General features: G+C 43.9%; 3 protein-coding genes across 6 annotated transcripts in view; 1 reads left to right on the top strand and 2 right to left on the bottom strand.

Annotated features, from left to right (window-relative positions):
* Window positions 1–3,977: 3,977 nt before the first annotated feature.
* On the bottom strand, window positions 3,978–30,688 carry plekhf2 (pleckstrin homology domain containing, family F (with FYVE domain) member 2). 2 transcript variants are annotated; one of them, XM_019273767.2, is made up of 2 exons: window positions 30,516–30,688; window positions 3,978–8,177 (listed from the first exon to the last, which is right to left on the bottom strand). In XM_019273767.2, exon 2 carries the CDS (start codon window positions 8,164–8,166, stop codon window positions 7,432–7,434), a length of 735 nt encoding a protein of 244 aa, XP_019129312.1. In that variant the 5' UTR covers window positions 8,167–8,177; window positions 30,516–30,688; the 3' UTR covers window positions 3,978–7,431. The 2 variants fall into 2 exon arrangements, with proteins under 2 accessions (XP_019129312.1, XP_019129314.1); XM_019273769.2 differs by lacking the exon at window positions 30,516–30,688 and adding an exon at window positions 27,860–27,965.
* Window positions 30,689–46,536: 15,848 nt separating this feature from the next.
* Window positions 46,537–50,006, top strand: LOC109141843 (5-hydroxytryptamine receptor 1B). The gene is made up of 2 exons (XM_019273749.2): window positions 46,537–46,802; window positions 48,642–50,006. The coding sequence occupies exon 2, from the start codon at window positions 48,667–48,669 to the stop codon at window positions 49,696–49,698; it is 1,032 nt and encodes a 343-aa protein (XP_019129294.1). The 5' UTR covers window positions 46,537–46,802; window positions 48,642–48,666; the 3' UTR covers window positions 49,699–50,006.
* Window positions 50,007–67,841: 17,835 nt separating this feature from the next.
* The window catches only part of ndufaf6 (NADH:ubiquinone oxidoreductase complex assembly factor 6), an 11,245-nt gene continuing 6,997 nt past the window's right edge, over window positions 67,842–72,089 (bottom strand). For 2 of the 3 annotated variants that reach the window (XM_019273738.2, XM_027283747.1), the window contains 2 exons: window positions 70,876–70,930; window positions 67,842–68,357 (listed from right to left, as the gene is read on the bottom strand). In XM_019273738.2, the coding sequence (XP_019129283.2) occupies window positions 68,311–68,357; window positions 70,876–70,930 (102 nt within the window). In that variant the 3' untranslated portion in view covers window positions 67,842–68,310. Of the gene's footprint in view, window positions 68,388–70,875; window positions 70,931–72,089 lie in introns of all 3 variants that reach the window. The other variant, XM_027283748.1, reaches the window with a different exon arrangement.

A 72,089-nucleotide genomic window follows, 5' to 3' on the forward strand; every position in this document is an offset into this window, starting at 1 on the left:
AGGTTATAAATCCTAAAAAAAAATAAACAAACAAACAAAAAAATACATTTGTTATAGAATCTTTCTTTTTTCGTAGTATTTGCAGCACAGACGTAGGTGACTCTGAATAGGGCAGTAACCACCGATGGTATGAAAGAGCTCCAGCTCTCTCTCAATAAATAAAAAAATAAATAAAAACATTCATTTCTGTTTAAATGTTGCCTTCTTAACGATTGGCTAGTGTGCTGTATTAATTAAATGTGCACTGTAACCATCATATTAAAGGTTCTACCTGTCTGGTAATCAGAGGGACAGTTACAAATAATGGCCAGTAGGTGTCGCACTGTGTCACCCTCCCTGTACTCTGTGTTTCAGCTTTGTTTTGTTTCTTTGTGGCTGAAACAAAGTTGCGTTTTTTTAAAGTGCAGCACAGATACGGGAGGAAGGTGGAGAACAAAATGCAGGACAACAACATGAAGGAGGTGTGGCAGGGGGTGGAGGGAAAAGTGGCAAGGCTGATGGAGACATGTCCAGAGCCGATGAGTTGAACCAGGTCTATAACCGGTTCGACACCTCAGGTAATGGGGCAGCCACTGACACCTCCAGACCAGGGGCGCCTCCAAAACATTTTCACAGGGGCGGCCAGATGGGGCCACTGAAATTCTTGAAAACTGAAATTCACCAAAACTAAAAGCCATCATTTCAGGATTTTATTATACTGTTGTAGTATACAGACTACGAGAAACAATCAGAAATACTTCATCCTTAAAAAGACACATGCAGCTTAATTTAAAGGTGTACATTTATTGTAATCAAAACAATTGCAAGCAAGCAACAAGCGAGCACAGAAACACTCAACAGAGTTTCCCACCGGGATCACAGTCTCCTGTCCACTAGAGGTTCTAGAGAAGTTTCAGCGTGGCTGCTTGGGCTGCTCTGCTCTGGACTGGGAGATATCTGTGATGAAACAAGAGGCAGCATCAGTTACTCTGACATTAAAATAATAATGATGATAGTAATAATAATAATGATAGCACCTCAGCTGGTTCCTCTCGATGTGGAGGAGCAGTGGTTCTCCTCTGAGCTCCTCGCGGATGGCCGAGCTCCTCACCCTGTCTCTGAGTGTGAAGGAAGCTCATCTCGACCGCTTGTATTCACCATCTCATTCTTTCCGTCACTACCCAAAGCTCGTGACCACAGGTGAGGGTAGGAACGTAGATCGACGCTCTCACACCTGTGGCTGGAAACAAACAGCATGCAGGAGAAACACGTGTACGGACAGAGCGATCTGGAGCATGAAACGGGCCTTAGAAGTCAGGCCCGACCCGTTTGCAGCCCGACGTTATTGAAATGTGGCAGAACAGTCAAGAATGAGTCCAGACTCCCCATTTGTGCTGAACACTAACAGTGATGGACTCGTCTGAATTTGAACATTTTAGTTGATGCACCTGCATAAAATCAATTTATTTATATTGACATTTAACAACTGCATGTAGAAGATGACAGAACACGTCGTACCTGCTGTTAGTAGATTAAAAATGAAATCAAGTCATATTAAATGTGTATCGAAACAACAGACAAGACACTTAGCAAAGCTGCATTGAAGATGAATTCATTCAATTCAGTTCACTCAAGACATTTAATCAATGTGTTAGCTGTGGAACACAAGTGAACTGGGATTAATAAACAAAACAATATTCCTGAAATAAATAGAAAGACTAAAATGTTTTGACTAAAACTTTGAGACTTTTATTCGACTAAAATATGACGAACAAAAATGATTTGTAAAGACTAAAGGAGACGATTAGATTAAAGTTGATAATAACTTTATTTATATGAAAACAGATCTGCACATGCTCAGTACGCTCACAAACTTTCCTGTAAACTCGTTAAACTGCTTCAAACCAATCGGATTTATTATTTCTTAAACTTCATGTGATCAGAGAGTCTGACCCGTATCATCATCATCATCATCATCATCATCATCATCATCATCATCCAGCACTAATCTAAGAGTTTAAAATAAGCAGCATGATTGCTGCCATTATCCTCCATTATCAGCTGACTGAAGCTCGCTCGGCTGAGCTGTCGCTCACGGCGACAGTTTGAAGCAACAAAGAAAAATAATCATCAGTCTCGTGTTTCTACATTTATAGACGAGTCATTTCACAGATGATCACGGACCTACGCCGCCATCCACTTCTCTATCTCTGAGCACACGTGGAGCTGAATTAAATCACTAATCAAAGTTTCCGAACACTCATCAGAGCCACAGTGTAAAAATACTCTGAAGCATAAAGTGGTACACGACACCTCACTGATATAAATGAAAAACATAAAATACTACATTGGAATGTACGGAAGCCCTAAAAGGGTCATACATACATACATCTTATTCCACCTGTGATAACGAGATAATTAATTGGAGATCTAAAGGTGTCTCCTGCTGCTCTGACACTGCTGCACTAAATGATTTAATAACTAGACTATCGTTTTGTTTTCTCCAGATCTCAGATTAATTATCTCGTTATCACGGGAAAACAGGTGGAATAAAATGTATGTATGTATGTATGTATGACCCTTTAGGGCTTCTGTAGTTTGTAAGCAGAGCTCGCATACATCCGGCATTAGTTATGAGCTGAAATGTAAAATCTGAACGCCGCACTCATAAAGTAACACCGTTCTGTTCAGGGTTCAACAGTCAGCTGTGGTTTCTAGAACTACAGTAATAAATACGGTGAAATGTTAGTGCTGCTGATTTCACGTGAGTTTGGCGTTTTATTGCATATTTTAAAACGTCAGTAGATTTTACGACAGTAAAACACTGTAACATATGCTATTAGTGTTTTACGGTATAATTAACTACGACTTTATTATAAAACAGAATTAAATCATTAAACCAAATATTAACAGACGTCTTTACCATGAGCAGGTGTTTGTTCCCCCATCACGACACCGGAGCGATGTAAACTGGTCTGATCCGGGTCATCCGGGTCCTTTTGGGTCGTCGTAGCTCAGTCGCTATAAAATTCAATTAACCCTGCATAACTTTAAGCCTTAATAAAATGTGAACAGGTGAGTTGTATATAAATTCACCCTCAGTACAGTTGTCATGAACGGGGAAATTAGCTACAGAGACCAAAACTGTTTTTTGTACCAGGCTGTAAACATGTTTATTTCTGCTGTGAAGTTGGACATTTGGACATGGGGACTTATGGAGACTGACTCACTTCTGGAGCCAGACTCAAGTGGACGTTAGAGGAACTGCAGTTTGTGATTTCACTTCACAGCCTCACAGGTTGATGCTGAATATGGAGCCAAACGTTTTAATTAATTAATATATGAAAAACTGTAATCGAAAAATTTAATTTAAAAATAAAAACAAGTGCAAGAAAAGTTGTTTTAGATGAAATGAATTATTTTCTTCAGTTGTTTTATGTTTCACAGCTGGTTTACAAAAAGTGCCGAGTCAGAAACTGTAAAAAAATATTACAGAATTAAATTTAAACAAAAAAAATAAAAATAAAGTGTTGTTGTTTTACTCCACAAATTTTTGTTTTTCCAGTTACTTTTTTTTTTTTAATTAATTTTTTGGCTCCACAGCAGATTTGAAACTGTAAAAAAATAAAATCTGAATCTGCAACTGAAATAAATAAATAATATTTTAATATTTAGACTGAAACTATCAAAATACAAAAGTGAAAAATTAAAATACATTTTTTTAGTTTAGTAATGTTGGAAATACTTTGTTGTATATTTCAAAGTTCAGATTCAAACTTACCTTATATAGTGTACTTTATGTACCGTGATACTACCGGACAAAAATCTGATTTACCACCCCTTTGAACTGTCTGTGTATATATATATATATATATTAGATATATATTTATATATATATATATATATCATATATGATATATATATATTATATTATATATAAAAATGACTTTGTACTTTGTAAATATCCAGAAGAAGAATGAATCGACACAAGGCGACGGTCCGGCTTTAAGCAATACATTATTTATGTATAATATATACTTAAAGGTTTCTGCAGGAATTAGTAATGAACGATATGCTTGGTTACATTCTGATTGAAGCTTTTAAAAGAATTAAAATGATCAAAAAAACAAACAAACAAACACCAAAAATGAAACATCAAATCCAGGAGACGGGAAGCTCGCTCGACAAAACCAAAACTATGATTTCCTCTTTCAGCTGTTCCAGCGTCTCCTCGTTACATCAGCAGAACATCTGCAGCTTCTTTATTCACTCACAGCTTAGAGAAATAAACTGAGACGCAGCCGAGCTCGTCCGGCTGATCCTCCTCATCCCGACTGTGTCTATCCACTGCTGCACGCTTCGTATTTATAACTGAAGACCTCAGAAGAACGACGCGAGTTCAAACATCTGCCTCTAAAGAACACTCAGTATAAATACGATAGAACCTTTTCTAATATTACGGTAAAATGATGTCAGTGCTGTTTCATTTCATGTTTAAGGTTTAATGCATATTTTAAAATGTTTCATGGTGAAAAACATAAAATATGTTTCACTGTAAAACAGTCTTTGCTTTTTTTCTATGAACTCCCTGAAAATGGATGATTAACGGTTTCTGTCATGTTTCACGGCGTCTTTACCGTCGAGGTTTGACGGGTTAAAGCTCCATAAAGTTCTTTGAGCTGAAGCCTTTCTGTTCAGAGGTTCGTTAACGGGACCTAATCATCTACAAACGAGCTTTGTTAACGTCCTCCCGAGCTCACAGTGTGCTCAGACTCCACAGTTACAGGAGTCCGTGATCAGACTCGCTCAGTTATTCAGTCAAACATTCAGCTGTGGAGACGACTGACTTCGACTTTGGTCTTTGGCCAAGAAATCGTTTCCTCCGGGACAAATCGGCGTTCTCGTTTACGTGACGCGACAAACAGAGAAAGTCGGCCGTGAACTGAGCGAATGAGTCGATGGGAGGAAGAGGATCACTGAAACACAGACCGTCTGCTGCGACTGACGCATGAAGAGGAAGATTTTCACCTGTTGATGGTGGAAAAGCTGCAGATGCTGCTGACGGGTGGAGGAGGAGGAGGAGGAGGAGGAGGGCTGAGCACAGGGAGACCTGAAACAGCGTCATTTCAGAACTGATCAAAACTGTACAACACAAACAGAATCAAACCAAAAACACCGTGTCTGTACAAATGTACAAAATGAATCAACAGGATTAAAAGATTTAAAAACGTTAGACGGAGTCGCTCGCTGTGGACGAACATGAAGAAACATCTCGACCTGGATCACAGTCAATGTGCACAGCGGACTGAAGCCGGACCCGGCCGCAGAGTATAAAGGTCAGCTGTTAGTGATCGTTAACGCGCTCGGGTTGCTTTTTATTTCTTTTTATTGCAGCAACGTGAAAATCTGTAAAAATCAAAAAAACCTAAATAAAATGATCCCTTTGTACGAGGCGCCGCGACCTCGTCAACGCACATAACGGACCGCTCGGACTCTTTGACGTAAAGCTGAAATCATTTGAACCTGAATCGAGCCAATCAGAACGGAGCCGGTCAGACCTGGTCCAACACTCGACGTAGCAGCTTTTAAAATAAAACTTCCCGCGACCACGAGGACACGCCGCGTGACCACAGCCAATCAGAGGAGGCGATTTATCCTCGCGGCTGAGACTCGAAGCGAGAACGCTGCAGGATCTTTAGCAGGAAGTGCTTTTACTTTGAAGGCCGTCTGCTGTTTAAACTCTGACCCAGGACTGACTTTTAAAGTAGTATCCGAGTCCTGGACCCGGGTTCTGATCAGTGGACTTGAGAGATTCTTAATTAACTGATTAAAATGACTCGTTAGCGGATGTTTGTTTCTGGCCTGCAGCGTCTGAAACACAGAAGAGAAACCGACGACGACGTCTTTCCACTTCCAGGTTCAGCGCCTGATCACATGATTCAGGTCACACGCGTGGTCACGTGATCGGCGGGCTGAGCTTTCCACTGAAGTCCTGAAAAAAGAGGAAGGAAGGACGGACACGAGACAGGAAGGAGGGAAGGGCGCAGAGAAAGTTTCACTCCACCCGGGGCGGCGGGTGCAGGCGCAGAGAGGGTGCGTTTGTTTTGTGACCACATTACTCCACACGCGGTGACGCAAGGCGAGGTCACGTGATCGCAGCAGCAGGCGTCAAACTGTGGCGTTCGTCAACAGTTAAAATCATGTGACCCTTTTTCTCACGCTGGAATTATCTCTCGATAATCAGAGACGCTCACGCCGCCTCACCTCCCAGCCCGAGCTGAATCCACCTCGTCTGATGGACCAACACCAGAACCACGAGAGTTCTGGTGCTGAAGAAGCTTCACGGGCCTGACGAGCCGATCCATCATGTGGATTTGATGCTTTTGTTTCGGCAGCGGGCCGATCACATGGTCCAACTGACACCGCTCGGTTCTGGGTTGTTCTGGTCGCTGTTGATGTGTGTGTGACGTGTGTGTGACGGTGTGTGTGCGTGGCATAATTCCAGCTTTGATGTGTTTCTATCTATCGACCATCCGAGCCGTGCTGGCGGTTACGAATCATAAACCTGAATTAGTTCCACGTCTTCCCTCGTGGTCTGTGCCACAGCTGAACTTCACTCGTCTGCCGAAACGCCGTCGTGTTCAGGCAGGAGCCCGAACGAGTGCAGGTAAAGTTCACGTAGTGGAAATAAAAAATAAAAAAACCTTTTAGCAGCTCGATGTGAAAACCAGCGAGGCTTTCTACTGACTCAAACATCCTCTAATCCAAACCTCGCAGGCCTGAAGTCTTCCTGTCTGTAATGCTCTAAAACCAACAACTCCTCCGACCCGTCGGGTTTTTTTGCAGCCTGGCTTCATTAATTCTCTACAAGGCACTGACGTGACGGCGGAGGCAAAAGGCAGAGTTAGTATTCGAGGCCGCCGCCGCCGCTGAGTTTAGCTGATTTGTCAGAAGCGACTACGTTAGAGCTCGAAAAGCTTCGGGGGGTTTAGCGTGACATCTACATTTTGTTATTTATAAAAAGAATCTCCGAGCAGAAAAATACCAAAGAGAAGCCCTGTGTGACGTAATACCTGAAGGACAGAGGACACAAAGACGAGAGGACAAACTTCCTTTTTCCCTGCAGAGATTACAAGCAATCACCGTGAGTAGTTCAATGAAAGAGAAGAAGCCTCTCGGTGGGGACGAGGACGGGGTTTCTCAGCAGCACCATTATGTTCTGTAGTGACTAATTAAAAAGTCGAGAGAAGCGGCGCTCTGAGTGGAAGCGTTGAAGATAATCCCACGTTTCATCAGGAACATTTTCATCGTCCCTGCTGGAAAACTAAAATATTTTGGTTTGAGACGAGAGACAGGAAATAATGTCAGATCATCAGGGAGGAGAAACAAACAAAGAAAAGACGTCCTCCTCGCCGTGGGGACGGGAGGCCGTCGCGGAGGGCGCCTCGCTCCTCAGTCACTGCTGTCGTCTTCGTCGTCGTCGTCCGACAGGTTGTTGAACTTTGACCCCGGCCGGCTGATGGAGTCTGAGCGCGGCCCGAGGCTTCCCGACGTCAGCTGGACGAAGCAGTACTCGCACACTCGCACGGGTTTGGACGACTGGCTGGGCAGGAGGTATTTCTTCTCGGAGCACGGCCCGCAGACCACGTAGCCGCACTTCCTGCAGTGGTGGCGGCGGCTGACCGGCGTGAACTTCACCTTCTGGCAGCGCATGCACACCGTCGCCTCCGAGTCGGGCACCCAGACGGCGGCGTGCTCGCCCGTCGGGGCCTTGCCGCTCTTCTGCAGCAGGTCGCCCACGCACTTCCCTATGTGGTTCATCCACTCGGACTTCTCGGTGGCGGTGGCGGCGTACACGGCGAAGGACTTGGTGGGCGTCTTGATGAGCCAGCCGTTGCGCAGGTCGCCCTCGTCCGGCACCGTGTCGATGGTGACGCTCTCCAGCGGGATGATGTGCTGCTTGTTGTACTTCTTCTTCTGGATGACGATGTTCCCGTAGACCAGGATGTCGTTGAAGAGGAAGAACTGCCGCGCTTTGGGCTTCTTGCGGCACAGCTTGGTGAGGACGCCCTCGCCGATCAGCACGCGGCCCGGGATGGCGAGGGGTTGGCCCGCAGTGCCGAAGCAGCCCTCCACCACCGCGATCCGCTTGGAGTTGGCCTCGCTGTTCGCAAGCCGGTCCACCATCTTCACCTCACCTGCAGAGAGACGCAGAGGGAAGCACGTCAGCTTTGTGATGACATTAAAAGATCTACGTGATGCGTTCCGTTATTAATTAACAGGATATTGAACCAAACAGTTTCACGTCATAACAAACTAACTCAGATTTTCATTAATTAACGAGCTATGAACTGATTTTTTGGGAGGAACCTGAAGGCAGCGTTCACACTTTACCACATTTTTCTGTTTCTATAATTTAATGTGTTACATTTTCACTTTTATTAATTTGGTTTGTTATCCATCTATTTATACATCTTAACCATCATATTTTATTATTTATTATTATTGTGCTTTTATTCTATTTTATCTATTTACACATTTAATGGACTTGAAGCTGCCTCTGGTGTTTCCTCAGTTTGTGTTGTGCTTTTCTTTATAATGGGACGGTGGAGGGTTATTATTATTATTAATAATAATAATATTGTTATTATTGTTGTTGAAGCACTTTGTTACATTTGTCTGACCTGAAGAGATCAAGGCTGCGTCAACTTTTAAAAACTCACTTTCATAAAAAGGATCTTGAATTTGATTTAATTTATTTTAATTTTTATTGATTTATAGTTTTTAACTTGTTATTGTAAAAACACTTTTTAAAGCTGCTATATAAATAAACTTTATTATTATTACTACATCGCCTGGTTTTTGTCGTGTCATGGATTTTTGGATATTTAATGTAGTGATCTGGATGGATGATCATTGATAACTTCAGCTCCTCAGATCTGAAAGTTTCTGGTTTCTTTCGTCGTCTGTGACAAAAAGCTGAATTTCTTTGTGCTGTGGACAAAACGAGGCGTTCGAGGACGTCACCTCGGGTCAGTTTTTTGGCCCGTCGTCACATGAACGGACACATCTCGCTTCATGCTGCTCAACATGAAATGTTAAGCTCGTGCTGCGAGCGTTTAACGGGGACTCCGGCAGGTTTCTGTTCTCCGCTCTGACCCCGGTGGCAGCAGAGCAGCTCGCCCTCAGCCTCTCTCACGGCACAACAGAGGAGGTCAAAGGTCACTGACGATGGAGCCCAGCGGGTGGAGCTGTGACCTCAGAGAGACACAAAGAGACGACACGAGCCGCAGACACACAAACTACGTTTCTACAGAGAGGCGACGTCTGAAAAATATTTTTCACTCGATGCTGCTGCAAAAAAATTTATTCTGTTTTATTTTATGTTTATTATTTGCTCCGCCTCAACTCTCTGAGATTTACAGAGTTTATGATGGACAGTGAAGTAAACTGCTGACAGCTGTAGCTGCTGTTAGCTCATGTTAGCTCAGTCTGTTAGCTGCTGTTAGCTCATGTTAGCTCAGTCTGTTAGCTGCTGTTGGCTCATGTTAGCTCAGTTTGTTAGCTGCTGTTAGCTCAGTCTGTTAGCTGCTTTCAAAGCTAATGTTAGCTTGTTAACAAAGGAGATTAACCGGGCTCAGCAGCTTCTACAGACATAATGGCAGAGGAGAAGAGAGTGAAGAGGACGCTGACAGAGGAAGCTAAGAAGAGAAAAGGAGTGTGAGCTACATCACAGCAAACACTGCGTTAATAACACAACCTAAAATATGAAACGCGTTCGTATTAGTTAAGTTCCACAGAATAAAACCTGATCGGCTCCAACAAACAATCAGCTGAGTCCGTGATTTGACTCGTTCATTTGTAAGTGGCTGAACTACACTCGAACAAACTCAAGAAAACAAAGCGGAGGTGTGATTTGTACCCAGAGCTGTGGACGATGTTAATTATCCAGCACAAGGCTGCACAGTGACCTGCACACTAATGACCCAGAGAGAGTGAGCTGTTTGCTGAAAGCCCGGAGAGGACGATGGAGGGGGTGCTGGCATGTCAACCCTGTTAGAGCGGGCTCGCTGCCCACTGCCGAGCTACCGGCCAACCGGCTCCCACTGGCAGACAGAAGAGGACACGGAGAGCAGAGGCAGTAAATACAGGCTGGAGGCTCCGAACCGGAGAGAGCAAACGAGGCAGAGCGCGATGAAACAGAAAATATAACGAGTGACACAAAATGATCAGAGAGTGGCTTCAATGTTTGGGTGTCACATCTGAACAACGTTAAAAAAAACAGATCCTGATACAGAAAGTACGTCTGCTCGCACACTGTGTAACTATGTAACGCTTTACGGAAACAAGTCACACACCAACAACTGATTCACTGATAGCTAACGTTAGCTCAGTCTGTTAGCTGCTGTTAGCTCAGTTTGTTAGCCGGGCTGCCTGGACTGTGAGCTCAGAGCACCGGGGGAGAGTTACTGTTTGTACCACAGACGTTTTGGACCACCAAGAAGAAGAAGAAGAAGGTTCGTGCTCTCCTGAGCGGTCGCTGGTTCATGGTCTCCTGAGCGGTCACTGGTTTATGGTCTCCTGAGTGGTCACTGGTTCGTGCTCTCCTGAGCGGTCACTGGTTCGTGCTCTCCTGAGCGGTCACTGGTTCATGGTCTCCTGAGTGGTCACTGGTTCGTGCTCTCCTGAGCGGTCACTGGTTCGTGCTCTCCTGAGCGGTCGCTGGTTCATGGTCTCCTGAGCGGGCGCTGGTTCCTGCTCTCCTGAGAGATCACTGGTTCCTGCTCTCCTGAGCGGTCGCTGGTTCCTGCTCTCCTGAGCGGTCGCTGGTTCCTGGTCTCCTGAGCGGTCGCTGGTTCGTGCTCTCCTGAGAGGTCGCTGGTTCGTGCTCTCCTGAGCGGTCGCTGGTTGTTAAATACTATCATTTCCTGTTTTCTGCAGACGGTCACGCTTTACTGAGAAGAGGAATGAAGAAACTACAGAAGACAAAGATAGAACGTCTGTGAACGATGCTTCTTGTTAAGATTAGAGGTCATTCCCAACACAGAAACGATGTTTTGTTCAAATATTAAATGTTTCTATGATCTGTTGTGTCTCAGAAGTTCTCGCAGCAGTTTTTTGGGTTGATTTTGTTGATTTGTTACACAGATTTGATGAATAATTTAACTGTTTCTTTACCGCTGACGAACTGACCTTGAGAAAAAACAGCTCAGAAAGCCTCTTACTCTGAATATTCTCTGCTCAACACTCGGTTCCTACCAAGACTAACTCACGTGAATACAACTGAACCCACAACAGTCTCAGTCCGACACTGTATATGGAGCCCAGCATGCAGAAATATTCAGATACATTTACACTGCGTTGGATTAGCATTAGTCAGCAGTCGTGCTGTTGAAAGCATTTAAAACCTAAATCTTCCCTCAGCAGCTTCAACTACAAAAAGTTTCACAGCCACATAACCCATGTTAAAAAACAAACAAAACAAACAGCATCCAAATAATTATTTCAATTATGTTAACACGGATCAAAGAAACTTCTCCAATAAACCAGATCACAGACTAATATTTCCCACCGAGCCTCAGCAGCTGACAGCAGAAGCAGTGGGTTATTTATTCTCTTTAATTATCAAATAAATATGTTAATTAATGAATACATTATAAAGCAGAAATACTGCATTTGCAATTCCCACGTCGTGCCCTCATTCCTACATTTCTACAAGTCCGATCTCGGTCGGATTGAAAATATAAGACACTATGACGTATCATCGTTTCACTGGAACTCGTTTTTAGCTCTGTTTTTGGTCTCCACCTCCGTCCTGAGGTAAATATCTGCTTCTTCAGCTGCTAAATGCTCCACTATGTTTACCAGCTGGAGTTTGCTGCTGAACAGGTGGTGCACAGGTGGAGTCTTTTCATTGTCTTCAGAACAGCTGCCTGCCTGCGCCGGCAAAAAAACAACGCCGTGAGAACGTCATTCAACATTTCAAAGGACAAAAGAGACAAAATAAACATTTCTTTGCTCGCTGTTTCTGTTCTGATCTCAGTTTCCATGGAGACACCAGTAGACTAACACCAGTAGACTCCTATATGTAAGGGAACAGTTCACTACTCCAGCAAGTAGCCCGAGCCTCAGTAACGACCTTACAGAGATCGTGGAGTTTCTTTGCTAGTTCAGTCTTGAAAAGACGTGAAGATCTCTGCAGACAAAGAGATTCCTCCATGGACACATTTGTCTCCTCAGTCTGTGGACTTATGGAGATGGAGGACGATCCAAACATTTCAGTAACTCCACAGCGTTGTGAAGTCCAAAAGTCAAAATGTCTTGAACAAAGATGGACGGAATCAAAATGAACAACATGTTTTTATCTGACGGAATATTCCTCTTCAGTCCATTAGTCTGCAAAAACAACATTTTCTCTGAGCTCATTAAACTGTCTGAACACAAACCAGGTGCACACCCGTATGAACGAGGCGCACACCCGTATGAACGAGGTGCACACCCGTATGAACGAGGCGCACACCCGTATGAACGAGGCGCACACCCGTATGAACGAGGTACACACCCGTGTGAACGAGATACACACCCGTATGAACGAGGTACACCTGTATTAACCAGGTACACCTGTATTAACCAGGTACACACCTGTATTAACCAGGTACACACCTGTATTAACCAGGTACACACCTGTATTAAGGAGGCGGTCTAACAGCTTCGTAACACAGAATATTCATTAAAGAAAGCTGAAGTTGTAAATTCAGATGTATTACTGTATTAAAGTACTTCCAGTGGACTTTTTGTTTACATTTTCAGGGCGGGTCAGTGTGGAGCTGTTTACGCGCTGCAGTAAATATATCGGCCTGTACAACGGCTGCAGAATAATCCTGATATGAAGCTCACAGATAAATGTTGTTGCTGACAGACTGTTAGCGGAGATAAACTTCACAGCCAGAAGTAATTATTTATTAGTATTGGGCTGACAGCTGGTGTCAGTTTCCCACCTCAGGGACCGGTTGGGTTTAATCAGCCCAGCTGGAGAGTGCCGGACCGGACTATTTATGCCAGCGTTGCCCCCTGTGTGGAGCTAAACCTCCACCAGCTGCTGCCTCGTCTGAGAAAACAAACATCAATCATCCAGCTGTGCAGCTCCTGCTCAGACAGATGCCTGCTGGACTGAGCCAGGTCGGCGGTTACATACATTTCATGCATCGCCCTGACAAATGAATCCTGGACGAGGTAGAAATCCTGCCAGATCAGAGGTTCAGAGGTCGTGACGAGACGCAGTTTATTTTGCAGAGCTGTTACTTCCTGATGATTTCTGGAAACTTTCCTGGAAAGAATCCAGTGCTGGAGAGAGAAACCTTTAATTGCAGTTCGGTTTGTTAAGTTTAAAAGCAGTTATGCTCGAAACGATCGCACAATGTTTCTATTTTCACCAGCCTAATGTCCAGGAAACTTTGCAGGAAAATAAAGATTTCATCATCAGTCATTCTTTTCACTGTTTAAATCAAGCAGCAACCTCTGTGGCCATCCACTCTTCAGTCTGTCAGAATATGAAATGTGCACTTGAAATTAAACAATGTTTGGCAGCATTATTAATTAAACACCTCCTCCTGTTGTTTTTCAAGACATCTCTGATTTTTAGGTCACGTCAGGGTCGGGCCGAAGTGTTGGCACTGATTTGAACGCTGCAACACGACCTGTGACAGTTTAGCAGCTTCACACTGCAGCTGCTTTCATTCATACAGCCCCCGACTCCACGGTGTAGAAACCATGAAGCCAGCGCTGCACGGGAACTCGACAAAAGGCAGAAAATGAAAAGCTATTTCTGTCCATGTGTAACGCTCAGCTGGAGTGTGTGAGCGCCGGGCGACTGGCTGTGCCACCTTAGGTTACATGAACAGCATTGGCTTCAGATGAGCCTAATGGTTAATTCATCGGGAGTGCTGTCCTCTCTCTCTCAGCTTACAAGCTCCGGTCATTCGCTGCCAGGACAGAATCAGATTAATGGAAAATATGGCACCTTGTTCTGCAACAAGGGACCAAGATTTCACAGCGAAGGTCACAGCCAGCTGTCCATCCGTCCGCCCGTCCTTTAGAGGAAGAGACAGTCGGAACTTTGTGACTTTATTCTGTTGCTATTTTTTATTTAGAGGTCATGTGTCACGACACCAGACGATCAGAGATCTCTTCACCTCCCCACGTTACAACCACGCGACTTGTGCACGTCTACACCCCACGACGTGAAGACTTCAAACTCTGGAGTTCACTGGTCGTGAGAGAGAAAAACATATAATCAGCTCTGATTCTGTTCAGGATTCAACAACAACAACAATCTGGCAACAGCTGTGGTTACCAGGTTTATTCAGCAGTCACAGACTCCTGTCTTAGTAACGACCTGCAGCAGGGAGACGATTTCTAGTCCCAGATAACTACCGTTAAAGAGATCTGGATGAATACCACACGCGTGACATATTCCTTCAACAAACTATATATGGAGATGGTTTGTTATACTGGGTGAACCTGACCAACGCTAAAAGAGATCACATCAAACAATCAATAACTAATGGAGCACACACTGTAATATACCTCAAGCCTGGTTAGAGATCTGTCTTTGTGTTTACTCTATGATAAAACACAGTCAAACAATATGGACTCATGTATCAATCAGGAAGGATGACCAAGAAGAGTCCGGGCTCCTGATCAGAGCCACAGTTGTGTAATTCACGTATTCAAGGAAGACAACTTCCTTTAATGTCCTTCCTTAAAAAAAAAACGAACACGACACACGAATAAACACTGAGATGACGAAGGTATCTGCTGACAAAGATCCTCAGTGCGTAAACGTCACATTTATTTTTAAGTTTTTTGTGACTCAGCTGACGGAGGACGATCCGAACATTTCCAGTTACTCCACAACGTCGTGAAGTTCAAAGGTCAAAATGTGTTGAAAGATCCAAAAAAATGTTTTTATCGAATGAAATGTTCAGCTTCAGTCTGTTAGTCAACCTTCAGTCTAAAAAACGTGTTCTCTGTTTGATATCAGGCGCACACCTGTATTAACGAGGCGCACACCTGTATTAACGAGGCGCACACCTGTACTAACGAGGCACACAACTGTATTAACGAGGCACACACCTGTACTAACGAGGCGCACACCTGTATTAACGAGGCGCACACCTGTATTAATGAGGCACACACCTGTATTAAGGAGGTCCAACAGTTCTGTAATATCCAGAATATTTGTTAAAGAAAGTACGTAAGATGTATTTCTATATTAAAAGTTGACTTTGTATTTGTTTACATATTTTACATTTCCATATGTTTATGTGACAATGTGGAGAATGCGGCGTGATATTTTTAGTGATGAGCCAGGTGTGCTGTCATGTTGATTTAAGCACTTTCTAAATGTCTAGTTGACCAATCAGATCGCTCGGTCGGAGCTACTTGTTGCGTAATCCAGATTTAAGCTTCACAACTTTCACTTGTCACGTTGATAAAAAGAGAATCGGGAACGTTTGTTTGGGTTTAGAGAAAAAAGAAGATTTGTGAAGCCTAAGAAAAAAAGAGAACGCTGAGCATTCAACTCTTTATCATGACCGGCACTTAAACCTCCCCGGGAAGCCTGGGAGGGAAGAGATGAGTCAGACGCTAAAGGGAGAGAGTGACGATGACGGAGAGAGGAAGAAAGAGAGTTTCTGTGGGCTGTGGACAGAAAAAGACAAGGACAGCCATTTATCCTGGGGGGTAATGTGAAGGCAGAGGATTGTGCTGCTCTTTGTGCTGCCATGTCTCTGACTTTAAACTGCTGCTGCTGGGTTACAACTCAAGAATTAAAGAAGGCAGACTAGAAAATGTAATAAAACACTGAAAAATACAAAGACTTCTTCACTTTCCAGACCCGTCCAGGTCACTTAAATCAGCATGTTTCTACTCAGTCCACACAAACATCTCAAAAACAGAAAGAAATGAACAAATATTGAGTTATTTTCATCTGAAAAAAACACAACTTCCTCTTTAATTTGATACCAAATGTCTGACAACAAAGCAGATCGTTCACTGGATAACGTTGGGTTTTCAAAATAAAATAGAAACATCCCACACTTGATAGGAAGTTGTTGTTTTTTTTGGCAACTTATATGATAAAATTAAGAAATAAATAAAACTTCAGCTAATTTAGAGCCAAAGTGGAAAAGTCCATTCCACAGACTGGTTCATGTCCCGCTGTGTACGGCGATCATGTGACACGATTTTGTGGGGAAAAGTTACTGGTAACAACTTAAAGTCTCTAAAGTCAGAATAAATAAATAAATGTGTTCTGAGTTTGTCAGACCAAAGAAGAAAGTGTTATTAACCACCCAGCCAAATTTGAATGATTCAAAATATCGACAAGTTTATGAAATCAGGTGTCAAAATCAGGTAAACATAAGTTCTCAGCTCATCTCTCTGCTCAGGGTGGCCTCAGCGTGTCATCGAGCCGCCCTTTAAGGACCGCCCACAAAATCCTGTTTGAACCTCTGACTCCACATTTCAGTGACACATCGTTCAAAGTCTTTTCACGTGTTTTAAACAACTTTACAACATATTTAATGTGTTTGAAAGAATTGGCTTTATGCAGACTTTAAAATATTTGAAAATGATCTAAAGACACAGGGATTGATTTAAAATGCCGGACGCTACTATGTCGAATCTACAATTTGATGTAGTTCAGGTATAAAGCTCATACAATTGAAGGAATATTACCTTTTTCAGGTCAATGCCTGTGAGAGGCCTCCCTTTGCAGATTTATACATCATCATGAACGCTGTGTTAAATATTTCTGTCAAGTTGTACTGGGACTGAAAACTAGGAGGTCTCAACAGGTGGATCCACTTCAGTGAAGCTCCTTTAAAAAAACCCACCCCGGACCAGACATGCATGAATTAATTAGCAAAAAGCCGAGAGACCCAATGGAGCCTGACAGCGGAACAGACCCTGCGAGAGCGGCAGCAGGCCAATTAAAAAACAGCAGCTGTCATAAAAAAACAGCAACAATAATAATTAAGAATAATACCCTGAGAACAATGTGCTTCAAAAAATAAGTCTTGTTTTCATCTCCTGAACCTCCAATAAAACATTTTATAATGATCTGTAAAACAAACCCCAGAAGACCTCGAGTCAGGACGAGCTTTAATCCCTAATTTTGTGGCGACAGTAACTTTACGGTCGCTGCAACCAAAACCAAGAGATCACGAAACAGATCATAGGCAGTCTTGGAGACCAGGTTTAGATAACTATTGTTAACTTGTCCAACACAAAGCTGCTCACATTGTCAGGTCTAAATATGCAGCAAGGTGAGCCCAAAAGACAAACATGTGTCCCCGCAGACTGTCTAAAACTTGGACGTAGTCTCCGTGACGTCCCCGCAGACTGTCTAAAACCTGGACGTAGTCTCCGTGACGTCCCCACAGACTGTCTAAAACCTGGACGTAGTCTGCGTGACGTCCCCGCAGACTGTCTAAAACCTGGACGTAGTCTCTGTGACGTCCCCGCAGACTGCCTCAAGTGGACATTAGAGGAACTGCAGTTTGTGGCTTCCCTTCACAGCCATGGAAGACTTGCTAGTTAACATTACTGCTACTTACTACCTGTAGCTGTTGCCGCGAGTCGAATCACTCTGGTTTCTCCGCGGGCCCGCGATGACGTGTTTCTAACCTATAACCGCAGGTGTGGTCCAACCTGCGAGTCTTAGAGACTCGAGAGAAAACTGAGTCTGTGGTCAGCGCTCAGCTTCTTTGAATCTCCGTGATTTAAACCACACGAGTGGAACTAACCTCCAGTTTGTACTTTCATCTTCAGCCTGACGTTTACGAGCTGTGTGAACTTACCGCTCATACAAACCGAACCTCAGTCTAAATCAGCCGAGTGGTGAACGCACCGACGGACACACCGACACCTCTGAAGCCAATCTCCTCGAGTGTCTAGAACAGGTTTTACCAGAGTTGCCACTTCGGTCTTGAAGGAGGATAACTTTCTCTTTTGTGCCTCACGATGGAGCAGCTGGTCTTCTATTTCTTGACATTCGTACATATATTCCTTTGAGAAAACGCTCATCAGCTTGTGGCTCTTGTGAACTGAATATGCCGCCGTGCCGCGCTGCGATACTTCAACATCCTGTCAGCCTGTACGCAGGATTACACCGCCACGCTGTGAGTAGGAACACAGATAAAAGGATTGGAGGTTTATCTGTTGTGAGAGGCGATGCTATGAAAACTGAACCACCTGTTAAGTAACCTGGACCGGCGTGTTTGGAAAGCAGATTACTGCCTTTGCACAACAGAAGAGCTGCTTATATTGTACAACAGGAAGTCACCTGCACTTCCTCCTCACTAGCAATGCAACCTGATCTGCAATCTGTCTGATTATCATCACTGACTCATATTTGGACTATTTCTGCTATTAAACTTCAAAACTACGACCCTAAGAAGTCAAGAGTTTGGGCCAGATCGCACGTCTGAACCTCTTTCTTTGTTGTCGTGTCGTCACGTAGTCGATTTCCCCAGTGTGGGATCAATGAAGTCTGTCTTATCTTTCTAACGTGTAACTACAGAGAAGGTGAAGATCGATTGATAGATTGCTACGCCAACTCCAGTTTGTCCATATTTAAATTTCCTGTGTCCATATAAGCACATCCTGGTCCTGGAGGCGTCCATACACCTCTGAACTGATTCAGGACTTGACATAAGCCGGCAGCGCCTCAAGGCCTTGGTTCAAGGACTTTTTACTTCAAAGCCCGATGCTGTTGCGGATGTCTGATCCTCTGACAGCATTATTCTGTTTTCAGACTACATGTGTTGTTCCCAAGATACATGCTATAGATACAGAGTACGTTTCCTGGTAATGTTCTTGTAAATATTCTAAATTTGATGCAGCGACATGTCTCAATAAAGTTTGGACAGGATCAACCAAAGAGCGGCAAACACCTGTTTGAAGCTTCCACAGGTAACAGGTGAAAGCATCATGATCGGGTATCTCTGCATCTACAAATGAAGTTCAGAGAGAAAGACAAGACATCAACAACATCCAGAAACAACTCCGGGCTAAATTTACATTTAAGCGTCCCGTATATTTTTAGGAATCTGTTGTAGAAGCACCACGAATGGAAAAAGTTGGTCTCTCATACAAACACTGTATTTAGAGTTGATTACAGTACGTGCAGCCTAACAGTTACTGGGTCAGTGCACTTTGGTCACTTAGTAGAGATAACAACAGTTCTTATCATCTATCACCCAGTTTCACATTGGCTTACGTTGCCTTTAAAAACAGTGATTAACCCTTCATCCCGTAGGCCAGCACATCCACCATGCGCCTGGAGGCTCGTGGTAATTTCACACTCTTAATAGGGAAAATGACAAGTCGCTCCGCCGCTCAAATCTTTAATTAAAACAACACTTGTGTGTCGCAACTATGAGCTGAGGGCAGAGGTTCGATTAGAGGATCTGAAGCTTCAAGCAGGTGTGGGAACTTTTGAGTAACACATCCAAGAAGTCAACGGAGAGGTCAGAGAAATCTGGTAACCCGGACAACGACATTATTCATGTAGGATGAGATGAATCTACAAAGACCTTCCAATGATGCTTTGAGGAACAACTGAACCCATTTCATCTACAGCACTGGTTCTCAAACTGTGGTATGCAACCGCCTTGTGGTGGTCCAACATCCGCCTGACACGTAGTCACGCAGAGCTCGCATACATCCGCGACGTTAACGCAGTAAAATTTTAACGCTGTGGCTCCAAACAGGAACGTGCAGATCAGGAGTAACACCAAGTTTATTGTTTCTGAAGCGGTTCTGTCCAGGTGTCAGAACAGTCCGATTGTTTTTTAACGGTATAAATATTCTGATGTTACAGTAGAAGGATGTTAGTACCGTTGATTTCATGTTTAATGTTGGAGTTTTATCCCATATTTTAAAATGTCTGTAGAGAAGACAAAATATGTCATTAAACATTACGGTGTTTTACTGTATATTTCTAATATAAAATACTTCATATTATTATTCTGCATAAATTCCCATAAAGTGTCGTATAAACAAAGGTTTTCAAATATGCCTTACTGTATATGGTCATACATGGTTTGGCAGTTTTTCACCGTAAAATCTACAGATATTTTAAAATATGGAATAAAATTTAACAACTTTATACGGGAAGTCAACCGTACTAATATCCTTTTACCGTAATATTTGAAAAGATTATACCGTATTTATTACAGTAAAATTCTAGAAACCACAGCTGACAAAAAAATATCTTTTTAAAGTTAGATTTAAAAACCTTTATTGATACGGCATTTTAAGGGCATTTAAAAATAGTATTTTATATTTTAGGCTCTTCATTTTACAGTAAAACACTGTGATATTTAATAGCAGATTTTACGGTGTTTTACTGTCATGGTTTGGAAGTACTTTAACGTCTTTCATGATGGTGTATTTTCTGAGGTGGTACACAGCTGAAAAAGTTTGAAACTTTCCCAGCGTGCACTAGATGGTAGATAAAGTAGACCGTGCACCAGCTGCCACTCTCCAAACCCTGCATGCTACACTCAGTCTGACGGTGTTTGCAGCACTGTCTTGGTCCTAACGGCTTCTTTTGATCAAGTTTCTGTAGGCAGCACTTTTCAGTGCTCCTTCCTTATGTCTGGTATGGGGGTCTTAATATCTTCTGCTTGTTTACAGCTTCTTTCTATATATAACCCATCAGAGATGAGTCAAAGCGCTCTCAGCTCCTGCTCACTTAAAACACATCGCTTCCTGTGCAGCAGCTACGAGACAGAAAAGCAGAGCAGCTTCTTAAGAAGTGCAGCCTGTTATCAAGATGACAAACCGTTCCCGTGATCATGATTTAATTACTGAATTTTCAAAAGAAAACCGATTCCTGCTTCAATACAGGCCCTCTAATTATCGCCCGGGAAAGAGCAGGAGAACTATTTTACAGTCAGCGCCGCATATTTAATGAGCATCCACTGAACTGATCTCGACTGGCGTACTGAGCTTCAATACTTTCCCTGCATCGTCCAGTCTTAAACCTAAAGCAGCAAACCAACTAACGGGCCCGGTCCATGGGTCATTTATACAAAAATATCTGATTGATTTGTCAGAGTCTGAGGGATGTTTTATTTTGAAAAATGACAGGATACAGCCGTCTGTGCCGCTTCACGTCAAGACAATCGACGCAGGAAAACGAAAAATATATTTTCCCCTGTTAAGAGACCTTCAATTTAGTAAATATACAGTTTATTCCCATTAATTCCCATGGAAAGTTTCCGACTTTGAAAATTTCCCAGAATTTTGCAACCCTACCTGTTACCACTCGATGGGACTGGTCCATTGCAGAGAAACGAGCTCAGGGCTCAGCACTAAATCAGCGTAATGGTGGAAGGACTAAAATGAGTAATACCACCTTAAACATTTCATTTATTTCCAAGTGTCACTCAGCTTTTAACCACGGGACGAGATGTGGGTGGATTACAGCGAAACCATTTCCTGTTTATCATCGATTTATCTCCGACTCTGTTTGCACTGGAGTCATTTGATTGCCTCATATTTACTCTCTATGAATCACTTCATAACAGCTGATAAGCACTTTATTATCAGAGTTAACTAAACTGAATTCTGGGTACTGACTTCCTGCTCAAACTTCAATAAACCAACTTCAGTCTGCTGTGATGTTTGCAGAACAAACTTTGTGGTTCCAACATTCAGAAAGATAACTAATCTTATCTGTCGTTTGTGAAGCAAAAATGACAAAAATGTTTCTGATTTTAGCTCCTAAAATGTGACGCTTGGTGCTTTTTTGACAGGACGCGCTCGAAATCAGAGTCACAACCTTGGAGTCAACGCATACATCAAATCACCAGAACCTTAAACACAGCCAGGCTTCAGTCACGCCTTCATCGCCTCCAAAATTGATTACTGCTACAGCATCGTCTACATGCAAAACTCCACCACATCACCCCCATCCTCCAGAACCTTCACCTGCTATCGGTCTCCATAACCAGGCCTCCTTCCTACCACACTGACTTGCTCCATCACTACAATCCGCCCCAGCAGCCTCCATTAGGGATGGGAATCGTTTCTGTGTTTCAATTCCATGGAATCGTTTGGCAGTTTATCTAACGATTCTCTTATCGATTCCAGAAAGCACGAATTACGTCACGTAACTTACGTGAGTTTGGCACGTGCAGTGCAATCAGCAGTAAACAATGTCACCCACTCGGTTCAAACGCTCCAAAGTTTGGCTGCATTTCACCAAAACAGACGTCAACAGGGCGACTTGCAATCATTGCAAAGTGGAGATAACAGCGTCGGGAGGGAACAAGACCAACATGCAGAAACATTTGCGCACACAACATGTAATATTTTTAAATGAATGTCGTGTTTTTGACACGGTTCACATTAAACGAATGCCTTCTGCATTACATTTAGAAGATGACCATGACGAGAGAGAGAGTCTGGCTGTTGTACCAGTACTCGCTCCAGTTCACTACCTCCTCTAGATGATGCTGATCAAACTGTTTGTTCTCCTTTTTTCCCCAAATGAGAATCGATAAAGAATCGAATCGTTAAGCAGAATCGATAATGGAATCGGAATCGTAAAAATCTTATCAATTCCCATCCCTAGCCTCCATTCCTCCAACCACCCAGGACCAAGCACCAAACTTGGGTGTGACAGAGCCTTCATAGCTACCCACCTCAGCCTTCAAATCACTGACAATAACTGATATTCATTAAAAATCTACAAACATTTTACAGCCCGCAGGAGGGATTTTACCGGTCGTGAATTTTAACTTTTTAATTTTAATTCCTTCATTGAATTACTCCCTTCCTTCGAAGTTGAATTAAGCTGCGAGGACAGATCATACGTGATATTAAAACAAACTTTCCGGATACGTGTAACACCGCTCTGTTCGCAAACCTGTTTCAGACTTTCTCACACTGTCATCTGAAAACTTTTGCCTCGGCTCATCACAGCCGATTGCACAAACGCTCTGTTTCCACAGCGGGAAGGAAAAGAAAATCAAAACACTAGATTGGAAACCTGCAGCCGGAGTTATAATCAGAGTAATAACAGAGCAAACCTCCTGATAAATGACTCGAGACAGTCCACACTCTTATTCTGACACGTCAAAAATTATTCACCAAGTTAGATTACCTCACGAGAACACGAGATCAAATGTTCCAGGAGGATGTTTGGTGAAATATTCTCAGAGGCCACGATTTTTAAGAAAGTCGGTCACAGATGAGTCATTTCCAGAAGTTTTTCCTCCTGAGCTCAGACGATGAAAAAGGTCAAACACCAAGAGGAAGTCAGCAGGAACGAGGAACCTTTCAAAGTAAGAGTTCATCAGTTCTGAAGCCACAGAGATGATACAAACCCTGTTCAACTCGACTCAGAGCAAATCCCCTGATTTAAATCTACACTTTCCTCAAAGGCGGGTGTCGTTCCGCTGAACAAACGTTCATAACTGTTTGTTTTGTTTGACATGTCTCTGCGTATCCGTCAACGTGTTCATACTTGGAGTATTTTCAACACTTGACGACGGGAAACTGAAGCAGTCGCTATCGACCAAATCAGAGTTGGTGATTGTAGAAAGACTGACGGAGATGTTTTATGTCGAGGAGTCAAAGGTGTGCGGTGTTTAATAATAAAAACGGGTGTAAGAGTATCTCCTTTCTCGACACTCTGAGTTCATTAATGACATTAAACGTAGTGAAGTCTTTCAGCTCCGGGTGGATTTGAGGCAGATCGATTGAGAGCGGAGACGTTGTGTCCCGACATAACCACGTCCAATTCAACCAATTAAAACTAATTCCTGATTACTGATGTGTTACGTACATAAGAGCCTAAAGTACAGAGCTTTATGTGTGTGATCCAAATATTAATGATGTGGTAAGCATAGGACATAGGACACGTCTTCTTTGACCTGAACTGAAAACAGCAAAATTCAACATCGGAGAAGCTGAAATTTACCAAGAAAACTGGTTTAAATCTGTTTTTGTGTCAGCGTTTCACAAGAGGATTAAATTGAGCGTCAAACTGTGACTGCATGACGGCGGCGAGCTGTAGGATCTGATTCATTCGCCTTAAAAAGATCCTTTCTAAACAGCAGAGTCGGGACACTCGAGCTGCAGCTGCTTTAGTTCAGGCCGACATAAATCCTCTTTGGACACTTTATCACTGTAAAAACTTTAAAATGTCCTGAGCTCGACGACTGCTGGTGTTTGAGGAAAAGCAGCCAGATAATAATACGGCGTATCTGTGTTTTGTTTCACTGAGATTCACGCTCTGCCTGGGACAGTCGGAGTCAGTCTTCACCGTCAGCAGCCGGGACGCTTTAATCTTCACTTTTACAGGTTCAAACAGATCCTGTGTGCCAATCGGCCAATCGAGACTAATGATTAGTCCGTTACACGTTCAAACGAGCAGAGAATGTTTCATGTCTTATCAAGTCTCTCTGAATATACCGTGACTTGTTTGATCCGGTCTTTCCCGTACACAGACCACACTTTGGACCGAGCAAGTTAAATTTTTACCAGAGAGCGTTTACAGCACTCGTGATGCTACTCGGCCAAACAGATCTGTGCATTCAGACAATACAACACCGCGACAGTGAGCGAGTCACGTGGCCCTAAAAGCCGTTAAAACAGAGATTAACAGGCCGTTCAAAAGCTGCTATATCTCATTAGTTCTGACACTGTGGCGGTCAGCGTCAGTCCGAAGTTCGCAGTGGCGAGCGAGCGACGAATGTTTTCAGTTTCACGCGAGCGTCACTCGAGCTCTGTCCAATCGTTATACTGTCATTGATTAATACCAAAAGGTGTGAACAAATCATGTGCACTGAAGACTGAAAGCCTCGTTAGTTAGTTAACGATAAATAATAATGAAACCCTGAACTCTCTTTCCTTTCCAATAAGTAGGTTAAATATTTAAACCTGAAGCGGTCACGTGATACGTTTCCAATCTGACCTCGTGGATTCCTCGTTATCCGTTAAAATATGTAGATTTGGTGTAAAAATCTTTAACATCACGTTTGAGGAAGCTCTCATCAACACACTCAACAACCACCTGAAGTGACTCAGCTTGTAGCCGAGTGTGTGGCGTTGTGTGTGTGTGTGTGTGGTTAAAAAAACGGGACTGACAGGATGGAGTTTCTGAGGAATGTGCTCTCGACAGGCCTCCATCTGTTTCCCTCATTCAGCCGAGCTCGTGTGCAGCAGCAGCAGATCGACCTTTGAGCCTTTCCAACGCAAACAAACCCAACAGGTGAGCAGAAAGCTACGACCACAGCTCTGGCTTCAGTTTGACGTTTTTTTTGTCACTTCGGGGCATTTTGAAATCACTTCGGTTAAATCCCCTCACGCGCTCGCCCACTCTTACTCCAAACAGAAGAGAGGAAACAACCCGAGGCTACAATCTGAAGGTAATCCAGAAGTGTGATGGAGCCTCGGCCCGAATGTTAATATCAGAACTTGAACGTCAGCACATGGAGGAATACACAGTCTGCAAGATGCATTCATAAAAACAAAAGTGCTTCACAATAAAAGCATTACAACTCTTACAAAATAAAGTGCAGGCGTTTTCCGACCTTTAAAATGAAACTCGCACTGCAAAAAACAGTGAGATCGAGTATTTTAAAAGATTAAACAACACAGGAAGTCTTCGTGGCGTTATTAATAAACGTCACGTGACCAATCTGTCAGTCCTGAGTGTTATTTTGATCTTTCATCCGCACACGTCTACAGTAGGTCTGTGCTAACACGAGGATACTCATTTCACCGTTGATTAAAAGGAAATTCACAAGTTACTCTAACACTGATTCGTATTTCTGATGGCCATGGAAACAATGTTTAATCGACTAATCACCCACATCCGTACAGGCAGCGTACACACCAGTGTAAATTATGTAAATGCACCTGAGGATGTACTTTATTATGTCACTTCCACCTCCTTACTACCAGCTGCTCAGTCTGCATCTCTAAAAACATAAAAATAAACTTTTCACATGCAACACAGACACGTCTCATCAGTGCTAACGGTTTACAAGTGGAGCCAACAGAAATGTGCATAATTCTGACACTTAAATAATCATTTAATAATTAAACCATTTTAAATACCAAATCCTTAAACTTAACTAAAGATAACTTCAGATTTCTTCATGACACGATAAATTAAAGCCGCTTATTTCTTTTAGGAAATGAGAAAAAATCTCCAATACTTTCAAGTTTTTTATTATGATTAAAACTGAAAAAAGAAGTAACTTTTAATTTCATGACTTCTTCTTTCAGTTTAGTATTTTTAAACCTTAATATCTGACACCTGATTGGTTCAGAGCTCAGAAAAGTCGTCACGTGACTGAGGTGCCGAGTTATTTAAACAAACATCTCAGTGCAGATGCATTTCCTGTCGCTACAGTTCAGCAGACAACCGTTTCTGTTGGCTGGGAATCAGTTGGAGTTACCTCATTTCCTTCTTTGATTTGTGACTTTAATCTTTATTTATAACTTCCTGTTGAATTGTCATATCTTTGAACCATCTGCAACCATGTGGACCAAAAGTTACAGCATGTTTTTGAATGGTGGTTATTCTGATGGTGTGCCTCAGGGGAGCGGTTTAGGACAACTTTCGTTTTCAATTTTTAACTACTTATTTTACCAATAGTGATAAAAGGTTGTTGCAGACCACAATTATAAAAGACTGTAGACTAAATTTAAGAAGATTTTTGTGCATTATAGAGAACAGTAAATTATTTGGTACCAAGATGTTTCACTGCTTTAATAAAATGTTAAGAAAAGATCAAGACAAGGAGCTAAACATGGCATTGTGTTTGCTCCTGGTGGACAGAGCTGATTTATTTCTAAATCAGAGGAGGTGTGTTGCTTTATTTATTCATGTATTACTTCACATCTCTATGAGGTCATGTCATTATGTAGAACAGATGTTTTCAAAGTAGAAGGCAGGCATCCCACGAGGGGACTCGAGACAGTTTCAGGGAAGGCTCGGTGAACAGAAGTGAAAAAACGTTACATAAGTTATCAGATGAGAAACTAATACCGGAGGACAGACTGCATTATGTCAACAGAAGTGTGAGGATACGTTGGATCAAATAATATAATCATGACGTAGAGTTATCAGGACTGTCAGGTTTGTCATTAGTGTTGTTTAGTTTTAATGTTGCATGTTTTACGTGAAGGTGCCAGTTAACCTCATTCATCGCGAGATGTTCCTTTCAGCATTTTTTCACACGTGTTGGTGCCATCAAATTTAAAACAGGCATATCATTTTACAAAAACAATTAAATAGTTTCAACATTTCTATTTATTTTATTTTCCACAGCGATTTTTTTAGAAACAGTTGTGTAGTAAAGACATTTAGCTAAACATCATACATTATTTTTTGTGCCATTTATAATTAGACTTTAGAGCAAAAACTAAGAGTCGAATAACAGAAATCAAAGTAATTAAGTTCATCACACATCAACACAGATAATAAGCAGAATAATCAGCAGATAGGTTTGTTTTCTTTCATGGTTTATGTCACATTATTATCAGGAGATAATCGGTTTTATCAATGCCGGCGCTCGTTTACTCTCATTCACCGTCTAGATCACTTAACCACTGCTTTCTCTCTCTAAAATAATTGGACACACACCAACTTAAACTTCTTTGTGTTTCTATTTTGCAGCTTAAATTGTCAGACTCAGACTCAGAAGCTGCTTCATGAAATAAACAAAGTCAGAACACGAGTATCAGAGTTTAGAAAAGCCGTGCAGTGCTGGATCCTGCTTGACTGCCGCCCTTTGCAGGCATGTTTCTGAGTCTGTGGGCAGGTAAAGCATCCGTCAGTGTTCACCTTGTGCCTGGAAGGTTGGCGGTAGGACAGCGGATTAAACTTTGGTTTGACCGGTCATCTTCCAGACGTTTATTCGTTTATGGTACAAGAGTGTTTGAAACCTCCGACAGACAGAAGTGTGAAATGAGGCCACATGGGAAATAGAGAAGTAAGCGATGAGTGAGTTGAGTAATGGTTGAGTGTGGCCAGATATGAAAATGAGAAGTGTAGATGTTGAAAGTTGACACCGACTGTACCCACTAGTGTTTGCATTGTTACTTACAGTAGATATCCTGCGGCTGATTAACAAGATTCGTTAGCTGCAGCCGTAGATACAGAGTTTAATCTGTTTGTTTACCTGGGAGCTCCTTGACGTGACACACAGGAAATAACCTTCTCTTCACGAGCGTCTAATCTGCATCCATTTATAAACAGAGACATATTGGATTATGTGGCGGGTGTTAGGTGACACAGGAAACCAGAGCAGACATCCTGTGCTGCTTCTCAGAGTGAAAGGACGGGAGGCGGGAGTTGTAACCTGTCAGGTGGTTAATTCTCTTCAGCCTCGCCCTCCTTAGCTGTGGCAGAACGAGTTTCACCACAGCAAAGAGGAAGAAGACACCTCTGCCGACTGACTCGCCAGTGGGAAACCTGCCGTCACATCCTAACACATTAAACAGCTAATGGAAAGTGACAGTTTCCCTTCCTGGGAGTCAGAAACTGGAGGTTCCCTGTTCATTTACATGTGACTGAGCTGACGGTAATTTCCCACCCAGAAACCAGCTGCTGTGCACATGACACTTCAGAAACCAGTTTAGAGACAGGACTGTAGCGAGACACTAATCTCACGATTCGACATGATACACGATATTCAGCCAGCGAAGATTTGATACAATTCGATTCAAAACGATTTGATTCAAAACGATTCGATTTTATACGATGCGATTCGATACACTTACATAATTTTCTAAAAGATTTTAAAGGGACAGTGTGATTCTGGTGACATCTTGTGAGTGTTCCATTGACTTCGGTTGAATTAACTGAACTGAAAACTTAAAGCATCACTTACACAATATATGGCTCCGAAAAATGAATCTGATTTTTGTCATATCACACCTCAAACAGAACTAGTGAAGAGTTTTTGAATGAAAATATTATTTTTCAATCCCGTTGCCTGACATACATGTGCAGTTTTTCAAACAAATATGTGAATATCATGTAAAACTTTAGACTTTTTGGGCGGATTCGCCCAATCCGTCCCCGGGGGGGAAATAGGCAGCGAGCAGAGTGCCAGGTGGAGCACAGGGGATTTGAACGGGACTTAATGTATCGATACTCGTGGCTGAAAAATACTTTCTGCGGAAAAACAATATTGATATATATCGCAGGATCGATATAATTGCTCAGCCTTATTTAGAGACATCACTTTTAGTCTCTCACAACAAAAGACACCTGATACATGGCGATCACTTTTCTTTTCTGTGTTGTGAATGTTTGATTCATGCTTTAGTCAGCAGACAGAAACATAACCAACAATTTTAAGGAAAACGTCTGAGGAAAACACCACGATGGACGATGACATATGCATCCTTTCCACATCCAATTTCAAACCTGTCATCCAGCACGAGCGTCTGTTTACAGGCGAATCGGTGGATTCGTGACTGTATCTAAACATGAGCTGTGTCCACTTCACCTCCACCTGCTGGGTTTCGTGTGCAAACAGCCATGATCATGAAGCTGCTCTGAGGTCAGACAGACTCACTGTTACGCAAACGTCACGAAAACCTCACGAGGCTCCAAACAAAGCCGAGAATCTAAAAATGGGCAAACATCGGAGAGAGACTACGTCCAGGTTTTAGACAGTCTGCAGGGACGTCACGGAGACTACGTCCAGGTTTTAGACAGTCTGCAGGGACGTCACGGAGACTACGTCCAGACTGCGGGGACGTCACAGAGACTACGTCCAGGTTTTAGACAGTCTGTGGGGACGTCACGGAGACTACGTCCAGGTTTTAGACAGTCTGCTGGTTCAAACGTTGTGAATTATGAATGCCTGGTTTGGTTCAGTTTAATGGATTAGGATCTTACTGACTGAGCTGCTGATCTGACTCAAGACGAAACAAACTTCCTCCTTTCAGCAGCTGTCAGGATCACACGTTCACCTCTCGGTAAATGACAGCTCACCTGTGCAGGGAGCTACAGGTGAGGCTGGACTAACGCTGTGAGGACACCTGATGAATGTCTGCGACTTTCCAGCCTGTCCTGACCTGCTATGAATAAATAAATAAATAAATAAATAAATAAATAAAGCAGACTGACTGACACGTCCAGGCTCCGGCTCCGTGTCCGCGGTCACACTCGGCTCCTCTCGCCGCAGATCGACGTCAAACTCGGGGCAAAGTGTGTGAGGCGACGTTAGCCAGCTAGCACCGAGCTTAGCCTCCAGAACACGACACTCGACCCGAAACCCAGCTCCCCTGCCCGGCCTCGACACGCACACACACACGCACACGGCCTCTTGTCTCCGAGTTTACAACTTTACGAAGCTTTTTGTTGTTTTCTTTTTTTAAAAAGTGGCGCTAACTCGAGCAGCTAGCGGCTGTTAGCATGAATGAAGAGTCAGAAAAGTGGCACAGCTAGCAGAGGCTAACTTTTAAACTGAGGGGTAACTACATACCGACGGCTCCTCTGCTGTCCGGGAACTTTGGCGGTGACTTTGTGTCGTACTCCAGTGTAGTGTCAGTGAAAGCAGAGCCTCACACACACGGAGCGCTGAGTCTGCAGCTGGAAACTCCGAAAATATACAACAACAATATGGCAGCGGTGCGTTCACGGAGCGCCGCGGCGCGTTCACGGAGCGCAGGACAGTCGGTAAATACAAGAAGCTGCGAGTTTCACAGGTCAAAAACAAAAACAAATCTACAACATCAAACAACAAATGCCAAAATATTAATTTAAAATACAGTCTTAATACGGAAGACCCAAGCGGTCAGGAGGCTGGCTCCAGAAGTGACTCAGTGTCCATAAGTCCCCATGTCCAAATGTCCAACTTCACAGCAGAAATAAACATGTTTATGGTACGCAACTTTGGTCACGGAGACTACGTCCAGGTTTTAGACAGTCTGTGACAGTCACAGAGACTATGTCCAGGTTTTAGACAGTCTGTGACAGTCACAGAGACTATGTCCAGGTTTTAGACAGTCTGTAGACAGTCTGCGGGGACGTCACGGAGACTACGTCCAGGTTTAGACAGTCGCGGGGACGTCACGTAGACAGTCTGCGGGGACGTCACGGAGACTACGTCCAGGTTTAGACAGTCTGCCGTGTGGGACGTCACAGAGACTACGCTCCAGGTTTTAGACAGTCTGACGGACTCACGGAGACCTACGTCCAGGTTGTAGACCGTCTCTGCAGGGGACGTCACGGAGAACTACGTCCAGGTTTTAGACAGTCTCGCCTTGGGAACGTCACGGAGACCCTACGCTCCAGCGTTTCAGACCAGTCTGCGGGGACTCACAGAGACTACGCCAGGTTTTAGACAGTCTGCGGCACCAGAGGGACGTCGTAGAAAGTGTGGAACCAGAGACTACGTCCAGGTTTTAGACCAGTCTCCTTTTTTTTTTTTTTCCTTTTTTTTTTTTTTTTTTCTTTTTTTTTTTTTTTTGTCCCTTTCCCTTTTTCTTTTTTTTTTTTTTTTTTTTTTTTTTTCTTCTTTTCTTGGGGACGTCACGAGATCGTAGTTTAAACTGCCATCACGAATTCCAGGTTTTAGACCAGTCTGCGGGCGAGTCACCAGTACTACGTCCAGGTTTTAGACAGTCTGCCGGGGACGCTCACAGAGACTCGTCCGGTTTTAGACCAGTCTGTTCTCGGGACGTACACGACCTACGTCCCAGGTTTTAGACCAGTCTGCTCGGGACGCTCACAGAGACCTACGTCCAGGTTTAGACAGTCTGCGGGCGACGTCAGAGACTAGCGTCCAGCCGTTTTAGAAGTCTGCGGGCGACGTACAGATGACTCACGTCCAGGTTTTAGCGTCGCTGGGACGTCACAGAGACTCACGTCCAGTTTTAGACAGTCTGCGGGACAGTCACAGTAGATACGTCAAGGTTTAGAAAGTCTGCGGGGCCGTCAACAGAGACTACGTCCAGGTTTTAGAGCGTCTGCGGGGACGTCACCAGAGAACTACGTCCAGGTTTTAGACAGTCTGCGGGGACGTCTCAGAGACTACGTCCAGGTTTCAAACAGTCTGCGGGGACGTCTCAGAGACTACGTCCAGGTTTTAGACAGCACTGAGATATTTCATGTTCAAACTTGATAAACTTTGTTTTCGTTGGGGCAGAGTGAAGCTGATCAGGTGTGATGGGGGCGTCCATCAGTTGAGTACTAGTTCAGTTGTAACTCACCACGTTTCCTCCACCCTCGCTCCTTTCTGTCTTACTCAGATGTGTGCAAAGGGATTAAGACGAGTTTCAACAAGTGGACGTGAAGCAGCCGCTCTCTCCTTCGACTATTCCCACGTGCAGTGAAGGCAGCACGACCTGCTGCTGGTTCAGAGTAACAAACAGGACCGGACACGCTGCGTGAAGAACATGACTGGACGTTACTCTTTCACCTCTTTGAATCATGTTCGAAACTTCAGAACATCAGAAACGAAAAACAACCCCGACTTGAGATCAACTTTGTTGTCTTCATCAGCAGATCATTGACATCCAAAGCTCTGCTTCGGACTTAAAAACAGATCAAACTCAAGGTCCACTTACTAGATTATTCCTGATCTTTCAGCCAACTCAGATGTTCTGCATGATGTGTCCTTCAGTAAATCCATCCTGTGATCGACGCTTCATCAGCATGTTTGCCTGCCCGAGCGCTATTGATTATTGAATTTAAATATTCCACTCACAGAGCTGTCAAATGTGTTTTAGAATATTTGTTTGCATGAAGACTCTTACCTCCATTAAGATGCGATGAAGCACAAAAAGAGAGGAAAGGAGAATATTTTCTATTTGATACAGTAACCGTTTATACATTCCTGACACAGAGACGCCACATTTCCTCAAACTTGTCGACAGAACCACAAAATATAAACCTGAGTAGAAAGACGTCTCTCAACCACGAAATCCAGCTCAGAAGAATTATCCTGCGTGCTAATAACATTATGAAGTCGTCTAATTATCTCCTCTAAGAGGACGATCCTCTTCTCAGATGTCAAAGTCTCTAAAAACTTCTTTTATGGACCATTCCAACAGAATAAAACCCAAACTGGTTTTATACCGTGTTGTCTGTGACATCCACTGCCTTTGTTTGTTGCTTTGTGTTTGGGTCTTCTTGATTTTAAACATGTAAAGATGTGCACATGAAATATGTAACTATCCTGAAGGTTGTGTGGGTCAGATCATAAATATCAGCTCCAAACATTCAGCTGACAGCTGCAGAAAAAGCTCACAGGAGGACGTGGAGTTGAAATCTTGTTTGTGTTGCACGGTTTTAGTGCTGCAGGTTAAAACAAACACTTCACTTCTCCTCTTTACTTTCTGCAAACCTCTGCATGTCTCTCTTTGTTTGTTCGTGTCCCTCAGGCTCAGCTGGACCGCCGGCCGTCCTCTTCTCTCTGGTTGCGTGTCGTCTTTAACTTTAACTGAACAGGGCAGCAGCCGAAGAGTAAAATAAAAGTTGACCTCCTTTGTCCTCTCCTAAACACTTCTCCTCGACCTCGATGGAAAACGTTATGAGGTCAAGGAATGTTCAGAAGATGTACGACCAAAAGCTCCATCTGAGGTTCTTCTCTGCGTTCCTGCCGTGTTCTTTAATGCAGGAAATATAATCAGTCTGTGCTGAGAAACCACAGAAGAAGAGAAACAACGCATCTGTCCATATTCACACCAGCGACAGTATAAAGAATGGACAGCGTACGCATGAGGCTTCTGAGGAGCCGCTGAGAAGATCAGTGTGGTGGCTCGAATGACACCTGGATGCTCAAACAAGCCACCTGTAACCACACCCACCTGTCAATCAAAGCGTCCACGCTCTTAACCCTGCATAACTTTAAGCCTTAATATAATGTGAACAGGTGAGTTGTATATAAATTCACCCTCAGTACAGTTGTCATGAACGGGGAAATTAGCTACAGAGACCAAAACTGTTTTTTGTACCAGGCTGTAAACATGTTTATTTCTGCTGTGAAGTTGGACATTTGGACATGGGGACTTATGGAGACTGACTCACTTCTGGAGCCAGCCTCAGGTGGACGATAGAGGAACTGCAGTGTTTCACTTCACAGCCACAGCCACACATCAAGTTATTTAAACAACAAATCAGATACATAAATAATAGACCAATAAGCTTTAATATACATAAACTATTTTAACCTTGAATAGAGATTAGTGACATTTCGTGACTCGCATGAACAGTGGATCATATCGGGTCCTACATTGCAACAGTTCATCACCTGTGAGGGAGGTTTGAGATGAGCTTCAGAAAAAGACGCTGAGATCTTGATTTGCATTTAGACGACATGCCGCTCAGATCAGTCTCTGCTCGGGGTCACAGAGGTGATCTCCCAATGGTTTACATTCTTCTTGATCTTTACCAAGAAGCAGTAATGCTCGTGTTTCCAGGAAAATCGTTTGTTTGTCCTATCACTCTGAAGAGTGGGCAACTAAACTGCAGAGGAGACGTATTTAATTTCACATCAGAGCAACAATTTACCGTCAGAATAAACTGCAAACCTCCAGCTCTGATCTGACAAACACACATAGGAAAACACATTACCTGCCAATTACCTGACGAAATGAGAATCACAAACTTCTATTTCTGTGGATTTTATATTTATTCAGCGTCGGTTTGAAGCGTCAGAAGAAAAAAGAGAGAGAGGTAAAAATGGAAAAAAAAGTCATTCGTACGTCTGGGGAGAAGTACGTAACGCTTTACGGCACTAAGTCACACAGCAGCAACTATTTCACTGATTCTGGTGAAACTGGATCATATTTTATGGAGGAAATGTTTTCTGGTTTTCCCTCTGATGTCCTCCGGCTGCTCCGCCTCAACTCTCTGTGATTTACAGAGTTTATGATGGACAGTGAAGTAAACTGATGACAGCTGTAGCTGCTGTTAGCTCAGTTCGACGGGTACCCGTCGCTCTGAGCTCACCGCCAAGCTGACGAACTGAGTGTTTGTACCAACAGGCGTTGGTACAAACGCCTATGGACTACCAGAAGGAAGAGGAGGTAACCAGGCTCAGCAGCCTCTACGGACATGATGGCAGAGGAGAAGAGAGTGAAGAGGACGCTGACGGAGGAAGCTAAGAAGAGAAAAGGAGAGAGTGAGCGAGCAAGAAGCCGCCGGACAAGAGTAAATGTGGGACTGACTTTTAGTGGTTGGTGAGAGCTTGGTGAAATAAAAGGCTGAAAGACAGACGCCGAGCTGGGCTGACTGCTGCTGGACTAGGCAGTGAGATCAGCTGCTGCTGGGGACCTGGTTCTGGTTCTGGTTCTGGGCTGACTGCTGCTGGACTAGGCAGTGAGATCAGCTACTTTAGATTTATGATAGAAATGAAGATTTTCTCACTCACTGTTTTGTTTTCTTTAATTAGTTCATAAAAATTGAACCACGAGGCTTCGGCTGTTTAAACAAACTGTAGTTGTTCATGCCTGAGCGGCCTCAGCCGGGGGATTTGGAGGCAGACTCGGAGCTTCTTGAAGGATTAACACTGACAGAGTTTATTTTTTAAACTTTTGGGATTCAAAAGTGGTTTACCTTCACTCCTGCTTCTCAGAGTATGTGAGACACCTGAAGGATCTTAAATTGAAACTTTTCTTCTCATCGTTAATGTACGAGAACTGAAAACAGCTCTGCTTCTTCTCATCGTTAATGTACGAGAACTGAAAACAGCTCTGCTGTGATTGTTGTCAGGTCAATAATCGCCTCGGCTCGGATCCTTCTCCTCAGTTAGAGATCAATGGATGGATTCAGGAAGTGTGATCGACGTGTTTCCTGATCCTCTTTACCTGTTCAGGTTAATCAGGTCACCGGGGACTGAACTAAACCTGGAGAAGCAGCATTCATCTCGATTCAGACGTGGAAAACAAAGAAAGATGCAACCAGTCAAAAAGAGGTGCCAGGACTCCTCCTCATGTACAACAGACCTGATTCTGTCCACATGTCCTCATCAACAGCTTCCATTATACTGTAACTGTCTTTATGTAAAAACGATTCAAGTAGACTGTAGACTGAATCAAGTCACTATGAACATCTAACATCAGGAGCTATAATTTGATATTTAACAGATTTTTTTTAACAGTAAGTTACTTGTCAATGGCTGCCAGTTAATTAGTAAATTTTATAGTTAGTTACTTGTCAATGGCTGCCAGTTAATTAGTGATTTTTATAGTAAGTTACTTGTCAATAGCTGCCAGTTAATTGGTGATTTTTATAGTATGTTACTTGTCAATAGCTGCCAGTTAATTAGTGTTTTTTACAGTAAGTTACTTGTCAATAGCTGCCAGTTAATTAGTGATTTTTATAGTAAGTTACTTGTCAATAGCTGCCAGTTAATTTGTGATTTTTATAGTAAGTTTCTTGTCAATGGCTGCCAGTTATTTAGTGATCTTTATAGTAAGTTTCTTGTCAATGGCTGCCAGTTATTTAGTGATTTTTATAGTAAGTTTCTTGTCAATAGCTGCCAGTTAATTAGTGTTTTTTTACAGTAAGTTACTTGTCAATAGCTGCCAGTTAATTAGTGATTTTTATAGTAAGTTGCTTGTCAATGGCTGCCAGTTAATTAGTACATTTTATAGTTAGTTACTTGTCAATGGCTGCCAGTTAATTAGTGATTTTTATAGTAAGTTGCTTGTCAATGGCTGCGAGTTAGTGATTTTTTAAACAGTAAGTTACTTGTCAATAGCTGCCAGTTAATTAGTGATTTTTTTTTACAGTAAGTTACTTGTCAATAGCTGCCAGTTAATTGGTGATTTTTATAGTATGTTTCTTGTCAATAGCTGCCAGTTAATTAGTGTTTTTTTACAGTAAGTTACTTGTCAATAGCTGCCAGTTAATTAGTGATTTTTATAGTAAGTTACTTGTCAACAGCTGCCAGTTATTTGTGATTTTTATAGTAAGTTACTTGTCAACAGCTGCCAGTTAATCTGTGATTTTTATAGTAAGTTACTTGTCAATAGCTGCCAGTTAATTAGTGTTTTGTTTACAGTAAGGTGCTTGTCAATCAAAACTCACCTGTTCACATTGTATTAAGGTTTAAAGTTATGCTGAATCACGCTCCACGTCCTGGCTCATTTTTTGATTAGCCAGGAGCTGATGAGGTTGAGAGTGAAGAGACTAATTGACTTTCTAACCCTGAAAGTTTAAAAAAATCTAAACTGTGAGCTCTCCTCCTGCCGGGAAACATCTCAGATCAGATCTGAGTCTTTATTCCTTCAGACGTTTTTCCACCCTGAGCTGCTGAGGCTGGAGTCGGCTCGCTCCATCCACCCCAGCTCTCTACGTCTTTGTCTTCATGTCGACCTGAGGACGCACTGTTACCTTTAACATGCTGTTGATTCATTCTTTGAACTCCTCCAACGTCTGGCCAAATCCTATACTGCCCCTTTAACTTCTCTAACTTTGGCCTCCTAATAATCCGTGTTTCGTGATCCAAACTTTGAAAGCCTCTCAGCAGTCAGTCGTGTTTCCCTTTTGAATTTTCCAGATTCATCTGCTGAGGGAAAGCGTCTCTGAGCTCTCTGAGTTCAGAGTTAACGTATGAGATGATTTTCACGTATCGCGTGTAGTTTGACAGCCAATCGTTGTCCAGTATGTGACCTGTTTCTTTAATGAAGGAGAAAGACTAGATCCGCCTCTAAGAACTCAGTCAGTTATTGAATTTTTCCCCAAATCAGATGATGATTAATATTCATAGCTGAGCCGTTAGTTAATCAAAAAACTAACCCAAGTTTGTGCCTACCACAAAACTTCCAAACCTCTGTCCGTATCATCTGTTAGCAGGGAGAAAATTTTCTTTCAGGGTCCCAAAAATTTGCAAATGTGCCGCCGGGAGAACGCCGACTGTGTCCGCTTTGATATGAAATGTACTTTCAGCCTCTGAAATATTCATAATTTTACAACTTTTAGCTCAAGAAACTGCATTCAAAAGAACTTCCTCTCGTATAGTCCAACATCACAAACCACGTATTTGCCTGAAGGGGCTTTTAAATGTGCACAACATGCAGACAGACACTCTATCCTCAGACACTTGATGCAAACCAAACCAGGAACCAGGAGAGCTTTTTTCTCTCAGGAGGTTGTTTACGTGACAGCCATGATAAGAGCTGTTTGAATCCTCTAAATGTTAAGGAAAGGAACTTCAATGCTTCCTTACTTATCTCCTTTAGGATACACCGGACCATCCTTTACGAAAGGAAAGGAGATAATGCCGTCCAATAAATCATCAGCAGTGCATCAGACGCCAGTCGCATCCAGACACCTCCTCAATGCAGGAAGTGCTTAAAACCTGCAGTTCCTCTAACGTCCACCTGAGGCTGGCTCCAGAAGTGAGTCAGTCTCCATAAGTCCCCATGTCCAAATGTCCAACTTCACAGCAGAAATAAACATGTTTACAGCCTGGTACAAAAAACAGTTTTGGTCTCTGTAGCTAATTTCCCCGTTCATGACAACTGTACTGAGGGTGAATTTATATACAACTCACCTGTTCACATTATATTAAGGCTTAAAGTTATGCAGGGTTAAGAGTGTGGACGCTTTGACTGACAGGTGGGTGTGGTTACAGGTGTGACCTTCAGCACACACTTGGGCCAGGACGAGAGTCAGCACCTCCAAGTCTGATGCCGTGGTTCGTAGTGGAATGCGGCCTCCGGGTTGGGAGCGAGTTGCTGTCAGGAACTTAAACAGGACTCAGAAGCAGAAGTGTCCGTGAGCAGTTTTATTAAAAGGAAACAAAACCTCTCGACAGAGTGAGGCGAAACAAAAGGCTCTGAAAACAGAAGAAAGAACGAGGCCAAACTAGATATAACAAAAAACAAAAAAAGGAAAAGGTTATGCAAAATATCAAAATCAAAATCACTCTCAAGGAGGAAAATCAAAAAGCTACAAAACATTAACTAAAACCACTACGAGAAGAACTGTAGCAAACAAAAAAACTCTCCCAAAAGGTGGAGGCTAGATAATACTGCACACTAAACTGAGTACTAGAAACCAAAAGCAAGTTAGAACCAAAAATCAGAAACAAAACTCACGAACAAACAGACTTTGGCTATGAACAAGGCTTGGAGCGGGCTCGGGTGTACGAACAGAGACGAAACAGGACAAAGGGAGACACAGACTATAAGACACATGAGGGCGATGGGAAACAGGTGGACACAATCAGGATTCAAGGGAAGACAAGCCGACTGGTGACACATGAGGAAGGGCAAGTGACCTGAAACGACAAGGAGAGTTACTTTTCAAAATAAAACAGGAAATGACAAGACAAGACAAGACAGTTGCTGCCCCGAGGGAAGGAGTTCAAGTATCTCGCGGTCTCGTTCACGGTCAGCAGTAACCGGACTGTTGTGGCAAAGCTCCCGATCTTCCCGTCCGTCTACGTTCCAACCCTCAGCTCTAGTCAGGAGCTCGGGCAGTGACCCAAAGAACGAGTATGTTCGCCCAGGGCGTGAATGTAGCCAGGACCGCCTCTGATCTCTGTGCTCTGCTTCTGTTTTCGACATCGGCCGAGGTTGTCATCAGGTGGGAGATCGGAGCCGGCTCTGCAGACCCACGATGCATCAGTGCAGCTGTCAGTTAACCACATTTGACTGAAGGGCCGTGTGTGCTGAGGGCCTCCTCCTATAGCGTCCCTTATATACAAGACGACCTTCAGACTGAAGATAAACCAAAATGACAGAAACATTTCATAACAAAGCATTTGGTATTTTTCATATTTTTCATGATGAATTCTTTTTAAACTAAACTAGGTCAGTGTCAAACTAGTCAAAGCCGTTGTCTGGTTGTCTTTTCATAATCTGTTCTGATATTTCCCTTTAGAGAAGATCTTTTTCCTTCCCATGTGACGGTGTCAACATTTGAAGTATCATACATGGATGAATCACAGCTGTAATTAGAGAATCCACTTCATAAAGTATGCTAAGAGGTGAAACACAGCAGGCAGCAGACGTTCACCTTTGACAAGTGAGAGCCGGAGAATATTTGACATTTTAGATAATTAACCGTCATCCTACGAACATGTCGGCCGGCTGTGATCAGGACTGTCAGAGACAACCAATCACAGCTGATTATTTCTTCTGTCTTCGTGGTGTTGGCTGATGGGGTGAGCTAGTTATCATCGTGGAGCGTCCTCTTCCTGGTGGCCTGTGGTATGTCCAGAATGTTCAGGTGTCCACACACTTTTGGCCATGTTGTGTAGTACTCACACAGATAAAGTCTCTACGTTGTCAAGGAACGCAGTGTGCAGACAGCTGTTGAAGCCCGGCTCTGTCTCTGGTAATGATCTTATAGCAGCAGCTGGGGCGACTTCTCCTCTCCTCCACCTCCTCCACCTCCTCCACCTCCCCCACTCGCTCGGACACTCGGCAAGACCAAACAAAGATGACATCACCACGCGCTCAGAAACGTGACTCAGAGTGACTCTCTCCCATCTGTCGCCTGGAATCCTCCGCATCAGCACCGAGCCGAGCTCCATCAGCCCCTCCGGAGGATTGACCCAGCGGCGGCGAGGAGTAAGGCTGAAGTTCTGAAGAGGGGGAGTCAGGGTATGATAGGGAGGAGGCGTCTTTCCCTACAGACAAGCGAGCGCGTCACAGTCAGAGTAAATGAATCCGACACTCGTGCCGGCTGCCGTCAGAAGCTGCAGGATTGGTCGTCCTCGCTTGCCTGCTGTGTCACCCTCCTCCCCCACCACCACCACCACCACCACCTCTCACCCCTCTCCACAGACATGATCTCCATCCCTCTCTCTGTGAAATGTATAACTTCCCCTCTGGCCTCTGTTGTTCTGCTGCACTGACTCTCTGCGTTTGTCAGTGTCGGTTTGATGCAGCTCTGCAGACTGATCGGCCTCATGCCTCCTTTCAAACGGACCCGGTCTTGTCCCGGTTGTGTCCTCCTCTGAACATGGCACATGAACACATAGCATAGAAAACTGGATTTATTGAATTGTTCGGGTATCTGCTTTTTATCTGCTCTTGTCCCAAATGTCACGAAAATGCCACGACACAGCGAGGTTACTGATGCTTGATTGATTACAGTCAATGCATAAACAGCTCTAAATGTCAATTAAAGACAACAAGATATCTGTAATGACTCAGGAGACGTGTTGGACTCTGCAGAGCGAGCAGGTGACCCAGTCCTACAACCGGATGGAGATATCTCATATCGTTGGTTGGGAGCGAGTTGCTGCCCCAAGTAAACGAGTATCTGGAGCGCTGGATGGACCGGCGGGTTGGTGCAGCACTGGTCAGCAGTGATTCAGATGCTGGACTGATCTGTTGTGGTTCAGAGGGAGCAGAGCATCTGTGGATACAAGTGGCTGAAATGAGCTTCCTCAAACGGGTGGTCGGGCTCAGCCTCAGAGATGAGGTGAGGAGCTCGGAGCAGAGCTGCTTCCTTTGGAGGTGATCCAGGGACGTCCGACTGGGAGGAGACTGAGAAGAAAAATGCTGTTTCGCTTCAGTACGATCGACGGTCACGAAGGTCGACACTTTGACTTGTGATTTGCATTCCAGCCTCAAACATCTGTGAGGAGAGAATAAAGCTTGGCTGGTTTGATTTTTGTCAGTTTGACCTGAAGAACTGAGCAGAACTCGCTCGAGGGACGACATAATCCCCCAACACCTCTGGATCTCCATGGACGAGCTGCTGGGCGGAGGCACGTCTGGAGCGCCCTGCTAAACCTGCTGCCACCACGACCCGACCCGGAGAGGTGCCCAGGACTTTGTATCGCCCACCTCCAATCACCCAGTGCTCAGTGGGAGGCAGTGTTATTGGCCGCTCAGCCGTTCATGTTTTTACTTTATGTATTTTGTAAGAGGAGGAGCTCAAAAGCAGACAAAGAAGAAATAAATCAATGCTTTGTATTTTCTACTCTCTTTGGACCTTTGCACTTATTCTGCATCCTCGCCTCACACAGTAAACAGTGTGAACAGATTGATGGACATCACCCGGGTATGATTGGTGTGTTCTGAGTAACTTGGCTCCTTCCGGGTGTCGTAAATAAAAAAGCGTGTTCTTAGTCATCCAACGTGGTTAGATAAGGTTTATAAAACACGTCCATCTTTGGCTCTGTCCTGCTGGATTGTTTGTCCATTGAAGGAAGCTGGTGAAAGCTTTTACCCACCACTCCAACAGTTCATCATTATTTTTATGGTTCTTCTTCTGCCTGGTGTGAAAATATAATTGGTTGTTTTTTTTCGCCTCCAGTCTGTGAGATATTTATTCAACAAAGACGGACGTCAGATCATCCTGCTCGTTACTTAATAAATATAATCAAACTTGTGTTTGAGCTTATTTTTCTCACATTTGTCGGCTGCTTTCTCACCGCTTCATGCATGTTTGTGTGTCTCTGAGGAACCATCCATCTATCTGTTCTCTTCCTCTTATCCAGGTCGGGTGGTGGTTGCAGCAGGTTTAGCGATAACGTTCCAGGCGTCCTCACCACCTCATCCTGGAGGATCCCGTTCCCAGGCTAGATGGGCTATGGAGTCCCACCAGCAGGTGCCCTAGCAGGGTCTGCTACCAGTTAGACAGACCCCCTCCAAAGGAAGGCACCCAGGTATCATCCTGATCAGATGTTGAACCACCTTTCGACGTCAAGGATCAGTGGCTCTACTCCAAGCTCCTTCCAGATGTCCGAGGTCACAGCCCAAAGCTCATGACCATAGGTGAAGGTTTGGACGTAGATGGACATGAAGCTTGTATTTTTACCAACTTGTCCACATAGGTTAATAGTACAGTTGTCTTTGCTTTTCATGTATAAACGGAGATAAAACCGCCTTCAACCTGCAGGAATGTTGTGCTGAGCTCAGCTTCAACGTGCATAAATTCCCTGAAGACATCATTAAAACCACATGGGGTGTTACCGTTTAAATATGCAATGAGACACACTTGATTACTCATCATCGTTATGCCCCCTGGAGTTTCTGTGAATTATTAAAAATAAACTTCACATGAGCGTTCTCCCTGTCACACCGAGCATGAATGCTGCACTTAAAAACCCTGAAAACCAGTTTACTACCCTGAGCGATGGAGTCAAACATCAGCCCAAAATTTCACGAGATCGCAAGAGAGAATTCTCTTTTCATCTTTTATCCTCTCACTCACTTTAACAAAAAGAAAAAGTGGAGCTGTGTTACATTCAAGGATGAGTCGCTGCAAAGCGGAGGACGACTGAGCTTTTTGCAGAGTTTAAATCATGCTGATGCTGCAACTGACTTGCAATCAGGTGAACGGTGTCTCTGCCAACTGTAGCTGCTGTTAGCTGCTGTTAGCACAGTTTGTTAGCCGGGCTTTGAGCTCAGAGCACCGGAGGAGTGTCAGTGTTTGTACCACAGGCGCTTTGGACCACTGGGAAGAAGAAGAAGAAGAAGAAGAAGAAGAAGAAGAAGAAGAAGAAGAAGAAGAGGTTTTCAGGCCCGGTGCATGAGGATATGTGGAGTCGGTGTTGTGCCAGAACCCGAGCTGGGCTTCAAGACTTGGCTGAGCCTCTGACTTCGACCTTTATTCTTTCAGTCTGTTTCTTCAGAGTCTCCAGACTTTATGGGAGTGTGGTGCTTAATTGCTGGAATGCCCTTTTAACATAATATTTATCAAACTGACCCGTTACCGAGCAAGAACATCAACACTGGATGATTTTTAAAAAACTCACTTTCTATCTTGATTTTGCAGGTCAGACGATGGACGCTCTCAGGTCGAATCTGAAAGGAATTTCATTGAAATCTAAGTTACATATTTGGTTCAGCCGTGTTTAAACATAAAATTAAAGTAAATTTCTGTGTGATGTGAGTTCAGAAACATTGAAACAGTCGCTGAGATGCTTTGAAAACCTAAATGATCTTTTGAGCATGTTGTTGTTCAGACACATGTTGCTTTTAACAGCAACATGTGTCTGAACGTCACAGACCAGACCAGGTGCCTCAGTACTGCCACCTAGTCACCGCATATTGAAGCTGCAAACAGAGAAGTGCCAAAAACTGCAGTTCCTCTAACGTCCACCTGAGGCTGGCTCCAGAAGTGAGTCAGTCTCCATAAGTCCCCATGTCCAAATGTCCAACTTCACAGCAGAAATAAACATGTTTACAGCCTGGTACAAAAAACAGTTTTGGTCTCTGTAGCTAATTTCCCCGTTCATGACAACTGTACTGAGGGTGAATTTATATACAACTCACCTGTTCACATTATATTAAGGCTTAAAGTTATGCAGGGTTAAGAGCGTGGACGCTTTGATTGACAGGTGGGTGTGGTTACAGATAGTTTGGTTGAGCAACCAGGCGTCATTCAGTCAGCCTAAGCTCCACCCACACTACATTAGTAGCTGTAATTTGATATTTAACTGTAAGTTACTAGTCAATAGCTGTCAGTTAATTAGTGTTTTTTACAGTAAATTACCTGTCAATAGCTGCCAGTTAATTAGTGTTTTTACAGTAAGTTACTAGTCAATAGCTGCCAGTTAATTAGTGATTTTTTACAGTAAGTTACTAGTCAATAGCTGCCAGTTAATTAGTGTTTTTTACAGTAAGTTACTTGTCAATAGCTGCCAGTTAATTAGTGTTTTTACAGTAAGTTACTTGTCTATAGCTGCCAGTTAATTCGTGTTTTTTCAGTAAATTACTTGTCAATAGCTGCCAGTTAATTAATGTTTTTTACAGTAAGTTACTTGTGAATAGCTGCCAGTTAATTACTGTTTTTTTTACAGTAAGTTACTTGTCAATAGCTGCCAGTTAGTGTTTTTTTACAGTAAGTTACTTTTCAATAGCTGCTAGTTAATTAGTGTTTTTTACAGTAAACTACTTGTCAATAGCTGCCAGTTAATTAGTGTTTTATTACCGTAAGTTACTTGTGAATAGCTGCCAGTTAATTAATGTTTGTTTTTTTACAGTAAGGTACTTGTCAATAGTTGCCAGTTAATTAGTGTTTTTTTACAGTAAGTTACTTGTCAATAGCTGCCAGTTAATTAGTGTTTTATTACCGTATGTTACTTGTGAATAGCTGCCAGTTAATTAATGTTTGTTTTTTTACAGTATGGTACTTGTCAATAGCTGCCAGTTAATTAGTGTTTTTTACAGTAAGTTACTTGTGAATAGCTGCCAGTTAATTTGTGTTTTTACAGTAAATTACTTGTCAATAGCTGCCAGTTAATTAGTGTTTTTTTTTACACTAAGTTACTTGTCAATAGCTGCCAGTTAATTAGTGTTTTATTACCGTAAGTTACTTGTGAATAGCTGCCAGTTAATTAATGTTTGTTCTTTTACAGTAAGGTACTTGTCAATAGCTGCCAGTTAATTTGTGTTTTTTACAGTAAGTTACTTGTCAATAGCTGCCAGTTAATTTGTGTTTTTACAGTAAATTACTTGTCAATAGCTGCTAGTTAATTAGTGTTTTTACAGTAAATTACTTGTCAATAGCTGCCAGTTAATTAGTGTTTTTTTTACAGTAAGTTACTTGTCAATAGCTGCCAGTTAGTGTTTTTTTTACAGTAAGCTACTTGTGAATAGCTGCCAGTTAATTAGTGTTTTTTACAGTAAATTACTTGTCAATAGCTGCCAGTTACTGTGTTTTTACAGTAAATTACTTGTCAATAGCTGCCAGTTACTGTGATTTTTTATTTTTTTCGCAGTAAGTTCTTTACTTCTTCTTTAATCTTCATGATTAGTGTGAGAGGGAATCGTGACCTGAAGCAGCTGACTGGTTTTTAATGTGGCTGCGATCTGAAAGCGTTGAACCGGAGCCGCCTCGCCGTGACCTCTGGATTAAGGATTACACCACACACACACACACACACACACACACACACACACACACACACACACACACACACACACACACAGAAGCACAGGATTACGCTTTTGTTTTGATGTGTGACACTGATGCAGACTCAGGCCTGGAGCCAAAAACCTGCAGATACATGACACAATGACGAGTCAGAAAGTTTCTGAAGAGGCTGTTTTGAAGTTTGAAGATGGAGGAGAGGTGGTGTCGGACTGATTGGAGTCTGTGTGCTGCTGGAAATGTCGCTCACTCTCTCCTTTTCTCTTCTTAGCTTCCTCCGTCAGCGTCCTCTTCACTCTCTTCTCCTCTGCCATCATGTCCATAGAAGCTGCTGAGCCTGGTTACCTCCTCTTCTTCTTCCTAACAGCAGCTACAGCTGTCAGCAGTTTACTTCACTGTCCATCATAAACTCTGTAAATCACAGAGAGTTGAGGCGGAGCAGCCGGAGGACATCAGAGGGAAAACCAGAAAACATTTCCTCCATAAAATATGATCCAGTTTCACCAGAATCAGTGAAATAGCTGGTGCTGCTCCGACCTGGAGCCCAAAGTTAATCAGATGTTTGAGAGAAAAGTTCCATAATGTCACAGAAAGTGAAAGGAGCTGAAGTGTTCAGATGTGGCTGTCGGAGGAGGTGATGGAGGAGGAGTAGGGTGGGTGGGGGTGGGGGTCCTGTGTCATCAGCATCCTCAGCCAATGGAGGAGCCAGCGCAGGAGACACTTTAACCGCCTCTCCGGCGCGGAGCGGATCAGAGCGCAGCGCCCGGTGGCGCGGATCCACCTTCCCGTGCATGACATGTACCAGCATCTGGTTTGTGCTTCCGATAATGGACTCGTCTGTCTCTTTGTCTCCGTCCTGAGGACTGCTGGGATGTGCTGAGCTTGCAGACGGAGAGTCCGCAGCGTGGATGTCCAGAAGGGAAATGCTGCTTCACGGACAGCTGGACTCTGCGTCTGAAGGAATTCATGGATCAAAGTGAGTATAGTGATCTGTACGGACACACAGAGAAGCTGGAGCAGTGTCTGCTGTCAGGCATCTTCTGGGTTGAATTCGTGCGTCCTGGAAGACGCACAGAGTCTTGTTGGTCCGTGCGCGCTGGAGAAGTGTTTCTCTTTGCGCATCCCGGAGGATTGTTGGCTGCATGTGCGGGAGCTTCCCGCATGACTGCGCGCTGTAGATGTTCATATATGTGTGTGTGTGTGTGTGTGTGTGTGTGCATGGACATCCTGAAAACTTCAGTTTTATTGGAAACATTTATGACTTTTAACTCGTGCACATGACGTCATACTTATTTAACCCTGCACAGACAGTTAATATTCATAAATCAGATGTTTTTTTTTTGGACTTTGTGGATTTGAGCCTCTGCGGATTAAAGACGCACGAGCACCAGCTGGCTTTTGTTTACTACTTACAGCTGTCGATGCCCGGCCAGATTATGACGTCACCTCTCCTCCTGCTAGCCTTAGTCATCCATCTTCATCCATCTTCATCCATCTTCATCCACCCTCCATCAACATCCATCATCCTTCATCCATCCAGCAGGAGGGGCTGCCCAGTCAAGCCTCACGTGCCAGCCCGATGACCTGCTGCTGTTGGCGTCGTGACGTCATCACAGCCCTTTTCTTTTTTATTTTCAAGGACTTTCCAGGCCCATGCATATTCCCCCTTAAATATCAAGGACCTACACTTTGAATTATTGTGACGAGAACCAGCAGGAAGCAACATGTTTACTTAAAAAACTTTAATTTATTTTGCACAAAATATTTAAATTCAAGCTTTTGTCCAAGGCCTTGATTTTTCTCCCACAAATTCACAAACTTTCAAGGATTTCAAAGAGCCATGAACTGACCCCTTTAGTTTAGATTGTTCCACCACAGCTGGGCTCATCTATATGTTTATTTATATTGAATCAGTTACAGCTCAGTGCGATCCGAAGAGAACTTTCATATTTATTATACACAGGACGTTAAAGAGAGAGACAGAGAGAGAGAGGTGACGTCACTCTTTGAACACCACACTGTGTGGAAGACTTTAAACTAGATACTGAGACCACGCGCTCAAGCCGGCTCATTTCACGCTGAAGCTTCATCCACTAATTACAAAGACGTCATGCTCACTAATTATCTACCAGCATCTTGGTTCTATAGATGCCTACAAATACTACAATACCCATGAGCCTCTGTCCATGTTGCTGTATTATGTCTTATGGACTGAGTTGCAGGCCTTTGCATCACTTGATGGTTGTAGCACAAACTGAACGAGCAGCAGTCGGGATGTGTTGATCCGGGCAGTGGAAGCGGTGTAGTTCGCTGTCTAGAGGGCGTTGCATGGACAAGTACTGCATTCAAAGCAGGGACAACCACAACTGTCCCAAAACTTTGAATCCGTTGCTTCGTTATGTTTCTTGTGTAATCTTTAGCTTCAACTCTTCAGCGCTTGCAACCCAATATAAAGTTCTGCGATTACTGAAAAGCATCTTGGGAGTTGTAGTTGACTCCAGTCCTTTTTTCGTTTTCACAACCACTTTGACTTTCTATCAAAGAATGAAGAATGTCATACCGATGATTTAACCAGGAGAGTTCAAACGTCCATCCAAGACTGGAAGTGCCGGAAACGCCTCGCCGAGGCTGAGAGCCAAAACAATAGGGACACCGACATTTACTGCATCCGTCACCGTGTTGCGGTCTTCGTCCTCAGGAACATTTTGATGGAATCGATGGCAGTTGTTGGTGGCTCCATCTTCGCCAGGTCCACCTTAGTCTCCATCGCCATCGACATGCGAAATAACTCTTTCTCTCTTTGTTTTAATTTTAGGTAAGTGACAGCAACAGTTCATCCGATGATTGAGACCAGCACTCCGACCATGTTGGACAAAACTGAACCGGCACACTGCACCGTGTGCTGCTGCACCCTGGCCAACAAAATCCTCATGGTGCTCTTCATGGTGCTGCTCATCTTTGCCATCCTGTTTGGGAACCTGGTGACTCTGGCTGTGATTCTAGGGACTAAACACTTCCACACGCCGCAGGGCTACCTGAAGGCGTCGCTCGCTGTGGCTGATCTGGCAGTGGGGATATTCGTGGTGCCGCTGTCCGTCTACGCCGAGGTCTATCTCATGGTGACCGATTCGGCACCAGAGTGGACTTCGTACAACTCGCAGTCAGTGAGTTTCCACCCGTGCAACGTTATCGGCCCCATCTTCGCTGGGTGCACCTTAGTTTCCATCACCACCATTTTCCTGCTGACAATCGAGAGGAGCATCGCTGTGCTGAAGCCGCTGCACAAGGACTCTGTGATCACACGTAAGAGGACGACGATCCTCATCGTCCTCTCCTGGGTGGGGAGTTTCTTCCTGGCGGTGTCTCCGATGATTTTCAGCAGCGAGATCGCTCTGGAGTACAACTCCTGCAGCCGGATGTGTAATTACGCACTGGGCAACATCGGCGAGTTCCCCAGCCCGGCCTGGAACATCCTGCTTCTCTTCCCTGCGTTTGACTTCACCCTCCTCGGTGGAACTATGGTCATTAACATCATCTCTCTGTCCAGCATCCGGCAGCACTCGAAGCGCAGGAAACACCTGGCCGAGACTGAGAGCACAGTTACCAAACCTACTTTCTCTGACATCAAGGCGGCCAAAACAATAGGAACACTGACTGTGGCGTTTACCGCATCCTTCACCCCCATCGCTGTCTTCGTGGTCGGCAACGTTTTGGGCAACAAATGGTGCAACTTCTCCTTTTTCGCCTTCTGGATTTTGGCCACCAACAGTTGCTGGAATGTGATCATTTACAGTGTGAGGGATCAGAAGTTCAGACTTCGTGCACACAAGCTCCTCATGCCTTTCCAGAGAAAAGACACAACCAAGACCTGAAAATACGAGATCAGGGACCAAAGACCGGAACCTGAGCAGGACCGCATCGTTTAGATGTTTGTTTGTCACACAAACTCTTTGTGAGTCTCGTTAAGAGACGTGTCTGCATGTTTTGTGGATTGCTGTCGTGATTCTTTTTTACATAATTAATTAGCATGGAAAGTTTTCAGATCTCAGCTGTTGGATATTGAATGTCCGTCTTTGTTCTGTGTAACATTACGATTACAGAAGCCTGTTCAGTCTGTGGATGGTTTTACCTGAGTGTAATCAATAAAAACATGAACACAGTCTGTCTTCTGATTCTACACTGTGCAAACACGAAAAGAAGAAAAGAACCAAAGTGGACACTGAGCCGCCTTTTGGGTGGGTTCGAAACCCAGGGAACATCATACAGGGAATCCGCAAAGATAATTGCATCAATCAGTAACCAGGCCATCATCAGCGTCGCCTCTATTTTTACTCTCCTGATAGAGTCAGAGTAAAAAAAAAACGTCCTCAGATCCGCTACTAAGTAAAAAACCATCGTTTAAAAATCTAAAATTTAATAAAGTGTTACCAGCAAAATGTCCTGAAGCAAAAGTTCTCATTACACAGACACGGTGGAACATTTTTATAGATTTTTTATCATCATGTTATACTGAAGCCTCTGGATTCACTTTGAGCGATTTCATGCATCCCACAAGACTTTTGCTCGTCGCCGTCAATAAACAGACATTTTACAGAATGACATTTTCGCAGCCACCATCAAAACCTCAAAACTTCAACTGAAATCTTCAAATGTTCGTTTGTGTCAAAGCAGCTTTTCTACGAGAAACACAAAGAATGAAATTCACTGTCTGAACGTGGCCAAAACCACAGAGATGGACACGAAGGCTGGCACGACTGAATCTGGTCAATTTTCAAAATAAAACACCCTGTGGAGACTCCGTAGCAACTTAGACACATAAACCGAGGAAGAATGAGCAATCTGAACGGGGTCAAAGGTCAAAGGACTGGTGTTTATATCCGGTGGCTGAATTGTGCAGTGGGCGTGCACGAAACCAAACATAAAGTTCATCCAGAATGAATGAGCTCATTACATTAAACGTCTTTCAGATTTGGGTCCTGATCTAAACTAATTCATCAGGATTCATTAAATAAATCTGCTGGAACATCTGATATCAGCATAAAAACATCAAATACCTTCTTATAAAACGTGAAGGCGATCACGTGGAACAGAAAACATGAAAGTTTCTGACACCTGGAAATGAAACCCATCAATGAAAAGAAAGAAGCTGATACATATTTTATATTAAAAGAGTCAGAATCGCCTCAGAAAGCAACAAAGAAGAAGAATTCACTAACGAGAACATTTACTGTGAAAGGTATCACTTCCACGTCCATGAAAAGAGACAAAGAAAAACAGAGTTTGCTGTCCTTGACTTTGATATCAATGACGCACACTGACAGAGACTGAACTGAGAACGAAGGCAGAGACGAAGTGAAAGAGGAACGAGGCCGACAAACAAAATCACAGTCAGAACGATGCGTTTGTGGCCCAGAACAAACGTGAAAATCTGAGCTGAAAATGAAACGATGGTGAACCGGACGTTGGACGTTGGACTTGACTTAAAGGGGTCGTGGTGTTTTGAAGAGGGGTTGGATGAGGTGCAGCTAAAAGGAAGCGATTGGCAATTAAAGTAGGCAGTGTAATGTGTACTTTAAGTTACAGGCTTGAGGAAATATAAAAGTTAATTACAGTCACGTAAAGTTGTAATTCGTTGGTCAGCACAGCTCCAGGTTTCAGCAGTAAAGTCGTAGCCACATTATTTTTTTCTTTGGTATCAGCAGCTGCAGGTCAGACTGAATCAGGAGGACGTGCATGCTCGTGTTCTGTTCGGTCCGGTGCAATGTGGCGTCTTTGTTCTGTGAGCAGATTTTTCTGCAGCCGAGTCTCTTAATCGATATTTTGCTGGTGGAAGTTCCTCTGAGGGCTCCGGCTCATATTTCCCCTGAGCTCTCCTGTTCTTTGTGCTGCTCTGCTGCTGAGCGCTTATTATCCTCCACTCAACGCTGAGACATTTACTCTAAAGCTGAAGAGAGCGAGCGAGGCCAGACAAGCTTTGGAGATAATTGCTGCCATCGTGGCATCTCTCAGGTATAAGCTCACCGTGCGGCCACCACCATCAGTAATCTGGATCGATGTGACGGTGCCATGCGTCTGGGCAGTTGGTGTTTGGTAAAAGTCTGGTTTGAGGTTTTAAACGTAACAATTCATCCTGCAGCTGCTCAGCAGGATTCACAGCAAGATATCTGACACAGGACGTCGACATCAAGCAGCTCCTCTGTCCTCACACTCTGTCATCCTCAAACATTCAATTAAAGATTACATTACGGGATAACCTCAGTTTGCCAGCTGATGAATGAAGAAGCTCTGATATGATCTGATGATGGCAGGTTAAAAGCGGCTCGTGCCCTCCTGACTCTGACACTTCATGAGTGTAATTTAATTGTTAAAAGCGACGTAGCGTTTCTGAATCGTTCCATCAAAGCAACTTTTGTGCTCGTCTGTTGATGAGAAGCTGTCTGGACCAACGTGAAAATGACTTTTTTGGCCTTTTCGAGCTTTATTTCCGATAGCGACAGCTGAAGAGTGTCAGGAATGCGAGGTGGGGATTTGAACCCTGGGCTGTCACAGCGAGGACTGACGAGGCAGCTGATCGACACGACGCCTCACTTCCAACACTCTTTGTCGGGTCCACGTGTCACAGATTTCCTTTTAAACGATTCAACAAAATGTCGTATTAACCCGACACATCATTTATCATTTATAAAGAGGAAGTTTGAACAATGCCGAGCTGTAGATGATTTATTTGTTCCCAGTCGTCAGAGTTACTCTTCCTCCGATGAAGACGATGTTTCCTGAGGAAATATCTCATCCAGTGCAGCAGAGCGGCTCATCGATGTTTCAGTCAGTTAGTGTGACAGACGATACTCATCACAGCAGCAGAAACCAGTGCTGGCTTTGGTAAAGACGCGCTACTCAAAGTTTGACGTCTAAAACCTGGACATAGTCTCTGTGACGTCCACGCAGACTGTCTAAAACCTGGACGTAGTCTCCGTGACGTCCCCGCAGACCGTCTAAAACCTGGACGTAGTCTCTGTGACGTCCCCGCAGACTGTCTAAAACCTGGACGTAGTCTCCGTGACGTCCCCGCAGACCGTCTAAAACCTGGACGTAGTCTCCGTGACGTCCCCGCAGACCGTCTAAAACCCGGACGTAGTCTCCGTGACGTCCCCACAGACTGACTAAAACAGGGTGGCTTTGTTTTTTACTCCCCTCCAAGGCAGAGGGGGGGCGGGCGGGTGGACCGGTGCTAGTCACGTTGTTGCCCACATGGTTTTTATCCTGGAGGAGGGACGGAGTAAGACCCTGAGTAACAGATTTATGCTGACTGTGCAAATACAGAGTGAAGACTCAGAAGATAAAGTGTGTGACGTCACAGCAGATACAGATGAAATAAAGAATGATGATGAATTCTCCCATCTGCCTTTCTAACGAGCTTTCATCCTCTGAAGGGAGTTCATGTCTGTTCAATGATCCAATCAGAGTTCATGTCTGTTCAATGATCCAATCAGAGAACCAATCACTCCAATCAGTCGCCTCTCAAACCAGCAGCTGAGACTTTTTCATCAGGTCGATTTTATCTCCAGAGAATCTTTTAAAGGAAAATCGACTTTTTAAAGGTGACGACACACAAGTCAGCTGATGTGAATCTGTGAACGTTGAGATCGTTCGTCAGACGCGTGTTTAACGATGTGTGAGTGATTTCTGAAGAGTATCTTTAATCAGAGTAAACATCTCGTGTCGACTTCTGAGGCTTTTATCCAAATCAGAGGAAGTCAAAGATAAAAAGGTCGAAGAGATAAACGTCTGTGAACGTCTCTGATTGCATCGTACATCAAAACCATGTGACATGTCAAACGCAGACAGAGCAACACAAACCACGATGATAAACTTTAATCACATTCTGTTATAGTGACACGCTCACAATGAAGATTCTAACACTGTCCCACTGCTCTGAGCTAACAGCGTCCTCTTCACTCTCTTCTCCTCTGCCATTATGTCCATAGAAGCTGCTGAGCCTGGTTACCTTCTCTTCTTCTTCCTGTTGGTACAAACACTCAGTTCGTCAGCTTGGCGGTGAGCTCAGAGCGACGGCCGGCACCCGTCGCTCTGCCAGCTCAACAGAGCTAAAGAACAATAAATGGCTAACATAGGCTAACGCAGCTACAAACTGAATCTAACATGAGCTAACAGCAGCTATACAGACTGAGCTAACATAGGCTAACAGCAGCTAACAACCTACTGAGCTAACAAGGCTCACAGACTAACAAACTGAGCTAACATGAGCTACAAGCAGCTTAACAGACTGAGCTACACATAGGCTAACAGCAGCTAACAAACGAGCTAACATAGGCTAACAGCAGCTAACAAACTAGCTAAAACGCCCACCTAACAGACTGAGCTAACACGCCAGCTACAACACTAACAGAGTAACATAGGCTAACAGAGCTAACAAACAGAGCTAACCAGCTAACAGCAGCTACTTAACTTAGATGAGCTAACAGCCAGCTAACAAACTGAGCTAACCACTGAGCTAGCCAACCGCGCTAACAAAAAAACTGAGCTAACATGAGCTAACAGCAGCTAACCAGGAATAGCTAACATGAGCTAACAGACTGAGCTAACATGAGTTAACAGCAGCTAACAAACTGAGCTAACATGAGCTAACAGCAGCTACAGCTGTCAGCAGTTTACTTCACTGTCCATCATAAACTCTGTAAATCACAGAGAGTTGAGGCTGGAGGACATTAAACTGTAACAAACCCAGTTTGCGTCCAGTCCTGAGGGAGCAGGTAGACGTTTGGATTTCAGTTTGATGAAAGTTTTTGGCTCTAACACAGTACAACAGTTGTTTGTGTGAGTGTGATCTCCACATCCCTGGCAGCAGAATAATCAGTGCGGTGCGGGGAGCGTTAGAAGCTCGTGTCCATATGGATTTAGTGCCACAGCGCTGAAGCTGCACAGACGCCTCTCTGCATGTTCACAGTAAACAGCCACAAACACATTTCACTGCAAACGGCCTCTATTATTCTGGAAATGTCACACAAATGCCTCCTCCTCTTTTTTTAAGGCAGCCGTGTGTTAAATGTAAAGCTGGGTGTTTGCTCTAAACCTCTGTAAATCTGATCAGTCATTCAGCTACTGTTACGTCTGAGGCCTCATGCAGGAACATTTCTGTGCAGATACTCATTTAAATATACATTTTGAAACATTTCTTATCACACACAGCAGCAACTATTTCACTGAGTACCCGTCGCTCTGAGCTCACCGCCAAGCTGACGGACTGAGTGTTTGTACCAACAGGCGTTATGGACTACCAGGAAGAAGAAGAGGAGGTAACCAGGCTCAGCAGCTTCTATGGACATGATGGCAGAGGAGAAGAGAGTGAAGAGGACACTGACGGTGGAAGCTAAGAAGAGAGAGCTGCTCCACCTCAACTCTCTGAGATTTACAGAGTTTATGATGGACAGTGAAGTAAACTGCTGACAGCTGTAGCTGCTGTTAGTTCATGTTAGCTCAGTCTGTTAGCTGCTGTTAGTTCATGTTAGCTCAGTCTGTTAGCTGCTGTTAGCTCATGTTAGTTCATGTTAGCTCAGTCTGTTAGCTGCTGTTAGCTCATGTTAGCTCATGTTAGCTCAGTCTGTTAACTGCCGCTGAACATGAGCTGTTAGTTCATGTTAGCTCAGTCTGTTAGCTGCTGTTAGCTCATGTTAGCTCAGTTTGTTAGCTGCTGTTAGCTCATGTTAGCTCAGTTTGTTAGCTGCTGTTAGCTGCTGTTAGCTCAGCCTGTTAGCTGCTGTTAGCTCATATTAACTCAGTTCGTTAGCTGCTGTTAGCTCAGTCTGTTAGCTGCTGTTAGCTCATGTTAGCTCAGTCTGTTAGCTGCTGTTAGCTCATGCTAGATGTGCCTGGTTGCTCAGAGCAACTGGGGAAGCTGTTTTGCAAATATTTACACTCAGGCTCAGGCTGGAGAGGGGAATATGATTGGCCGGCGTTGTGCTGGAACATGGACATAATGGCAGAGGTAAAGAGACCGAAGAGGACGAAAATGAAAGAGTGACCTTGTATCCACTTATGAACAAATTGTATAAACATCCTGTTTGGACCAAACACCTCATTCAGAGGCAGGTGTAACATTAAGACTAACACCAAAACAAAACCATTATTCTAGCCAGGTAATTCAGACTGAAGAGAGACGAGCAGAAAGCACGTCAGGTGCTGCAGGCCGACCTGCTCTTCAGGAGGGACGGTAAAAATCCGGTCTGGCTGTGGGTAGGCGTTCAGATCAGTGGCCGAATGGATCAAGGCTGTCAGGGGAACCAGCGACTGATGTTGCGTATCATACGCTGAGCCTCCAGGGCGTGATAGATTGAAATGATGGTGTGTGCTTGTGTTTTTCTGCGTCACCCTCCACAGCCCCTCTCTGCTGTGCGATGCAGCAACAGGTGGAAGGAGTGAAGTGTGCAGGGTTACCCGTCATGCCCCCAGCATACCATCACGAAGAAGCTTCTGAACTGTGCACTGATAAGTCGGATGGTCCGGCTCCTCTTCAGGCCAGAGGACGCTGCGTCCATCATTTGGACTCAGACCACAGGACCGTTTTCCACTTCACTTCACCTCAGTCTGTCTTGAACGAGTTTAAGCACATAGAAGGCGGCGGCAGCATTTCTGGATCTGGCTTATATACAGTTTCCTGTTGGCATGGTGGAGTTCCAGCTGTCATTCGGGAATGAGCTGTGTTCATAGACGGTGCTCTTTGAATCGTGTCTGTTTTTGATGCAGTGCCGTGTGAAGGTCTGAAGATCACGGCCTTCCAAAATGGTTTTCTTGCCTACAGAGATTATGAACTGTGCAAACACCTGGAGAAAAAGAATATCAGAAGAAACATCATATCAGGAGAGAGAGAGGGGACTGTAACTACACTCCACCTACAGCATGCTGAGGTGCATGCAGAGAGGTCAACTCTGGTTCATTCTCCTCAAACAGACAAGCACACCCTTGATTTAATTGTTCCATCACATGCACATGGTTGATCTCTCTGAACAATAAAAACCACAAAGCTCCCTGAGGTCTGAAGTGTGCAGCTGTTTGAATTCATGTCATTGTAATCCTCTGATCGTCTACGGAGGTTGTTGAGACTGCTTGAGTCTGATAATTGGCCCCGCCTGATCACCAGGGAGTCAGTCAAGAGCGAGCAAAGTAAAGTACTGTACTCACATCTCCCTCAAATACTGATGAATTTCTACTCATGCACCATCGAGAGCCTCCTGATGGGAACATCAGGGTCTGGTCCAAAAAGACCAAAGTCCTCAAAGAATGGTTCGTTAAGCTGAGCAGGTGGCGCTCAAGATCTGATCTCTGGTCTCAGTACCGGGCTTGGATTTGACCTGTTTTATGGGAGAAAAGTTACAAAAATCAGCTGCTTTAAATTAAACACACTGCCTGTTAGTCTGCACTTAGCTGAGGAAAGTCCCTCGTTTTGTTTCTCAGGAGTCTGAATCTGAATAAAGTTAAACTGATGTAAACCTGAAGTTAAAACAAGACTGAATATTAATTGAAGTGTTTGGCTTCGAGCCATTCTTCCCATTTAATTAACAAACTCACGTGTTTCACTGGGATTCAATATGATGCCGTCTCTGGAGAGAGAAGCTTCTGAGTTATGGAGTCAGAAACAGCAAAAAGAAAATCATTGTAACTTCCTCCCAAAGCAAAGTGCTCGTTATCTGAGAGGCGGCATCGATTCAGAGAGAGCTGAGCGTATGATGCAGACACTGAGAGGCTCTGTGGGGAGCTGCAATCAGCATCAGTTAAGAGCCACATACATCAGCAGAGACTCAAACTTTTGCTCCATTTTGTCGCTGGTTTGATTCCTTCAGCTTGTCTGCACATACCTGCTGCCTCTCACTGATGAACCTTTACACTTGGTTCATATTAAAGTGAAATTATTCATCATCCTTCTTCTCTACAGACTGTGTGGAGAAAATGCGAATATGCAAATACAAACTTGATGCCAAAAGGAACAGGTGCACTTTGAGAGTAGGCCACTCTGAATTTTATTGTCTCATTATCACAGACACTAAATCTGCTCACTTTAGTTGTTTAAGAGCCGGACTGTTTTCTAGTGGTGTGTCGGTCATGAACGTGTCGTTCAATCTGAACTAATTCACGTCACGTGACAGGCAGCTCAGCCTGTGTGACGAGCAGTACACACAGCGGTACGTTCGTACATCGCATGACAGGCAGCTCAGCCTGTGTGACGAGCAGTACACACAGCGGTCCGTTCGTACGTCGCGGGACAGGCAGCTCAGGCTGTGTGACGAGCAGTACACACAGCGGTTCGTTCGTACGTCGCATGACAGGCAGCTCAGCTTGTGTGACGAGCAGTACACACAGCGGTCCGTTCGTACGTCACGTGACAGGAAGCTCAGGCTGTGTGACGAGCAGTACACACAGCGGTTCATTCATATGCCGCGGGACAGGCAGCTCAGGCTGTGTGACGAGCAGTACACACAGCGGTTTATTCGTACGTCGCGGGACAGGCAGCTCAGGCTGTGTGACGAGCAGTGCACACAGCGGTTCGTTCATACCTCGCGTGACAGGCAGCTCAGGCTGTGTGACGAGCAGTACACACAGCGGTCCGTTCGTACGTCACGTGACAGGCAGCTCAGCCTGTGTGACGAGTAGTACACACAGCGGTCAGTTCGTACGTCACGTGACAGGAAGCTCAGGCTGTGTGACGAGCAGTACACACAGCGGTTCATTCATATGCCGCGGGACAGGCAGCTCAGGCTGTGTGACGAGCAGTACACACAGCGGTTTATTCGTACGTCGCGGGACAGGCAGCTCAGGCTGTGTGACGAGCAGTACACACAGCGGTTCATTCATATGCCGCGGGACAGGCAGCTCAGGCTGTGTGACGAGCAGTACACACAGCGGTTTATTCGTACGTCGCGGGACAGGCAGCTCAGGCTGTGTGACGAGCAGTACACACAGCGGTTCGTTCATACCTCGCGTGACAGGCAGCTCAGGCTGTGTGACGAGCAGTACACACAGCGGTTCGTTCATACCTCGCGTGACAGGCAGCTCAGGCTGTGTGACGACCAGTACACACAGCGGTTCGTTCGTACGTCGCGGGACAGGCAGCTCAGGCTGTGTGACGAGCAGTACACACAGCGGTTCGTTCGTACCTCGCGTGACAGGCAGCTCAGGCTGTGTGACGAGCAGTACACACAGCGGTTCGTTCATACCTCGCGTGACAGGCAGCTCAGGCTGTGTGACGACCAGTACACACAGCGGTTCGTTCGTACGTCGCGGGACAGGCAGCTCAGGCTGTGTGACGAGCAGTACACACAGCGGTTCGTTCATACCTCGCGTGACAGGCAGCTCAGGCTGTGTGACGACCAGTACACACAGCGGTTCGTTCGTACGTCGCGGGACAGGCAGCTCAGGCTGTGTGACGAGCAGTACACACAGCGGTTCGTTCATACCTCGCGTGACAGGCAGCTCAGGCTGTGTGACGAGCAGTACACACAGCGGTTCGTTCGTACGTCACGTGACTGGAAGCTCAGGCTGTGTGACGAGCAGTACACACAGCGGTTCGTTCATACAGATTGGTCTTCTCTTCATTTGTCATGTTTATATCACAAAAGAGCTACAGTGCTGCTAGTTAGGATTAACGGAATGACTTAACAACAAAAGAATCAAAGATAGATGCCAAACATTAATATTAGTATTGTGATGCATAAAGATCTCATCACTGTATCAGACTCTTGTCCAATCAGATTACTCGGCCTGAACGAACTGTTGTATCTGCTCATCATCCAGCAGCACCATGAACACGTTAGCATAATGTTGTTGCTTGATTCATCTAAACAAAGCGGATCCACGAGGCGTTCAGGTGACGACTGTGAGCTTCAGGGTGATTTGATTTGAATATTCTGCCTGCAGGTGTTAGCCCGAGTCCTGATTCACGACGCTCTCAGGAGGTTTTTCATTTGTCAACTAAATTAATGGAGATAAATATTCTCCAAACAACCAGACCAAAGTAGAAACAGGTCTCCGTGGCAACAGATCAGACCCAATTTAAAACACTTACTTTCATTGCCTCATTGTTTTGTTTTTTTCTGTCCCTGTTAACATGGATAAACTCACAGTGTGTTTGAGTCTGTCCGAACTTCTTCACGTGAGGATCGAACCAACACTGCTGTGTCTTTGTGAAGGATGTTGTGTTTGATATTTCAGGCTGATGGAGGTTAACAGGGCTGTGGGCTCGATGGATGGGGTGCCGCCCTTTGATCACAACATGTTGTTCATGTTTTATCAGTCTGACCTTCAGAAGAAAAGCGGCTTCTTTAGAGAGAGACTCCATCAGGTTACATTAAAAAACCTTTTACACGAGCGCGGGTGTTGCCATTAGTGCTGCAACGCCTGATTACACCCACGAGAAAAAGAAATGGATTTCTCATTAAGGAAATGATCCCTAAAAATGCCAAAGCAGCAGTCGGTCCTCAGTGTGGCCAGCTGGCGAGGGGTAGGGGAGGTTTGGCAGAGCGAATGCCAGGAACGAGAGCTGCCAGGCGGGTTTGGTGGCAGGTGAGACGGGCAGAGAGGCAGATGATCCTGAGACAGGAAAACAGGCGTTAACCTCAGACAGACGAGCTGATGAACTCGACACAAAGCGTAACTTAGTTTTGCAGAAGAAGCACCGACTGTGACGCAGAGAGGACGAGTTGTCCAGAGCGCTGATGACGACACATGACAGAAACCGTCAGGCCACTTTGGTAACAGTAACCAGCGGCCATCAATGGAAAATGAAATACTAGCATGAATTGAATATTTTTTTCTGCCAGGCTTGTTTTCGGTGTTGTTCCATTGAGTTATATGGTTGTTTGTGTTTTTGCGTGTACAGAGTATGAATGCCTTTAATAACCTGCATTCAGCTGTGGAAGCTTCATGGCTCACAGTGTGATTATGTGGAAGTGTTTTGAATAAATTCAAAGAAGCTGCACAATCAGAGGCGTGCAGAAAGCAGCATCTTATCTCAGCAATTATGTTGACGTGTGCATCAGCAAAATCCATGAAGTCCTCGCTCGACTATCAGGTGAGTCTTTCAGGAGGTCCAATTAAAATCCTTCTTAAGCTGCTTATCGCCCCGAATGAACATGACAAAACCGGAAAAATGAAGCTTGATAGCGGATTTAATGTGTCACAATCATGGATAATAAGTTGGAGACAGCACAGTAGGAAATGAGAGAGTGTTGAGTCGAGAACATTTTCAGCCTTAAAGTCTCCATGAAGTCCCCGTCTGTCCTCCAGGATCTGTCCAACACTGACACAAAGTTTTCAGTATTTTCAGGTATTTTTATTTTAGAGTTTTTCATTTCCTGATAAACCTTAATAAGTTGTTGATGATGTCATCCTGCACTCGGGTCTTTAAAAAAACAGCAATTCACTGGCAGCTATTGACAAGTACCTCACTGTAAAAAAAACACTGATTAACTAGCAGCTATTGACAAGTACCTCACTGTAAAAAAACACTGATTAACTGGCAGCTATTGACAAGTACCTCACTGTAAAAAAACACTGATTAACTGGCAGCTATTGACAAGTACCTCACTGTAAAAAAAAAAACACTAATTAACTGGCAGCTATTGACAAGTAACTTAAAATAGATTTTATAAAAATCTACATTATGACATTATTATTGTGAGTGAGAAGCAGTGTGACATCACTACAATAAAACATAATTAAAGAGTTTTAATTCAGATGATGTGTATTTTAATGGTTCATTTAAAGGGTTAAATGTCTTTGCATGCAGATGTGACAGAATCAAATATACAACAGTAATAATTACATTCTACATATTATAATTTTAATACTCATAACCTGACATGTCCGGTCTCCTGAGTCAACATGTGGAACGTTTGAGTTTCTGTACCCTGACGTTCATTTTCGTGGGTTCTCTAATAAATGTGGCTCATGTTGTTGTTCTCCCTGGCAGAGGAGCTCGAGTTGATAACGAGTGACCGGAGGATTTTGTTCTTATTTACAGCTTTGGTCAGAATAAACGGAGATCGCCTCCAAAGACATCCTGGTCTGGGCTTCTTCATCAAAACACAAAGCAGACAACGCCAGAAACTCGGTTCCACTGACTCTGAAGTCTTGTGGTTTCGATGGTGAAGTGGTCTCACTGTTGGCATCATAAAAAACAACAATACTCCCACGCAAATAATTACAGACTCTGTGCTTGTGTTGGTACTGTGCTGTCTGCAGGAGAGAGTCAAATAATCTATCGCATGAAAACACAAACTGCAGGCTGACCATAGAACCTTCAGAATACTTTTCAAAGTGTTCATTTGGTAAAGTACGAGAGCAAAAAGTTATTTTAATTAGGAGAGAGGTGAATGAAGTAAAGATAATTATGTGAGGATTAAGTCTCGTCAAAGTTCTTTGGAGCTTCGACTCTATGGGGAGATTTCTGTAATTGAGAAATCCCTCCATGGAGTCCAGACAGCGATGACTGAAGAATCTGAGGAGGTGGAGGCATGATGACAGCATATTTAATAACTGATATTTCATTTATATTTAAAAAGGCAGCAGGTGATGGGCTAACAATGCAGGGTTAGCACTGTCGCCTCAGCCCAGAGCCTCTCGTGCCTCCTTCTACTTCTACTGCTCCACTTTCACCACAGCTTTATTTTTCTCTTTTTTTACAACTTAAAGGTCCAGTGTGTCAGATTAAGCTGGCTGTAAAGCACAAGTGGAATATAATATTCATAACTATGTTTTCATGAGTGTATAATTACCAAGTGGCAACGTGAAGTGAAGCCAACACTGGAAGTGCCACAGACTGCAGTTCCTCTAACGTCCACCTGAGGCTGGCTCCAGAAGTGAGTCAGTCTCCATAAGTCCCCATGTCCAAATGTCCAACTTCACAGCAGAAATAAACATGTTTACAGCCTGGTACAAAAAACAGTTTTGGTCTCTGTAGCTAATTTCCCCGTTCATGACAACTGTACTGAGGGTGAATTTATATACAACTCACCTGTTCACATTATATTAAGGCTTAAAGTTATGCAGGATTAAGAGCGGGGACGCTTTGACTGACAGGTGGGTGTGGTTACAGGTGGCTTGTTTCAGTAACCAGGCTTCATTCAGCTCCACCCACATTACATCAGTAGCTGTAATTGGATTTTTAACAGTAAATTACTTGTCAATAGCTGCCAGTTCATTAGTGATATTATTGCAGAAACATGGCTGCACTTTGAATACGGTGCAGAGAAAACATTCAATGAAATATTTCATGTTACGCAAGTGTAAGCTGGTACAAATCATCCGTAGCTCATCAATGGGAGTTATTCTAAAGCTCACAGAGGAAGGACGCTCCTTTACAAACCGACACGACCTTCAGATTCTCCTCGTCTCTGAGTTTATGTTGCTCCAACCATGCGAGGCTTCTTGGTGCAGCAGCGTCGTTCTTTAGAGTGCCCTTAACGTTAACTAATGCATGCTCTCATTGTCAACAGCAACATGGCTCTGCAGAGACGTGGCTGAGGGTGGCGGTGACTCATCAGCCGGATGGAGGTAAAAAAAAGAGAGACCTTGTACGTGAGGTGTTTACAGTTTCAGGCTGTCAGTGACCACAGCGAGCAAAGAACAAACCTGACAGCAAGTTCAGTTACACATTATTCGTTTTTTATCAGGTTTTTTTATCAGGTTTTTAAGAGTGTCAAATAATAATAAAATAAAATGTATTTCACCAATTTATGGGCATAAATACAAACCAATGTACTTGTATACTGTAAGAAGCTGCATTATGTAAATTCACAGAGTCAGCAGATCGCAGCGGATCAATGCAGCCATCTGCAGTTTAACCCAACCTGTGATATTAGATCTGCACTGAAGGGATGTTTGTGGAAATAATTTTACAATCTGCACACAGCAGATGAAATAAAAACAGTCCATAGATGTATGACAGGCGACACATCCCGTCAGGAAACAGCCTGATTCAAGTCTGAAAGGCTTAAAGGACTCAAGACGACAACGTTCAGCAGTTATAAAACACGTCAAGCTTGATCCATCTCAAGTGTTCACAGGCTAAAAACACTGCAACCCACAATCAAAGTGACTGGACGATGGACAGAGAGGATAAATAACTTAGACTAGACAATAAGTTAATTATAATTCATAAATCTTCGACATTTTCACATAAGTGAAAAAACACAAGAAAGAAGATTCAAATGCAAATGCTGGGGAGATCAAAAGAAAAGAAAATGTAAAGTGGAACAGACATTTGTCTGAAGCATCACAGCGAGAGCGAGCGGCAGTGAACGGAACAAACTATCAGAAGCAGAGTCGTGTAATACGATGAGGACACTCAGTTATCACAGTATGATGAATGAACTGAACCGTGAACATTCAAGTCTGTGATGAATGGAAACATTCAAAAGCAGCTTTGGTCCATTGTCTATGTGAATATGTCTGAAGCTGAAGTGTGCACGCTAAAGAGAAACTCCTTCAGACAGCTGCCAACTACAGCTGCCGTTAGGTAACGTTAGCTCCGTCTGTTAGCCTGGCTTCCATTGCTCAGAGCACCGGGAAAGAGGAGGGTTATAGGTGCAGTGGCGTGCCAGAACTGGAGCTGGGGGAGCAGGCAATGTAACTGAGCTCGGCAGCCTCTATTTAGACTTCTTCTGCCCCCTAGTGGCAAAAAACGTAACAAATGCAGCTTTAAAGTTGTTGCAGCACTCTCAGCGACTGAGGAAGCGAAGGTGAAGAAGTGTCTGTGACTGTAATTACTCGGATATGGTCTAATTAATGCTTTCTGTTCTCTGCACAGGGTAAAGCTGGCGTGTCTGCTGATGTAAACAGCGAGTCTCCCTGGGTCAGAGTTGATAATTGCAGGTCTCTGCACTGACAGCGACAGCTCGAGGCAGAGAGGATGAGGCTTAATTAAGGCCTAACGAGGCACCCGTCATGTCACGGTGAAAGCCGGGTGAAGGACCTTGCGCTCACGGCGACTGGCTGAAAATTTAAAAAAATTTAAATCTGACATGAGGCGTTTAGATTTGTAACCCCTGCTGGATTCACTTCATCTGCTGGTTACCTGCCATGAGTTTGTTGAGGATCAGCTCTCAGCGAGACAAAAAACTTTTCACACTTCATCTGTCAAGTCGACAAACTCTTAACACTTATTCCACACGCTGAAGTATTGTCAATAGCTGTTTTTTTTTGTTTGTTTTTTACAATAAGTTACTTGTAAATAGCTGCTAGTTAATTAGTGATTTTCATAGTAAGTTACTTATCAATAGCTGCTAGTTAATTAGTGTTTTTTTTACAGTAAAGTACTTGTCAATGGCTGCCAGTTACTATGACTTTGTTTACAGTAAGTTACATGTAAATAGCTGCCAGTTAATTAGTTGGTTTTTTAAACAGTAAGTTACTTGTCAATAGCTGCCAGTTGATTGTTTTTTTTAAACAGTAAGTTACTTGTCAATAGCTGGTTCACTTCACAGCTATGGAGGTTTGAGGGTTTAGTTACACTTTCAACTTTTGAACTTTAACCTCTAATAAAGTCAAAATCAGGAACACGAGCCGACATACTTCTATTTAAGAATGCAGTTTTTATTTTTCTTATCACGTGTGAAGTATTTTATGTGTTGATACTTTTTACTTTAGAAAGCAGCTCTGACTGTGAACTCTTTTTAAATAAAGACTTAAAACTGAACGTTGGACAGTCGTTTACATTCTGTATATTAATGTGGCGGCTCATGTGAATACACACTGCACGCTGCTGGTGGTGTGTATCATACGCTGAATATTTCACGAGATGTGTTCTGATACATGAACATGAATTATGGACAGAGGCTGAGCCCTGAACAATGACTAAGAAGACTGGGAGACGTCCGGCTGGATCGTGTGCGGTCAGCAGCGTCTTTCATATTAAATGTTGAACAATCTCAGTTATTTAATATACATGTGAACACGAGCAGCAAAACTTTCCTCTTATAGCTTAAAATGTTTGATTTGATCTTCTAATGAATGAACATGTTGTACTTCATTAATTCATTTATAAATACTATAATTTCTCTTTGAGCCTCAAACAGTTATTTTAATGAAACCATCTGAGACGTTTGGAGGGAAGCCGCATAAATAGAATTATTACGATTACAGTGAATATAAACTGAAGAAGGTCAGATCATGTTTTAGCTCTGAGCACTCTGTTACTCAGCTGGACGCAGTATGGAGGTCTTAAAGTCTGAAACATTGTTATTCACAGAAACTTTTCCTGAGCTGTTAAAGACTAACGATGGTCAAACATCTACTTTCAAAAAGGAACTTAGATTACTCACAAGTGGCTGAATGAGCTTCCTCCGCTGGGCTCAGCCTCCAGAGGGAGCGAGCTCCTTCACGACGAAAGAAGCCAGCTGAGGTGGTTCAACATCTGATTAGGATGCCTCCTGAGCGCCTTCCTTTGGAGGGCACGTCCACCTGGGAGGAGACCCTGGGGCAGACCCAGAACCTGCTGGAGGGACGACATAGTCCATCTATTACAAGTAGGTTACTGTTAACAAACAAACAGTAACTGGCAGCCATGCTGATTTCAGTAACCAGGCTTCATTCAGCCGCCTCAGCTCCACCCACGCTACATTTGTAGCTGTAATTTGATATTCAACTGTTACTTGTCAATGGCTGCCAGTTACTGTGATTTTCTTTTTTACAGTAAGTTACTTGTAAATAGCTGTGAGTTGGTGCTTTTTTAAGTAAGCTACTTGTCAATGGCTGCCAGTTAATTAGTGATTTTTTACAGTAAAGTACTTGTCATTAGCTGCCAGTTAATTAGTGTTTTTTAGAGTAAGGTACTTGTCAATGGCTGCCAGTTACTGTGATTTTTAAAATATTTTTTTTCCACAGTAAGTTACTTGAAAATAGCTGTGAGTTGGTGCTTTTTTAAGTAAGCTACTTGTCAATAGCTGCCAGTTAATTAGTGTTTTTACAGTAAGTTACTTGTCAATAGCTGCCAGTTAATTCATGTTTTTTTAAACAGTAAGGTACTTGTCAATAGCTGCCCGTTAATTCATGTTTTTTTTTTTTTTAAACAGTAAGGTACTTGTCAATAGCTGTCAGGTCCAACGGAGGAGACCCTGGACAGACCCAGAACCTGCTGGAGGGACTTGCAGCCATTGACAAGTACCATACAAGCAACGTTTCTCAGATGATAAAATAACGTTTTGGTGATCATTTTAAGACAGGATTCTTATTTTCAGGTGATTATACACAAATAAAAACATCTTTATGAATTTATTGAATTGACATCTCCTGAATCTGACACACTGGACCTTCAAAATATTAATTTCAGCTGTGAGGTAAATGTAGAAGTCGAGACAAGACAGACAGTAAATGTTCTTTCCTGCTTTTACCAAATGAAATGAAGAAGAAACGCGTCACACTGCCTTTATTTAGAGACGCTGCCGCCTCGGCCTCAGCTTGCTTTTCATTACTCTGGGTTCAGTTTGGTCTGATAAGTTAGACGGATTTATCTCACATACACACACTTTGTGTTGAAGATAAAATGTTCCTCGTTTGATGCTGCCCGCCTGAGTAACCATCTTCTTCTTCCTCCTCATTATCTTTTGAGATTGTGTTCTTCCCATTGATTGGTCGCCTCCCGTCTTCGAGTGGCTCCATAGAAACAGAACCTGTGACCAAAATGACCTCGAAGCTCTCCAGCGTTCATCAGGACGTCTCTGTGTCCGGTGAGATGCGTCTTCATTTATGGTGGAAAACTTTTATTTTAGAGTGACTGAAGGTTCAGAGCGGATTAAGAAGGATGTCATGGATGAGTAACATCCCTCCTGTTACCACGGTAACGGTGATGGCTGCACAGAAGCTTCTCCACCAGGATGATGTCGGTGCCAAACTGACTCTGCCGCCGTCGTCTTCCTCAAAAATGAATGTTTAGAACAATCAGCTGATAATAAACCTGATGCTCATTAATCATGTACTGAATCACACTGAATATGAACACAACCTCAAACAGGCTTTGTGCAGTTTATTGGGACTTAGCAGCATGTTTACCGCTGCTGTGTTAACTGACATTGCTGCAGGAAGTCAGAGAGAAAACACTTCCTTCAGGGTGATTAAAATAACAACAGAAACGTCACGTTGTAATAAAGTGGAATCATCTTTTAACTTGCATAAAACATCTGGTCCAACTATTACAACTTGTATATTCACAACTTAAATATTCAATCGTCTCTTCTTGAGAAACGACAGCCTGTGTGTCTGCAGCGCTTCAAAACAAGTCTGGATTTCTTTGTAGACACGACACAGTCAGCGTGGTCTTTCAGGTGGAGTCCCTCCTCCACCCCTCAGAGAGGTGAAGCCTTCAGAGGCAGCACATGAAGGAGGAGGAGGCCTGACATCAGTAGGTCTTCTTCCAGGAGCGGAGGTACATCTGGAAGGGGAGCAGGGGGTTTCTGTTCTGCAGGCTCGGGCTGAAAACGTCAAAATCTGCCCTCCGCACTCTCTGCAGGTAGTCCTCCAACACCACCTGCAGCACAGGAGCACCACGGGAGAAGAGCTGGGTTAGTTTGCATCACTGATGGAGCCTGACTTCATGTATCTATGAAGCATGGATGAATTAGAGGGTAACTCTGTGCCTTTTTAACCTGGACCTTATTTTTCCATGTTTTTGTGTCAAAGTGAGTCTGACTGAAATTTACGCTGCAAAGAAGAAACATGAAGTTTAATTCGATCTGTGTCCGATGGTTTAACGGTGAGTTCAGGCGACAGTGGAAACGTGAACACTTGTAGCTTTGTTATGTAAAAGCTTTTCACCGTCACGGCTGAACGTTTAGCCACGATGTGCACGAGGACTTTGATTTATCGGAGCTCCTCTCCGGAGGCTGCACAGCTCTGCAGACTCTGGCGGTGTTGCTGTGGGCGTTGTGATCCTCTGCCCACGGAGGAAATTTCACAGACGGGATCAAACCAAAGCTCCGGAAAACGTTTCATTTCTCTGCGGGGTTCTTTCCAAACACACCATCGCACTGCAGACACTTCTCTGGAGCAGATTCAACACTGTGTCACTTTGACTTTGAACACGACACACACACCAAAGTTAGGCTTTAAAAGAGTTCGATACGGAGCTGTCGCTCAGATTTTTACAACCTGAGTGACTGTGACTGTCTCCACGTCATTTTGGACCTGAACTCTGCTGATTGTTCTGTTGGAGCTCGGCGAGCTTTAAACAGGTCCGTGTGTCACAGAGCTGCAGAGGTCTGTGGGCGGCGAGCTTCATGTCTCTCGGGCTTCGCCAGCATCTCTCTGCAATTCCTGCACATTTAATTTCCAGCACGCTGTGTCGTTATTTTCACGTGGTCGAGCATCTCACACACACACACACACACACACACCTGCAGATTTTTCATCAGAAAACTGTGAAAAACAATATTTAGCAGCAGAGATGAAAACCTGTTCAGAGTCATCATGAACTGTTTCATATTAGATTTTTTTTATTCAGAGCCTCAGCTCCTCTGTCCGACACGTTTCCACGCAGCAGGTTGATGGACGTCGAACACTCGCACATACACGATGGAACAAAACATCTTTCCACACGAGAACATGCACAGTCCATACGGACTCTTCATAGAAATATAAACGTGGTTTTGGAGCTGCTGGTTATAATGTGTTACATTATAAATCCATGATGCTCAGAGATGAAAGTATGATTTACTTTGATGTGACAAACAGCACAGGGACTTCAGGCAGAGAGCGGATGTATTATTTGATGCACTAAATCTACTTAGAGAGAGAGAGCTTAGAAAATGTTTGTGTTCATGTTGTTGATGCAGCTTCTAAAAAGCCCATTTAGAAAATCCAAGACTTCCAGACTCTGTTCTCACACTGTGTAACTTTAGTTACATAGTAAACATGTAACTACCACAAACGTTTTGGACCACGAGCAAGAAGAAGAAGAAGAAGAAGAAGAAGAAGAAAGAGGAGATAACCAGGCTCAGCAGCCTCTATGGACATGATGGCAGAGGAGAAGAGAGTGAAGAGGACGCTGACGGAGGAAGCTAAGAAGAGAAAAGGAGAGAGTGAGCGAGCAAGAAGAAGAGTAACTGTATAACTGTAGCTGCTGTTAGCCTATGTTAGCTCAGTTTGTTAGCTTCTGTTAGCCTATGTTAGCTCAGTTTATTAACTGCTGTTAGCTCATATTAGCTCAGTCTGTTAGCTGCTGTTAGCTCATGTTAGCTCAGTCTGTTAGCTGTTGTTAGCTCATGTTAGCTCAGTTTGTTAGCTGCTGTTAGCTCATGTTAGCTCAGTCTGTTAGCTGCTGTTAGCTCATGTTAGCTCAGTTTGTTAGCTGCTGTTAGCATCCATGTTAGCTACATGTGTGTCCTGTTAGCCTTAGTTAGCTCATTTGGTTAGCCTGCTGTTAGCTCTGTTAGCAGTCGTGTGTTAGCTTGCTGGTTAGCAGCTCATGTTAGCTCAGTTTGTTTAGCTGTTGTTAGCTCATGTAGCTCAGTTCGTCAGCTTGCAAGTGAGCCAGAGCGACGGGTACCCGTCGCTCTGAGCTCACGCCAAGCTGACGAACTGAGTGTTTGTACCAACAGGCGTTATGGGACGACCAGGAAGAAGAAGGAGAGGTAACCAGGCTCAGCAGCTCTATGGACATATGGCAGAGGAGAAGAGAGTGAAGAGGACGCTGACGGAGGAAGCTAAGAAGAGAAAAGGAGAGAGTGAGCGAGCAAGAAGCCGCCGGACAAGAGTAAATGTGGGACTGACTTTTAGTGGTTGGTGAGAGCTTGGTGGAATCAAAGCTGCAGCACTGAACTCCTGCTGCTTTAACAACAACCTGACATCCGTTAATTTCGAGTTAATTGTCTGCAGACGGCCCAGATATCGGCACCTCATGAGTCACCCGGCGCCACATGTTTGTTGCTGCTTCATCTGAATATCAGCCCGTGTTGAAAACAAATCATATTCATACAGTACGTACACGAGACGTGTATTCACATCAGGGACGATGTCACGATCGTCTCATCTGATGTTTGAGGACTTACGGTTTGAAGAAGGCCGAGTCGCAGCTGCTGGGACGTTTCTGCTGAACGATCTCGCCTGAAAGAGAAAACAGAAATCTGAAAACTGCAGAACGAGACAAAGATTTCATTCTACCTCAGCTCAGACATTAAATATGGAGATTCATCGCCCATGTTAGTGCAGCAATAAGTCCTGTAACGGTCGTAGGAGAGGGGGTAGAATTTTATAATGTCCAGCTGTTGGTAGTGTTGTAGAGGAGGTCCTCTCTGAAGATCTGGAGGTCTTCAGGAGGTCTGTGAAGGTAGAGAGGGACGCCCCTGATCTGTAGGAACTGGTAGGACGTTCCACCATATGGATTGTCCTGAGAGGACAGGTGGCAGAGCCAGGAGGAGGTAACATCTGTCTGTGTGAGGACGTTCAAGAACCAGAGACTGCTTCGTAGTCAGCGTCAGAGATCTGAGTTTAACGTGGCTGCTGCAGGTCAACTGAGGAGCTCCATGAGCAGCGAGCCGCCACGTTCTGGATCATCTGAAGAGGTTTCACCGTGCAGGCTGGGAGGACGCAGCTCGTGTTGATTTTTTTCAGGAGGATTTCGTGAACCTGCCACCATCCGATACTTCCACTCGCTCTACACTTTAGTGAAACTTCAACAGCTCCACAGGTGACTGACGGGCATCTCAGTCCACCACACTCGGCTCCACCCAAGCTTCAGTTCATTCTAAAGAACTGTCTAATACAGTATAGTAATCAGAGTAGCTCTTCTGTAACTGCCTCAGTCAGCAGAAGGCAGTAAACACAACGGATGCAGGAGGAGGTTTATTTAAATCTTTGTTTGCCCTCAGTGAAGAATTAGGAACAGTCTTAATTGGTATAAACAAGGTTCAATGAAATGTAAATGCTGACGAATGTTTGGGCAGCAGCTTAATGAAAAAAGCAAAAACAAATCAACGAGGCCTGTAAGTGGCAGCTAATGAACCTCCAAATCAATTAGCAGGTTAGCACTAAAACTGAAGACTGAGGGCATTTTAAATTACCCATCATGCAGCATGACAGAGCGTCAACTGATCTGAAGTGTAAAAAAAAAAACACGGCACGCCGTTTTGTTCCCGCCAGCCGGCTAAGTGGCTTAAAGGGGCGTTCAAGTGCATTACGAAACCTGAGCGCCGCGGAGGCGAGCGTTCACGTCACCTCATCTGCATCCACGTTGTTTCAGTCAACAGGAGCTGCAGAGGCAGCA

This window comes from Larimichthys crocea, chromosome X, assembly GCF_000972845.2.
Source record: "Larimichthys crocea isolate SSNF chromosome X, L_crocea_2.0, whole genome shotgun sequence".
NCBI lineage: Eukaryota > Metazoa > Chordata > Actinopteri > Sciaenidae > Larimichthys > Larimichthys crocea.

Excerpts from the sequence above, each read along its gene's own strand:
- LOC109141843 (XM_019273749.2), top strand. The coding sequence starts at position 48,667 with ATGATTGAGACCAGCACTCCGACCATGTTGGACAAAACTGAACCGGCA.
- plekhf2 (XM_019273767.2), bottom strand. The coding sequence starts at position 8,166 with ATGGTGGACCGGCTTGCGAACAGCGAGGCCAACTCCAAGCGGATCGCG.